The sequence below is a fragment of the Neophocaena asiaeorientalis genome, unplaced genomic scaffold (genome assembly GCF_003031525.2).
Source record: "Neophocaena asiaeorientalis asiaeorientalis breed wild unplaced genomic scaffold, Neophocaena_asiaeorientalis_V1.1 scaffold614, whole genome shotgun sequence".
Lineage (NCBI taxonomy): Eukaryota > Metazoa > Chordata > Mammalia > Artiodactyla > Phocoenidae > Neophocaena > Neophocaena asiaeorientalis.
In genome coordinates, this window is record NW_020172990.1 from 170,289 (window position 1) to 242,377 (window position 72,089).

At 44.5% G+C, this 72,089-nt stretch overlaps 2 protein-coding genes across 6 annotated transcripts in view; one reads left to right on the forward strand and one right to left on the reverse strand.

Moving 5' to 3' along the window:
• Positions 1-9,545: 9,545 nt before the first annotated feature.
• VSTM1 (V-set and transmembrane domain containing 1) lies at positions 9,546-26,286 on the forward strand. Of its 3 annotated transcripts, XM_024742214.1 has the most exons (9): positions 9,546-9,745; positions 14,552-14,587; positions 18,979-19,017; positions 23,291-23,351; positions 24,545-24,637; positions 24,736-24,763; positions 24,912-24,949; positions 25,055-25,086; positions 26,042-26,286. In XM_024742214.1, exons 2-9 carry the CDS (start codon positions 14,567-14,569, stop codon positions 26,159-26,161), a joined length of 432 nt encoding a protein of 143 aa, XP_024597982.1. In that variant the 5' UTR covers positions 9,546-9,745; positions 14,552-14,566; the 3' UTR covers positions 26,162-26,286. The 3 variants fall into 3 exon arrangements, with proteins under 3 accessions (XP_024597982.1, XP_024597983.1, XP_024597984.1); XM_024742215.1 differs by lacking the exon at positions 23,291-23,351; XM_024742216.1 differs by lacking the exons at positions 14,552-14,587; positions 18,979-19,017; positions 23,291-23,351.
• A 32,743-nt stretch (positions 26,287-59,029) lies between these two features.
• The window catches only part of CACNG6 (calcium voltage-gated channel auxiliary subunit gamma 6), a 14,843-nt gene continuing 1,783 nt past the window's right edge, over positions 59,030-72,089 (reverse strand). The window contains exons 2-4 of one of the 3 annotated variants that reach the window (XM_024742232.1): positions 68,444-68,518; positions 66,580-66,717; positions 59,030-59,277 (exon numbers count right to left, since the gene is read on the reverse strand). In XM_024742232.1, coding sequence (XP_024598000.1) covers positions 59,039-59,277; positions 66,580-66,717; positions 68,444-68,518 — 452 coding nt within the window. In that variant the 3' untranslated portion in view covers positions 59,030-59,038. The remainder of the gene's footprint in view (positions 59,278-66,579; positions 66,718-68,443; positions 68,519-72,089) is intronic. The other 2 variants (XM_024742233.1, XM_024742234.1) reach the window with 2 other exon arrangements.

Consider the following 72,089-nt stretch of genomic DNA (forward strand, 5'->3'; position numbering starts at 1 on the left):
ATCTCTTGTAAGAGAAGGGAGGGCCTTGAGGTCACAGGGAGAAGCCTTGGGTTCCCCACTCCCCCTGTTCTCCTGGCAGGGGGTTCTCATGGGGTGTGGGAATGACAGATACCTGATCTCACCCGCTTTCTTCTCTGATTCCAGGAAGGAGATTTTGCCTCCTACAGGCCCTGGATAAAACCAAGGTATCAATTCTGTCCCTGTCTTTCTCCATATCCCCCTCCCCAACCACTGGAGAGGAACTCCCCTCCCCTCCTTCCTCTGGTTCCTCCCTCATTCCCTGTCCCTAGGGAGACCGTTTGTCATTCTGAGGCACTCCCTCCTCACCTGTCACCAGTAGAAGCAGGACATCACTGAGCTATGAACCTATGTGGGGGGTGGCCTTTTCTGTAGCATTCACGCACGATGTACTCTCCAGCATGACTGGATTTTAGATGAGTCAGCTGAAGTTCAGCCAGGCCCTCTGTAGAGTCAGGTGATTGCAAGAACTACAAGATATCTCCTCCCTTTCTGAGAGCAAAGTTTATATCCTTGGTGGGAGTCCAGCATCGCAGGGTCACGTTCCTCTGGGCAGGTACCACCGAGCTGGGCCAGGCACTGAGGGAGGGCTTCAGAAGTGCCTGGAAGGAAGCAGATCTCAGGACTGGATGTGATCCACTCACCTGCTCTCAGGAAGCCCATTTAAAGAAGGGAGAGGGGAAAGTGGGACCTTTGGCGGGGTGAAGGGTCAAGGAGGGTTTATGAAGAAACACTCACCATCTCTTCTTATGTCTCCTTGGCCAACACACAGCCCTGCAAAGAATCGTCCCTGAGACACAGGCACCTGCGTCCTCACCTCCTGGTCCCTGAGGGGCCGTCTCAGGGCTCATACATGTGGGAGCTCTCACTTCCCCACACTGGACTCTGGATCCTGCTCTGCTCTCAGCTCCTCCACCATGTCCCATGAAGGTTCCCCTGTGCTGCGGTCACCTCCCAAGGCTCCGGGGCCTTTCTCGTTTCCACAAAAATTCCACCAATCCTCTTATTTTCTCTTTCTACCTAAACCACTCTTGGTGCAAAATCTATGTCTGAACACAGTCAAATTCAGACCTCAAATTCTAACGCACCTAGATAAGCCAGGAAGGCTGAAAGCCGGGATGCTGTTGGGGAGATGGAAAAAGTTGATACAGAGAAGTAGAGAATTTCCTGGCCAATAGGAAAGATGCTGGACCTTAGAACAGAGTGAAGGGGTCAATGTTAGTGAACATTGAATGACTGTGATTTGAGGTCCATGTGCAGAGAAGGAGCAAGACCATGGTTCATGCATTTAAAAACAAATCCAGGGCTTCCCTGGTGGCGCAGCGGTTAGGAATCCGCCTGCCAAGGCAGGGACACGTGTTTGAGCCCTGGTCTGGGAAGATCCCACATGCCGCGGAGCAACTGAGCCTGTGCGCCACAACGACTGAGCCTGTGCTCTAGAGCCCACGGGCCTCAACTACTGAGCCCCCTGCCACAACTACTGAAGCCCATGCGCCTAGAGCCCATGCCCCGCAACAAGAGAAGCCACTGCAATAAGAAGCCCGCTCACTGCAACGAAGAGTACCCCCTGCTTGCCACAACTAGAGAAAGCCTGCGCGCAGCAACGAAGACCCAATGCAGCCAATAATTAATTAATTAATTTTAAAAAGTTTAGTCTGAAGTTACACTCGTGTCAAGTTTTAAGTGGGAAAATGTGACAGCCATTAGTAAGTCAAGCGTATGTTGTTGTGATCAATAGGGTAATCTCGAAAAGAATTGCCCAAAAAGTAATGTAGATAGAAACGTTAAAAATAAAATAAAATAAAGAGACAGGGCTTCCCTGGTGGCGCAGTGGTTGAGAGTCCGCCTGCCGATGCAGGGGACACGGGTTCGTGCCCCGGTCCGGGAAGATCCCACATGCCGCGGAGCGACTGGGCCCGTGAGCCATGGCCGCTGAGCCTGCGCGTCCGTAGCCTGTGCTCCGCAATGGGAGAGGCCACAACAGTGAGAGGCCCGCGTACCGCAAAAAAAAAAAAAAAAAAAAGAGACATGCAACCCCCTGAAAAAAAAAAAAGTAATGTAGAGGTAAAGAAAGTTGAAGATTTAAAATGGCATATTATTGGTGAAGCTAAAAAAAATTAAAATAGCACAGTAAAAAATAATTTTTAAAACAAAGAAATTGGAAATGAGGAAACATAAAACAGATGGGCAAATAGAAAGATTAGAAGATTATAAACTTTCATCCTATAAATAAGTAATTACATAGAACATCAATTGGCCCTGAAATTCAATGAAAAGATCTAATGGATGTTTAAAAAAAGACCTAAATAAATGCCGGTTTTTTTTTTTTCTCAAGAGAAACACTTTAAGTATTGGTATATACAGAGGTGCCTTGAAAGCAAAAAGATACAAAAAGATATACTATGCAAACACCATCAAAACAAAGGTGGTATGGCTATATTAACATCACATAAAGTGGATTTTAAGGCAAGAAATAGTATTCAGATATGAAGGGGAACGTTTCCTAATGATAAAATAGGTCAAGAAAAATATGTAATAACCCCAACTCTGTAGGCACCTCATAGATACAAAATCCAATAATATAGATACAAAATCTATAAAAGAATTGTTGACGGTATTAAAGAAGCTAAGCCTATAATCATATTTTGTATTTTGACATGCCTCTCTCATTAACTGCACTGCACATGAAAAAGTCCAAAAAAAAAAAGAAAAAGAAAAGAAAGACATTTGCAGACATCTGCCATTCCAAGAAATCAAACCCGGAAAAGTAAATAAAATGTCATTTTGCATTATTAATTTAACAGTTTTTAATGCTAAAATCTAATGTTAAATAGAATTTGGAAAAATGCTACATCATCAGTTTTTAGAATGACAATACTAGTTACTAAGGGCAACTGGGTTATGAAGCTCATCCCTGCCCCCCAACATTTATAGCCTTCCACTTGAGAATTTAAATCCCAGTAGTTTACCCTAAGGAATAATTAAGGCTGTCCAAAAGAATTACAAGTTGTTAATTTTTATTATGATTATAGTAGCAAATGAGTTGGAAGTAATATAAATGTACAGGAGTAGGAGGTTGGTTAGTTACAAGTTTTTACTTTTATAGAGTGGAGAACGATTCGGCAATTTAAATCATGTTATGGAACATAAAAATAAAATTTCAATGTTCCAAGAAGATATGATAATGTATAAACTAATAAAAGAACCAAAATAAAAAATTAAATCATGTTGTAGCAGCAACTTATAACCGTGTGTGGAGAAGCATTCATTGGCGTGAAACACTTTAAGTTTTATAGGTTTATGACAAAATAAGATAACAGTTTAGGAGATATAGATATAGATATTTCTTGGGAATTTTTTCTTATCACTCTCAAGTATTTCTAAAACAGGTGAGCTTTTTTTTTTTTTTTTGGCTGTGTTGGGTCTTCGTTGCTGCGTGCGGGCTTTCTCTAGTTATGGCGAGCAGGGGCTACTCTTCACGGGCTTCTCACTGAGGTGGCTTCTCTTGTTGCAGGGCATGGGCTTTTAGGCATGTGGGCTTCAGTAATTGTGGCCCACGGGCTCAGTAGTTGTGGCCCGTGGGCTCTAGAGTGCAGGCTCAGTAGTTGTGGCGCACGGGCTTAGTTACTCCGCGGCATGTGGGATCTTCCCAGACCAGGTCTCAAACCCATGTCTCCTGCATTGGCAGGTGGATTCTTAACCACTGCGCCACCAGGGAAGCCCTGGCAGGCAGATTCTTAACCACTGAGCCACTAGGGAAGTCCAACGGTGAGTCTTTTAAAATGAAGACCCTTTGTTTTGCTGAGCACAGTGGTGGGCTTGGGTGTAAACGTTAAGGAGTCAATTGCTAGATAATCTGAATTGTTCTGCATAAAAATGAGTTAAGAAATTTAGGGTGGGGATTTAAAAAAAAGAATCTAGATGAATGACATCAAGGAAACCAGAAACATGTGCACTGCACTGGGAAAAAGAGAAGGGAAATCAGCAGTGGGTGTGTGATATGAAACTCCTCTATCTCCTCTGTCACATAGCGGTCAAAAATCTACATTGACCACTCATGACTTTTGTGGAAGCAGTGAATAGCTGGGAGGAAAGATAAATGGATATAGTTTTAGAGAGGAATCAACTCCTTTAATTCATTAATATTTCCTCCTTAGCTCCTAGGAAATGGGATTATGCTCTTCCCATTTGGGAAAATAATTGAATGGACACTTTCCAATTTCCCTTGATTACTTTCCCTTCTGTAAAAGAAAGCACATTAAAAACCTAACTGTTGGGCTTCCCTGGTGGTGCAGTGGTTGAGAGTCCACCTGCCGATGCAGGGGACACGGGTTCATGCCCCGGTCTGGGAAGATCCCACATGCCGCGGAGCAGCTGGGCCCGTGAGCCATGGCCGCTGAGCCTGTGCGTCCGGAGCCTGTGCTCTGCAACAGGAGAGGCCGCAACAGTGAGAGACCCACGTACCGCAAAAAAACAAAACAAACAAACAAAAAAACCTAACTGTTTCCAGCAATCCCACTCGTTGGCATATATCTAGAAAAAAACTCTAAGTCAAAAAGATACATGCACCCCAATGTTCATAGCAGCCCTATTTACAATAACCAAGACATGGAAGCAATCTAAATGTCCATCGACAGATGAATGGATAAAGAAGATGTGGTATACATATATGTGTGGTATGTACATACACAATGGAATACTACTCAGCCATAAAAAAGAAGGAAATAATGCCATTTGCAGCAACATGGATGGACCTAGACAAAGACAAATATTATGATATCACTTATATGTGGAATCTAAAAAAAAATACAAATCAACTTATTTACCAAACAGAACAGACTCACAGACATAGAAAACAAACTTATAGTTACCAAAGGGGGGAGGGGGGAGGGATAAATTAGTAGTTTGGGATTAGCAGACACAGACTATATAAAATAGATTAACAATAAGGTCCTACTGTACAGCACAGAGAACTGTATTCAGTATCTTGTAATAAAGCAACACGAAAAATTATATATATATAATATACATATATATCTGAATCATTTTGCTGTACACCTGAAACTAATACGACACTGAAAATCAACTATACTTCAATAAAAATAATAAACTAAAAACCTGACTGTTGCATGACCCAGTTGTCAAGGTTTACTAGGGAACAAGTTTACTCTGTCTCAAAGGCAGAAACATCCATTTCTGTTCTCTTGTTGACCTACCTGCTCTCAGGGCCAGTGAGTGTCCAGCTCTTATCAGAGATCACTACATTTTAGGTGTTAGTATGTGCTTGCCCAGCCAGTGTATTGTGTTAATGCCGATTTCCTGGTTTTGATAATGTACTGTAGTTATATCACCATCAGAGAAGCTGACTGATGCGGTACTGAGAACTCTGTACTAGTTTTTTGTGACTCTAAAGCTATCAATATTTAAGACAGAGAAAGACTAATACTGTATGATATCACTTATATGTGGAATCCGAAAAATAATACAAACGAATGTGTATAGCAAAACAGAAACAGACTCACCGATAGAGAAAACAAAGTAGTGGTTACCAGTGGGGAGAGGGAAGGTGGGAGGAGCAACATCGGGGTGGGGAATTAACAGATACAAACTACTGTGTATAAAATAGATAGGGCTTCCCTGGTGGTGCAGTGGTTAAGAATCCACCTGCCAATGCAGGGGACACAGATTCAAGCCCTGGTCCGGGAAGATCATACATGCTGCGGAGCAACTAAGCCCGTGCGCCACAACTACTGAGTCTGTGCTCTAGAGCCCGTAAGCCACAACTACTGAGCCCACGTGCCACAACTACTGAAGCCCGCATGCCTAGAGCCCGTGCTCTGCAACAAGAGAAGCCACTGCAGTGAGAAGCCCAGGCACCGCAACGAGTAGTAGCCCCTGCTCGCCACAACCAGAGAAAGCCTACGTGCAGCAACAAAGACCCAACTCAGCCAAAAATAAATAAATAAATACATTTATTATTTTTAAAAAGATAAGCAGGACTTCCCTGGTGGCCCAGTGGTTAAGAGTCCGCCTGCCGATGCAGGGGACACGGGTTTGTGCCCCAGTCCGGGAAGATCCCACATGCCACGGAGCGGCTAGGCCTGTGAGCCATGGCCGCTGAGCCTGCGCATCCGGAGCCTGTACTCGGCAACGGGAGAGGCCACAACAGTGAGAGGCCCGCGTACCACACACACACAAAAAACCTTCTAACGGAAGGGGGAAGGGTAAGCTGGGACAAAGTGAGAAACTGGCATGGACATATATACACTACCAACTGTAAAATCGATAGCTAGTAGGAAGCAGTTGCATAGCACAGGGAGATCAGCTCGGTGCTTTGTGACTACCTAGAGGGGTGGGATAGGGAGGGTGGGAGGGAGGGAGGTGCAAGAGGGAAGAGATATGGGGATATATATATATGTACAGCTGATTCACTTTGTTATAAAGCAGAAACTAACACACCATTGTAAAGCAATTATACTCCAATAAAGATGTTAAAAAAAATCTTCCAACAAACAGAAGTCCAGGACGAGATGGCTTCACAGGTGAATTCTATCAGATATTTAGAGAAGAGTTAACATCTATCCTTCTCAAACTCTTCCAAAACATTGCAGAGGGAGGAACACTCCCAAACCCGTTCTATGAAGCCACCATCATCCTGATACCAAAACCAGACAAAGATATCACACGAAAAGAAAATTACAGACCAATATCACTGATGAACATAGACATAAAAATCGTCAACAAAATACTAGCAAACACAATCCAACAACACATTAAAAAGATCATACACCATGATCAAGTGGGATTCATCCCAGGGATGCAAGGATTCTTCAATACACAAAAAACAATCAATGTGATAAACCATATTAACAAATTGAAGAATAAAAACCATATGATCATCTCAATAGATGCAGAAAAAGCTTTTGACAAAATTTAACACCCATTTATGATAAAAAAAACTCTACAGAAAGTGGGCATAGAGGGAACCTACCTCAACATAATAAAAGCCATATATGACAAACCCACAGAAAACATCATTCTCAATGGTGAAAAACTGAAAGCATTTCTTCTAAGATCAGGAACAAGACAAGGATGTCCACTCTCACCACTATTATTCAATGTAGTATTGGAAGTCCTAGCCACGGCAATCAGAGAAGAAAAAGAAATAAAAGGAATACAAATTGGAAAAGAAGAAGTAAAACTGTCACTGTTTGCTGATGACATGATACTATACATAGAAAATCCTAGAGATGCCACCAGAAAACTACTAGAACTAATTAATGAATTTTTTAAGTTAGCAGGATACAAAATTAATGCATAGAAATCTCTTGCATTCCTGTACACTAACAACAAAAGATCAGAAAGAGAAATTAAGGAAACAATCCGATTTACCATCGCAACAAAAAGAATAAAATACCTAGGAATAAACCTACCTAAGGAAGTAAAAGACCTGTACTCAGAAAACTATAAAACACCAGTGAAAGAAATCAAAGATGACATAAACAGATCAATAGATACACCATGCTCCTGGATTGGAAGAATCAATATTGTGAAAATGACTATTCTACCCAAAGCAATCTACAGGTTCAATGCAATCGCTATCAAATTACCAATGGCATTTTCCACAGAACTAGAACAAGAAATTTTGCAATCTGTAGGGAAACACAAAAGACCCCAAATAGCCAAAGCAATCTTGAGAAAGAAAAACGGAGCTGGAGGAATCAGGCTCCCTGGCTTCAGACTATATTACAAAGCTACAGTAATCAAGGCAGTATGGTATTGGCACAAAAACAGAAATATAGATCAATGAAACAGGATAGAAAGCCCAGAGATAAACCCACACACATATGGTCACCTTATCTTTGACAAACGAGGCAAGAATATACAATGGAGCAAAGACAACCTCTTCAATAAGTGGTGCTGGGAAAACTGGACAACTGCATGTAAAAGAATGAAATTAGAACACTCCCTAACACCACACACAAAAATAAACTCAAAATGGATTAAAGACCTAAATGTAAGGCCAGATACTATAAAACTCTTAGAGGAAAACATAGGCAGAACACTCTATGACATGAATCACAGCAAGATCCTTTTTGACCCACCTCCTAGAGAAACAGAAATTTAAAAAATAAACTAATGGGACCTAATGAAACTTAAAAGCTTTTGCACAGCAAAGGAAACCAAAATTGAGACAAAAAGACAACACTCAGAATGGGAGAAAATATTTGCAAACGAAGAAACTGACAAAGGATTAACCTCCAAAATGTACAAGCAGTTCATGCAGCTCAATATAAAAAAAACCCCAAACAACCCAATCCAAAAATGGGCAGAAGACCTAAATAGACATTTCTCCAAAGAAGACATTCAGATTGCCAACAAAAACATGAAGATGCTCACCATCACTAATTATCAGAGACATGCAAATCAAAACCACAATGAGGTATCACCTCACACTGGTCAGAATGGCCATCATCAAAAAATCTAGAAACAATAAATCCTGGAGAGGGTGTGGAGAAAAGGGAACCCTCCTGCACTGTTGGTGGGAATGTAAATTGATACAGCCACTATGGAGAACAGTATGGAGGTTCCTTAAAAAACTCTTTATAGAACTAGCATATGACCCAGCAATCCCACTACTGGGCACATACCCTGAGAAAACCATAATTCAAAAAGATACATGTACCATAATAGCCAGGACATGGAAGCAATCTAAATGTCCATCAACAGATGAATGGATAAAGAAGATGTGGCACATTTATACAATGGAATATTACTCAGCCATAAAGAGGAATGAAATTGAGTTATTTGTAGTGATGTGGATGGACTTAGAGTATGTCATACAGAGTGAGGTAAGTCAGAAAGAGAAAAGTAAATACCATATGCTAACGCATATATATGGAATCTTAAAAAGCGGTACTGATGAACCTAGTGGCAGGGCAGGAATAAAGATGCAGACATAGAGAACGGACTTGAGGACACAGGGGGGAAGGGGAAGCTGGGATGAAGTGAGAGAGTAGCACTGACATATATACACTACCAATGTAAAATGGATGGCTAGTGGGAAGCCACCACATAGCACAGGGAGATCAGCTCGGTGCGTTGTGACGACATAGAGGGATGGGATATGGAGGGTGGGAAGGAGGCGCAAGAGGGAGAGGATATGGGGATATATGTATACGTACAGCTGATTCTATTTGTTGTACAGCAGAAATTAACACATTTTAAACAACTACCGAGCCTGCTCTCTAGAGCCCTTGGGCCACAACTACTGAGCCAGCGTGCCACAACTCCTGAAGCCTGCATGCCTAGAGCCCATGCTCCGCAACAAGAGAAGCCACCACAATAAGAAGCCCACGCACCACAATGAAGAGTAGCCCCTGCTCATCGCAACTAGAGGAAACCCACATGCAGCAACGAAGACCGAACGCAGGGCAGGACTTCGGATGAGACAGGAGAGATCTCAGGGTGGGTGGAGGAAGATGTTGTCATCGGTGGCTTCTGGTTTCCTGAGTCAGTTGTGAGAAGGAAGCTGCACAGCAAGTAGTGGAGAAGCCAAGTGTCAGAGCAAAACCTCTCGCCCCACCTCCTCTGGACCGAGAGAGCAGGAGGGAGTTGCAATTGCCCGGTGCAGTTTCTTCCTTTGAACTGTAAGACTGAACACGGCATCTTGGTCCGGGCAGAAGGGACGCTATGATCACAGAATTCCTGTCCCTGCTTCACCTTGGTGAGTCTCCAGGACGGGGACAGATGGGTTTGGATGGGTGAGAACATTCACGGTGGGGTGGGGGTTAACACGGGGGATGTGACAAGTACAGAAATTATGGCTTCTGTGTGTTGGGTACAATGTACCGGCTGTGGTACCCACATGCTCTTGTTTTGGTGCTCACACAAAAGGGATGAGGGAGCAGAGGTGCCGAGACGTGTGGTAATACCCTTGGTTTAATTGGCTGAGATATGCACAGCTCCGATGCGACCTCCACGTGTGTATCATCTACATACCACCGTCTCGCCTTGAATGTTCCATTGGCATATAGGAGGGCAGGGTCTACAGGGTGTGAAAAGCTGTGAGTTTGGTTATGAACGAGGAATACAGAAAAGACCTACTGTTACCGAGATTGGCTGGCAACCCTTGGCATCCCTTGGTGTGTAGACGCATTACTGCAAAGCCTCACACGGTCACATGGCCATCTTCCCTCCCTGTGTTCTGTCTCCTGTTGGGTTAGGCTCCCCGCCTACTCCAGCATGACCTCATGCGAACTGGCGACTGAAAAATGAATGGCACAACTTAGAAGTTGAGAGCTATGTTTTATTCGGTGGATATTCTTAGGACTTCAAGCCCAGGAGGCAGCATCTCAAGTAACCCTGCGGGACATATAGGAGTTTTGCAACAAAGGGCAGGTACTTTGAATGTCAAAAGATTATTGTTAATGAAAGAAAACCAGATATCTCAGGTTAAGGCATTTAGCGCTTTTCTGTATATGGGAAGATGCAAGAGACTAGGCTTACTGAAACCATTCCTTTGACAGGCACCTCGGCTGAGGTCAGTATCCGGCGTTTTCTCATCCTGAGTTCCCTCAGGGCTCACCGTGGGGACTGGCTGCAGTCTGATGGCTGCTAGATGGCCGGTATCCTTTGTTTCCTTCCTGAGTTCCCTCAGGGCTCACCAGCTCACTGGTGGCTCTAATCGCTGATGACTGTGACATCCTTTGTTTACTGATATGGCAGGCAATATTTTATTTCTCAGACTTCAGTTAGGATTCTGCATCCAATTCCAGTGTGTGGGTGTTGTGGGCTTTGTCTCCCCCAGCACGGAGCAACTCTCTGACACCAGCTGGGTGTCCCACAATTCGACTCCATTGTGACACTATCTACCTGGAGATACTGTCCGATCCCACAGATTAAGGGCTCGTCCTAAAAGACGGCCTCCCTCCCACTTCAGATGCTAGTCAGAAGCCCTGGTGGCCACCTGTGTTTCTGTCCAACTGGCTATAGATTGAAGGTTCCAAAAACCCCCTCCTTGGGTTCCATTAATTTGCTAGAACTCAAATTTGCTAGAACACAGAACTCAGAGAAACACCTGACTCACTAGATTACTGATTTACTGTAGAAGAATTGAACTCAGGAATGGCCAGATGGAAGAGATGCACAGGGCAAGGTATGAGGAAAGACCTTCTGAGCGTGCCACACTCAAAAAATCTCCACATGTCCAACAAAGAAGCTCTCTGAACCCTATCCTTTTGGGGTTTTATGACGGCTTCACTACACAGGCATGATTGATTAAATCCTTGGCAATTGATGACCTCCCCAGAGGTCGGGGGTGGGGGAGGGTGAGACTGACAGTTCCAACCCTTCAATCACGTGGTTGTTTCTGTGGTAACCAGCGCCCCCATCCTTAGGTTACAGAGAGACTTTCCAAAAGTTACATTAACATAGGAAAAGACACCTTTACATCTCTCAACACTTAGGGAATTCCAAGGGTTTTAGGAGCTCTGTGCCAGGACCAGGGACAAAGACCCAATACATGTTTCTTTTTCTTCCATTTTTTTTTTGGTTTTGTTTCTGTTTTTGGCTGTGTCGGGTCTTAGTTGCGGCAGGCGGGATATTCGTTGAGGCACGTGGGATCATTCGTTGAGGCGCGCGGGCTTCTCTCTAGTTGTGGCATGCGGGTTTTCTCTCTCTCGTTGTGGCGCGCAGGCTCCAGGTTGCCGGAATGTTGCCCGCACCACGCGGGATCTTAGTTCCCCGACCAGGGATCGAACCCGCGTCCCCTGCATTGGAAGGCAGATTCTTTATCACTGGACCACCAGGGAAGTCCCTATGTTTCTTGTTATAAGTCACAACATCATAGTAATTCTCCCCTTCTCTAGAGAGCCATGGTTTCTAGTGTCACCCACTCCTCCCTTTCTAGCATGGAAATTGTACAGCTCTCCATGCGGTGTATGTAAAGACTAAATGTTAAATGTGTGATGCGTGGCTGAGTCAGGCAGAGAGGGTGGCTGTACGGTAGAAGACCTGCTAAATAATGTAAGTATGTAAATGGCTGATGTATGTAAAGAGTCTACCAAATGATAAATACTCGCCGATTGGTAGTTATTTATTGTAATTATTTCCAGTGAAATATGCTTACTTATGTTGCCCACTGCTCCTGACCTCAGAATTCTACTAAACTCCAAGGAGCTATCCCTTTATTCTTTGCTTTTTCAAGCTACCCTACATGCCAGTGGGTCTCTTCCCCTTAGTAACAAGTGTCTTCGCTGCAGCCAGTTCTCTGCCTAAGTCAACTGTGGTCCTTTATTAAGAAAGAAATAAGGACTTCCCTGGGGGCGCAGTGGTTAAGAATCCGCCTGCCAATGCAGGGGACACGGGTTTGCTCCCTGGTCCAGGAATATCCCACATGCCATGGAGCAACTAAGCCCACGCGCCACAACTACTGAAGCCCGCGCACTCTAGAGCCCACGGGCCACAACTACCGAGCCCATGCACCTAGAGCCTGTGCTCCACAGTAAGAGAAGCCACCGCAATGAGAAGCCCATGCACCACAACAGAGAGTAGCCCCCGCTTGCCGCAACTAGAGAAAGCCAGCCACAAAGACCCAACACAGACAAAAAATAAATTAAAGAAAAAAATAGGTTCTGAGGATCTAATGAACAGCAGAGTGACTGTAGTTAATAATATCGAAATTGGCTAAGAGAATGGATCATAAACATTCTCACACACACAGAAAAGGTAACTTTCTGAGGTGAGAGATATGTTAACTAGCTTGAATGTGGTGATCATTTTACAACATATACATACATCAAATCATCACGTTGTACACTTTGAATACATTACAGTTTTATTTGTCAAAAACAGAGAACCGCTCTCCCAAAGTTTACCTACTCCTTAGTAGGGTTTCTTGATGTAAAGTGAACCTAAGGCAATTGTGTGCTTATTAAAAAAAAAAAAAGGTAGAATGGGAATCACCATTTGAGCAGAAGACTGGCTGATAACACAGCTGAGGTGACGTGAGACTAAAAGCAGAATACGCGGAGAGCCTAAAAAGAGACCATGAGACCTGGGACCCCCTTGACCACCCAGAAGCTGATTTCCTACCTTTCAATGTAACCATTCTCACTGCTAATGCAGCCTCGGTCCACTGTCACTCCCCCGCCTCCCTGCTTCCTGGAAGCTTGGGGGCTTGTGTTTTGAGTCCATCCCTGAGTGGAAACAAGGGCCAGATGTCCTGAGTCACTCTCATGTCTACAGAAATTCTAGCTTCACCCATTAACAGAGGCCCAAGACTGGCATCCATTTCCCCCACAATATGGGACTGGGGTCCCTTAATTCCATCCGTGGGTTGACGTCCCCATCCCAGAATGAAATATAAAGAACAGAGCACAGAAGAGGTAGGGGCTAAAGGACGTAAAGATCAAAGCTGCAAGTGAGGGGAGCATTTGGGACCAGAAAACATCTTCAATTCTTGGTGAAAAGAATGACCCCGTCATGGAGAGCAAATCCTCCCCATTTGAATGTGGGTGGAAACCCACATGGACACTCCACAGTAAACAACTGTTGCATTCTTTAAATGGAAAGCATAAAAATTGCAGTCACAGAAAATGCAGGTAAATGTTCAGTGATTTCCGGATGGAAGAAGAAGGACTAATTACGAAAGGAATGCAATATATCAGAAAAAGTTCCTGGCATTTTGTACATAAACGTAACATTATTTTATTTTTTGAGATGGTGCCTGGGAGATAACTTTTATGTACTTATTTATTTTTAATTGAAGTATAATTGACTTAACAAATGTTGTATTAGTTTCAGGTGTACAACATAGTGACTCGGTATTTTTTTTTTTTTTTTTTTTTTTTTTTTTTTTTTTTTAAGGCGGACTCTCAACCACTGCGCCACCAGGGAAGCCCGTGACTCGGTATTTTTATACGTTGCACAATGATCACCGCTGTAAACATAACTTCCGAATGACAAACAACGGGACAAAAGTAAAAGGTGAAAAAATAAACCCAGGGAAGTACCTGCAAGGAATAAGGCAGATCTTTAACAGATGAGTCACACAGTCTCTGCCTGATTTTTACTCAAAGACAAGCATAGAGAGATTATCATACTCAGTGAAGTAAGTCAGAGAAAGACAAATATCATATGATATTACTTATATGTGGAATCTAAAAAAAGATATGGAAGAAATTACTTACAAAACATAAATAGAATCACAAACATAGAAAAAAAAAAAACTTATGGTTACCAAAGGGGAAAGGGCGGGGAGGGATAAATTAGGAGTTTGGGATTAACATATACACACTACTGCATATAAAATAGATAACCAACAAGGACCTACTACTGTACAGCAAAAAGAACTATACTCAATATTTTGTAATGACCTACAAGGGAAAAGGATCTGAAAAAGAATATTATATAAGTGAATCACTTTGCTGTACACCTGAAGCTAACACAACATTGTAGATCAAAACTCTACTTCAATTAAAAAAAAAAAGACAAACAAATAATTCATCTCTCATGAGAGTTTCTCTTCCAGGGCTTTGTCTGGGCAATGAAGATGAGAAAAATTATGGTAAGTTGTCTTCCACTTAGACTCTGTTCCTGTGCCCCAAGTTTCATGACCTTTTCCCTTTCATCCTCTGAATTCTAGGAGGGTTTTGGTGGTCACCAAGATGAAGAGTCAAACTGACTCCAAATCCTTTCCAGAGAAATTTTCCAAATCCCTCCTCCATGCCTTGCCCAGCTCAGAGGTTGAACACAGCAGCAATGTGACCCTCAAGTGCCAGTCTGACGTCCAGAATGTGACATTCGTGCTGGGGAAGTTGCAGGACTCTGGGTACAAGCAAGAATGCAACTCAACAGGACAGGATACTAAATTCCTCCTCACTGACCTGAAGCCTAAAGATGCTGGACAGTACTTTTGTACCTACAAGACAGTGGCTGTAGAGAAATGGGAACTCAGTGTGAGAATAAGGCTCTTATCAGGGATTCTGAGTGGGTCTCAAGGATGTGAACGTGGGCGAGTGTTTTAGAATAGAGTTTGTTAAAAAAACAAAATTCAACTGAGTACATTTTAAAGATCTAATTGGCTTTCTCAAATAATTCATGAAGGAGGAAGCATCCCTTCTAGCAAGTAGAGAGGAGTTCCACAGGGCTACAGAAAAGGAGAGGTTTTTTAAAACCAGACAAGTCATAAATAAAAAAGATCATTTCATTTTTAGGTTAACCTACCTATGGAGTACAGAAGGGATCAATGTGGCAGATTACCTCATGGTCCTCTGGGGGATGGAGGAGGCCTCTGTGATGACCTCATCGGTGTGACCAGAAAATTCCCGACTGACCACCTAAGACAACATTTTGGCGGGCGGGGTGGGGGGGATGCGTGTTTGAAGCTCAGTTAGGTTAGGTAGTAAGCCCCATCATGGTCTACATAAATGATTCCATTTTGGGCCTGTGGTTTGCTTTTTTTTTTTTTTTTTTTTTTTTTTTTCGGGACTGCGCCACCAGGGAAGCCCTGTGGTTTGCTTTTTAACAAGGTATTAATAGAAAATTTGAGGTACAGTAAGGCCAAAGATAAGGATACGATGGTCATTGAAAAGATAGTTTGTTAACAGTTCCTAAGAAAAGGGGACATGTCATGCCACGCCGTGCAGGACCACATGGGGAAGCACCCAGTCAGGACATAGAGACAAGGGGAGGAGTGCTGGCAAGAGCCTTTACTGTAGTTTCTGTGGGAAATAACAGTCTGAGGATTGGATCTGGGGTATAGAGGCTGTCCCTGGTTGTCTGGGACCTGGGCCTGGGGTGATTAGGGCAGAGAAAGTGTCCCTGAGTATAGGAGAACAATAAGGGAGGTGGCTGGAAGTGTGGGCTCTGGATAGATTGGTTTGCATTTGAGAGGTGTGCTTGAGGGCAAGTTTTTTCCTATCCCTAGAAATTGGATAACCATGGGAGGAGAATCCCTCTAGGGTCATCAAGGTCCCAAGATGTCAAAGCATCAAATGTAGAAAATAAAAGACATGGTTAATACAGAGAGATGGGTGAGAATGCCCCCAGGTGCAGTGGAAAATGGGAAACCCTGGTCCTTCCCTTCACCCCCATTGCCTTGTCTTCTTCAGGATTAGTCCTAAAACCTTCCCTCTCAGTCAACATAGGCCCTGAGATGACTCCAGGTCACAGTATGACACTCTTATGTCTGATTCCTCACAACAGAATGGAATGTAGTATTCTTTACTCTGCTGAAACTGGGGATCTCAGAATGATTACAAGTTGAGAAAGTAGGAAAAGACCAAACTGAGCATCATGGCAGCATAAGGCATCCCTTGTTTTTGTATCTCCACTTCAACAACTAAAATTTAGCATCCATCCATGAACAAAAGTGCCTCTTATGGGAGTTGTGGGATCCAGCACCATATACCAGGAGGAATCTCACCCACGTATGCATTGGGTAATAGGCAGACACACCTCAGTACCAGCTGCGGAACCTGCAGGAGAATGTGACCTGGTTCCAGCCCCTCTTGATCACGGTCTGGGAGAACATGGACATGGGTAGTTACCTATGGACGACAGAACCTTTGTGAAGTTTACAAACCAAGACTGAATAATGAAGAAATAGAAAACTGGAAGAGACCAATAATGGATAAACAGATTGAATCAGTAATCAAAAACCTCCCAATGAAGAAAAGCCCAGGACCAGATAGTTTCACTGGTGAATTCTACCAAACATTTAAAGAGGAAATAACACCAATCATTCCCAAACTCTTCCAAAGAATTGCAGAGGAAGGAACACTCCCAAGCTCATTTTACAAGGCCTGCATTACCTTGATATCGAAACCAGATAAGGACACTAAAAGAAGAGAAAACTACAGACCAATATCCCTGATGAATATAGATGCAAAAATGTTAGCAAACCAATTTTAAAAGTGCATTAAGGGCTTCCCTGGTGGCGCAGTGGTTGAGAATCTGCCTGCTAATGCAGGGGACTCGGGTTCGAGCCCTGGTCTGGGAGGATCCCACATGCCGCGGAGCAACTAGGCCCGTGAGCCACAAGTACTGAGCCTGCGCATCTGGAGCCTGTGCTCCGCAACAAGAGAGGCCGCGATAGTGAGAGGCCCGCGCACCGCGATGAAGAGTGGCCCCCGCTTGTCACAACTAGAGAAACGAAGACCCAACACAGCAAAAAATAAATAAATTTTTTAAAAAAGTGCATTAAAACCTCATACACCATGATTAAGCAAGATTTATCCCTTGAATGCAAGGATGGTTTAACATAGACAAATCAATAAATGTGATATATACATTAATAGAAAGAAGGAAAAAATCATACGATTATCTCAATAGATGCAGGAAAAACCTTTGACAAAGTACAACATCAAGATAAAAACTCTTAATAAACTGGGTGTAGAAGGAACAAACTTCAACACAATAAAGGCCAATACAACAGGCCCACAACCAAGGTCATACTCAATGATGAAAGGTTGAAAGCTTTTCCTCTAATATCAGGAACAAGGATACCCACTCTCACCACTTCAATTCAACATAATACTGGAAGTCCTAGCTAGAGCAATCAGACAAGACACACACACAAAAAAAAAAACAACACCCAAATTGGAACAGAAGAAGAAAAATTGTCTTCATCTGCAGACGATATGATCTTATATATAGAAAACCCTAAAGACTCAACCCCAAAACTATTAAACTAATCAACAAATTCAGTAAAGTTGCAGGATATAAAATCAACACACAAAAATAAATTCTGTTTCTATATACTAACAACACAATATCTTGAAAAGAATAAAGGAAAAATCTTATTCATGATAGCATCAAAACCAATAAAATATCAATACTTAGGAATAAATATAACCAAGAAGGTGAAAGATCTGTACACTGAAAACTACAGGACTCTGATGAAAGAAATTGAAGAAGACAATGGAAATGGAAAGCTGTCCCATGTTCACATATCAGAAGAATTAATATTGTTAAAATGTCCATATCACCCAAAACCTTACATAGATTTGATGCAAATCTCTATCAAAATTCCAATGGCATTTTTCACAGAAATAGAACAAACGATCCTAAAATTTGTAGGGAACCACAAAAGACTCCAAATAGCCAAAACAATCCCGAGAAAGAAGAACAAAGCCATAGGCATCACACTTCTTGATTTCAAACTATACTGCAAAGCTACAGTAATCAAAACAGTATGATACTGGAATAAAAATAGACGCACAGATCAACGGAACAGAACTGGGAACCCAGAAATAAACCCTTGTATATACAATCAACTAAATTTGACAGGGAAGCCAAGAATGCTCAATGGGGAAAAGATAGTCTCTTCAATAAATTGTGTTGGAAAAACTAGACAACCACTTGCACAAGAATGAAATGGGACCTCTACCTTCAACCACTTACAAAAATTTAACTTGAAATGGATAAAAGACTTAAACATAAGACCACAAACAATAAAACTCCTAGAAGAACACAAAGGGAAGAAGATCCTTGACACTGTTCTTGGCAACAATTTTTTTGGATATGACACCAAACGTACAAGAAACAAAAGCAAAAATAAATAAGTGGGACTACATCAAACTAAAAAAGCTTCTGCACAGCAAAAGAAACAGTCAATGAAATGAAAAGGCAACCTACCAAATGGGAGAAAATACTTGAAAACTGTTGGTGCTCTTTCCTGGGATAGGATTGGAAGGTGGGGGTAGGATTGGAAGTAGTGTCATTCATAAATATTTTTGTTCTTAAAGTAATAGCAAACTTCAGCAGTATGAAGAAGAGTAGTCTAGTACTCTGGCCCTGGTTTGGGAAGCTAGTGAGCACCTGGAGAATGGAAAAGACATTCTCTTCCCTGCTCCCCAAAGAGGGCATGGAGTCCATAGACAGAACTTGAGGATTTACGTCCCCAAGGTTCCCATATAAACATCGTGATTCCTTTTCTTGCATCCTGTTTTCTAGGTGAAGATGATGAAAGTGGACGTGACCCTGCAAAAACAGGTAATATAATTAGAGAGGACCTGTTTTTCCCAGTTGTGTCCACCTCATGAGGCAGGGGATCCCCTTCTGATTAAAAGGCACAAGGAGAATCTTAATGCCCCCTCTCTCCATGCTGGGAAGATGCTCTCTAAGGCACTCCCAGGTTCTGAAAACACTGGTGAAAAGGACAGCACAAGGTATATCATCTGCCATTTTACATAATGAAAAACTACAGTGGAGCTTCTTGAAGAATGAGGGTGACTTTGTGTGACTGGTTTGGGGAATGGGACTGGAACCTGTGGAGTCCAGGTACTTTGGGCATATGTATGATCAAAGACTTGTTAAAACTTTAAAGTTCTCCAAAAATGGTGAATATTAGATTCTTTTTCTGATATTGCTTTTCCGTGAAGAATTGACTAGGATTCTACCCTCAGAGATTCGTAAAAACTAGGGCTTTCTTCAGGCTTAGACTGAAATGGGCTTATCCATAAAAGGATTTCTTTTTGCCATGCCCTGCGGCTTGTGGGATCTTAGTTCCCTGACCAGGGATCAAACCTGGGCCCCTGGCAGTGGGAGCAAGGAGTCCTAACCATGGGGACCACAGGGGAATTTACATAGATGCTTAATGGTTTTTTCTTTCAGCAACTCATAACCTTCCTGTAATCTACTCCAATGAGCCAAAATTGTTCAAGGTTGTCATTAGTATAATAGAATTTTTTTTTTAAAGATATCCTCGGGACTTCCCTCGTGGTCCAGTGGTTAGGATTCTGTGCTTCTACTGCAGGGAGCATGGGTTGGATCCCTGGTAGGGGATGCCACCCCACCCCACACATCCCCGGCGTGGCCAAGAAAAAAGAAAAAAAAAAAAAAAGATATCCTCCACTGTATTTCCTCTTTGAAAATGTTTTTATTCAGTATCAGCAGGCTTGGGGAAATGACTGCTACACCATCCAAAATGACTGCTACTCTATCCGGTAGAGTCAAAGAACTTGGAAGTATCAGAAGTGAGAGGGAAAGTCAAAGCTTTCATATTTTTAGCTCTTCTATAATTTATTTTCATTGATATATCACTCCCATTCCATAAATTCACCCTTTTAAAGTGGACAAGGCAGTGGCATTTGGTATATTCACAAGGTTGTGTGGTCATCACCACTACAATTCCCCAAACGAAGTCCCATTAAGCAGTCACTCTTCATCCCCCCTCTCCTGACAGGCCCTGCCAACCATTAATCTGCTTTCTGACTCTATGGTTTTGCCTTTTCTGGACATTTCATGTAAATGCATTCACAAAATATGTGGTCTTTTGAGACTGGCTTCTTTCACTTAGCATAACGTCTTCAAGGTTCATCTATGTTGTAGCATGTATCAGTACTTCATTCCTTTTCATGGCTGAATAATATTCCATCATATGGATAGACCACATTTTGTTTATCCACTCATCAGTGGATGGACATTTGAGTCGTTTGTACCTTTTGGCTATTGCAAGTAATGCTGTTGTGAATTTAGGTGTACCTGAGTCCCTGCTTTCAATTATGTATCTACCTAGGAATAGAACTGCTGGGACACGTGGTAACACTATGTTTAACTTTTTTTTTTTTTTTTTTTTTATGAGCAACAGTCAAATTGTTTTCCAATGGACTGTACCATTTTACCTGCCCACTAGTAATTTATGTGGGTTTCAATATCTCCACATCCTTTCCAACACTTGTTTTTTTTTTTCTTTTAATTTTATTATAGCCAACTTAGTGGGTATGTATATCATTTCTTAAAATGTACTTTCAGGGCTTCCCTGGTGGCGCAGTGGTTGAGAGTCCCCCTGCCGATGCAGGGACACAGGCTCGTGTCCCCGGCCAGGAAGATCCCACATGCTGCGGAGCGGCTGGGCCCGTGAGCCATGGCCGCTGAGCCTGCGTGTCCGGAGCCTGTGCTCCGCAACGGGAGAGGCCGCAACAGTGAGAGGCCCGCGGACCGCAAAAAAAAAAAAAAGTACTTTCAGAGTTCACTTTTTTTTCTTTTTGGCTGCATTGGGTCTTTGCTGCTGCACGCAGGCTTTCTCTAGTTGAGGCAAGCAGGGGCTACTCTTCACTGTGGTGCGCGGGCTTCTCTTGTTGTGGAGCACAGGCTCTAGGCGTGGGGGCTCAGTAGTTGTGGCGCACGGGCTTAGTTGCTCCACGACATGGGGGATCTTCCCGGAGCAGGGCTCGAACCCATGTCCCCTGAATTAGCAGGTGGATTCTTAACCACTATGCCCCAAGGGAATTCCCAGAGTTCACATTTACACCACCACAATTCTAAACAGAGTAAAATATCTGTAAGCACAGATATGCTGTCCCCAGCCTGTATACACATGCCTCCAAAGGGACCCTCTACTCCAGTTCTGTGCAGAGACCAATGATCAATGTCATCACCTAACTTTGCCACAAATCCAGGCTTTCTTTCTGGTGCCTGTGACTTCATTTATGCCCTGTGTCAAGCTGTATCCCTTTGCTCTGTCAGATGCCTTAGATCAATAGCATAGACCTTCTGCAAATTTATTTTTGTAATTTGTAAATAGTGATGCAAAGTCTAACCAGGATATGTGGACATCTCAGGGTAAACCCAGTTTAGTGGGCGGTGGACAGTTTTGCAATAATTTACTTCTCATTTCTAGGGAACTGCTACGTGAGAGAAACTGTAGGGTAGTCAAGGGGAGGATTGAAAGCATAAGGCAAGGCAGATGTTTCTATGCCTCTATCCAGGAACAGCTGTTCCTGTCCCATTTTTACATGTCCATGGGGATGCACTGCTCCCACAAATGGCAGCCGTTGGTAAAGGGCTGCTCTGGGCCACATAAATCCCAAGGCATCCTTCCAGGCAACCCCCCAACGAAGACATCAAAGTGTTCACGCTGGAAAGGGGAAAGAGCCATGATCTAGCACGCATCAAAATGGCAAAGGAATCTGGGGGAACACGGGTGGAGGAACGTTGACAGCATCTGTTACAGACGGAGATGGGTGTGGGTAGAATATTGGGTGAGAAAATAATCATGATCACTGCAATCTCTTATCTTACACATTGAGTCAGATTCTAGACTGAGTGCTTTAGAGCCAGTATTTTTCATCATCACCTCTCTCTTCAAGTGAGGTATTCGTTTTTTTTTTGGAGGGTGGGGGCATGCCAGAAGGCATGTGGGATCTTCCCCAACCAGGGGTCAAACCCGAGCCCCCTGCAGTGGGAGCGCAGAGCCTTAACCACTGGACCTCCAGGGAAGTCCCAAGTGAGGTATTCTTACCTCCTTTTCCCCCACCTCCTTTCCCACCGTTTCCTGGAGGTATAATTGACCAATAAAGTGGTAAGATATTGAAAGTGTACAACACGCTGATGATTTGATACATGTGTACATTGTAGAAAGATTCTCCCCATAGAGTTAATTCACACGTCCCTCAACTCATCTCATAGATTTACTTTTTTTTTTTTTTTTTTTTTTGGTTGAGAATGCTTAAGATCTACTCTCTTAGTAAATTTCCATTATATGATACAGTGCCATCAACTAGGGTTCATGCGGTCCATTAGATCCTCAGACCTTATTCATCTGAAACTGACAGTTTGTACACTTTGACCAACCTCTCCCCATTCCCCCCGCCCCCAAGCCCCTAGCAACCACCATTCTACTCTCTGTTTCTATGAGCTTATTTTTGAGATGCCACATATAAGTGATACCATGCAGTATCTGTCTTTGGCTTATCTCACTTGCATAATACCCTCAAGGTTCATCCATATTATTGCACACGGCAGGATGTCCTTCTTTCTCGTGGCTGAATAACATTCCGTTGTATATATACACCACACGGAAAATTCTTCTTCTCTTTCTTTTTTGTTTAGAATGCCCTAAGATTTATTCGCCATCCTTTTTGGGGGGGGGGTATTTTTTAATTGAAATAGAGTTGACATACAATATGAATTTCAGGTGTACAACACAGTGACTCGATATTTTTTATACATTACAAAATGGTCACCACAATAAGTCTCGTAACCACCTGTCACCGTACAAAGTGTCTAGAATACTGTTGGTTATATTCCCTGTGTATATCACATTCCCCATGACGTATTTATTTTGCGACTGGGAGTCTGTACCTCTTAATCCCCTTCCCCTATTTCATCCTTCCCCCCAACCCCTCTCCTCTGGCAACCACCAGTTTGCTCTCTGTATCTATGAGTCTGTTTTCGGTTTGTTTGTTCATTTGTCTTGTTTTTCAGATTCCACATATAAGTAAAATCATATGGTATTTGTTTTTCTCTGACTTATCTCACTAAGCATAATGCCCTCGAGGTCCATCCACATTGTTGCAAATGGCAATTTTTCATCCTTTTCTACGGTGAGTAGTATTCCCTTCTTTATCTATTCATCTATCGATGGACACAGGTTGCTTCAATATCTTTAGAAAATGATTCTTGGACTTTGATTCGTCTGTTGTTAGACTTGTCATCACTTCTATAGCAACACAGTTAGTTTGGGAAGATGTGTTTCTCACCAGATTTTGAATTCTCTGGAACAGGTTCAGAATATCGCTTGTCTTGAATGTCCACACCCAGTGGTCAGCACAGAACAACCCTGACCTTGTGGCAGACTGGCCTAAAAGGGTTAGACGTACCAGAGTCCAAAGCCCATCCTGTCCGTGTGACTTTGGGGAACTCGATTTACTTTCTGGTACTTGATTTACGTATGAACGAAATGGGGACTGTAAACCTATCTTGCGTGCTTATTGTCGAGCTGATAAAAAACAGGGAATCCCCCGGCGGTCCAGTGGTTAGGACTCTGGGCCTTTCACTGCCGAGGGCCCGGGTTCAAACGCTGGTTGGGGAACCAAGATCCTGCAAGCCGAGTGGCAAAAAAAAAAAAAAAGCTGAGAAAGAATGCACGTGAATGCTAAGTGGCTCACAGTAAATAAATATTATTCCTGGGGATGAAACATTTACTGGGTATTTCCCATCTGCAAGGCACTGGGCTAGCCCTCTCTGTATGTACTGACCACTCAATCTCCCTACCACCCAGTAAAGTAGCTAAATTGCTATCCTCACTTTGTATAAATTTATTTATTTATTTATTTTTGGCTGCCCCCACAAGGGGCTACTCTTTGTTGCGGTGCGCGGGCTTCTCATTGCGGTGGCATCTCTGGTTGTGGAGCACCAGGTCTAGGCGTGCGGGCTCAGTAGTTGTGGCTCGCGGGCTCTAGAGCGCAGGCTCAGTAGTTGTGGCGCACAGGCTTAGTTGCTCCGCAGCATGTGGGATCTTCCCAGACCAGGGCTCGAACCTGTGTCCCCTGCATTGGCAGGCGGATTCCTAACCACTGCACCACCAGGGAAGTCCCGCTCTCCTCACTTTGAATGGGAAAACAAAAGCTCAGGGAGACGAAGAATTTCCCTAAAGCATAATTGGACATTCCAGCTCTGAAGTGGCCGCTCCAAGTTTTGAAGCCAGGCTGTCTGGCTCCTTGAAGCCGTTCAGCTAAAGCTGATCAGTGTGCTTCAGGAGCCAGTCTTACTCTCTAACCCACCTTTCTCCCACCAGACACCAAAGTCATCTTTGTCGTCACCTTCTGCTGCCTCTCTGTCTTTCTCCTCTTCATCATCGTCTTCCTCATCTACAGATGCACTCGGCACGGTAAGTGCAGAGAAGCACACGTTTAAAATGCTGAGGAAGGGAGTAAAGTGAAGGATTCTCTCAGGAGATAAATTCCTCCCTGTATTTTTTTTTAATAGATTCATCACATGAAGAATCCGCCAAGAGGTAGATATACTTGACAGATCTCATGCCCTAACTCCCACTCCATTCTTCAGAGACCCCACTGACTCGTATGCCCAGCCCCACTACTTGCAGCCCTATCTTCTCCCCCAAATCTTCAGATCCCATACTTTAATATGTTTCTGTCTCTCAGAACCAGCCATTCCAAATTTCCCAAGCAGGGAGCTGAAGGTAAGTGATCAGGGAAGAAACCATAAGGAATCTTGGGTTAGAAAGATGAAGATCTGACTCTTGCAATCTGAGAACTGATTTTTTTTTTCTTTTACTCACATGCAGGTGTATCCAAACTGGAAAGAATATCTGAATCGGTGAGTTCTCCCCTTTGGAATAACCCAAGAGCTCACTTCCACCACAGGGGGGGTCTGTCTAGCTCATACACTGGTTATATAGATAAGGCCAATTAATATTGAGTTTAAAAACATGTACTTTAATGGAACTCGTAAAAAGAGATTAGAACGGTGGTTATGAGGGACTGGGGGCGGGGGATATGACATTTAAGGGAACGAACTTGCAACTTGTTCAGGAATAAGTCGTGGGAATCTAACGCACAGCACGGGGATTATAGTCAACAACACTGTATCATACACTTCAGAGTTGCTAGGAGGCTAAATCATAATTGTTCTCACCACAGAAAGAAATGATAATTATGTGACAGGATGGAGGTGTTAGCAACGTGATAGCCATACTGCAATATATCAATGTATCACATCGACATGTGTACACCTTAGACTTGCACAATGTTATGTCAATTATATCTCAAACGAACAAAAGACCCCACATGCTTTGAATTCCAGAGTAGCTGGATTCCAGCTCCCAATGTCTACTATTTATCACCAGTGTGGTCTGAGACAAATCACAAAACCCCCATGATTTGGACCCTTCCTTTCCTTCCATATCTAAGGGGAATCAAAATCCCCATCTCAAAGGCTTGTGAGAGTCTAGTGATGCCATAACATAAAGGGTTTATTGGAGTTTCTGGCAAATTTTAAGGGTCAGATGGATGGCAGGAAAGCATCATTTAACAAATATTAACCAATTTACATCCATCCATTTTTTCTACTTAAAATACTGCTTATTTGTGATTTAACATTAATGAGCATTATAACACCTAAGAGCAGTTACACATCTGAAATGCATCTGGTGAGACCGAGGACCTCAATTTTTAATTTAATTTAAATTCGTTTGAATTTAAGTCACCGTGCGTGGCTCGTGGCTACTGTATTTGGCATCTCAGCTCTACATGCACGTCTCTTTTCCTCAAAGCCTGAAGAATCCCAGGGAGTGACCTATGTAAAGCTAAACACCAACGCACTGTCTGCAGCAGCTTCTGTCCCCACCAAGGAGCCCGCAGGGTCGTGTGACTACGCAACACTGAAGGTATAGAACTGAAGGAAGAGCTTCTTCCCTGGGAAGGAGAGTATGGATTAAGATGACGGAATTTATGAAAGCCCAGGTGGCTCTGTGTCTTTGGTTCATTATCCATAATAATAAAATATTTTCCCTTCTCACTTCCCCTCCTCTCAACAATTACTGGGTGGGTTTTCACGAAACTGGAGCGTAACCTTTGTATGGTTCGACTTAAAACATGGGCTAAGAATACGTATCGTATCTATGGACTGATGGTACTCATAATACTCAGTTAGGGAGTTCAGGGCGGTACCATGTAAAGAGAAAATCGTTCCTCGGAGAAGACTACGTGATTGCTCTCTGGTGAGTCATCCCACAGACACAGAGATTTCAAAAAGGAGCACAAAACTACAAGCCATGAAGGGAGACACTCAGTTGTGAATTAACAAATTCCTAAGTAGCACGCACCCAGGTAAGCAGCTAAAAGGCTAAAAGTATTTGGGACATGATTCTTTCAGGCCGTGCTGGGCAGCCCTCAAGTCAAGACCAGTTTCCTCTTTGACACGAATGAAAGGGTTTTCTTACTGCCATCGTATTCCTGTTTATATTCTTTCTTTCTTATTATTAAAATCAAAGGCTGCAATAAAGTTAGACTTACAGAATCCATGTGGATTTTGTCACTTGGTGCCCATAACTTAACTCACGTTAATACAGCATTGTAAGGATTTTTCTGAGTGTGGACTTTTTTGTGTATGTGACAGTGGTACTGACCACTTATATATGGATACAAGTACAAATATATGAGCTTTGCTTCCAAAGTTATGTCACTCAATCAGGTTTCAAAGCCATTTTAAAATATATGAATAAAGTGTAAATATTTGGAACGTACATATAAATATTCTTAACTCAGTAGCATATGCTGGATAACTTTTATTTATTTTTTGGCCGTGCCGTGCAGCTTGTAGGATCTCAGTTCCCCGACCTGGGATTGAACCCAGACCCTCGGCAGTGAGAGCAGGGAGTCCTAATCACTGGACCACCAGGGAATTCCCTGGATAACCTTATTGAAGTTTTTAATTATGAAGCAATTCTATCATAAAGAAAAACACCCAATAATATAAGTGGAAATATGCACACTGACCTTATTTTTAAAACATTAACACTTTGCTGTGTTTTCATTCTAGCACTCCCAATCCATTTTCCTTCCTCTCTTCCTAAGAGGTCGACATTACCCAAAGGGGTATATATTATACCGATGCATTTTTTTCATACTTTTACTCCTCAAGCATCTATCAATAGTCAATATATGGTAATATTTTGTGTGTTATTACAACATCGTACGTATATATGGAATCATTATTACAGTTTTGTCACCTTTTTTATTGCCTTCGACATTATGCTTTTGAAATTCATCTAGGTGACTTTTGTGTCTCTATCTTATTGCCTGCCGTACAGAATTCAGTTGTTAACCGTACCATGGAATATTATTCAGCCACAAAAAAGAATGAAGCACTTTTACATGCCACAACCTGGATGAACCCTGGGAACATTATGCTAGGTGAAAGGAGCCTGGCACAAAACACTTCAGATTGTAGGATTCCATGTATATGAAATATCCAGAGAGGACAAATCCTTAGAGATGGAAAGCAGATTACTGGTTGCCAGGGGCTAGGGGAGGGGAGGAATTTGGAGTGAGTGCAAACAGGCATGGGGTATCTTTTTGGGGTGATGACAATGATGTAGAATTAGACAGTGGTGATGGTCGCACAACCTCGTGAATAAACTAAAGACCATTGCATCGTACGCTTCAGAAGCATAGATTCTATGGTATGTGAATTATATCTCAATAAAAGAAAATTTTTAAAAGGACTTGGTTGTATGCACAAACCATGGTTTCTCTTTCTTTCCCGGACTGCTAGATGTTTGGGTTGTTTCCAATGCTATGCTGTCAGCAAAATGCTGCAATAAACATCCTTGGAGCTACCTTCTCGCTCACATGTGTGATCTCTTGAGGGTTTACATTTAGAAGTAAAATCTGTCTTCTATGATGTCCACACCTTTTAACCCACTAGAAGAGGCAAACTGATAACGAAGCTAGTTTCCCCTATTTATTCTTCCACCAAGGATGTATGTTTCCAATTCCCTGCATCCTTACCAATTCATAAGTGTATTAAACTTTGGAATTTTTGCTGACGAAATATGTGAACCCATAACCTGTTTTAAGCTGCTTATATAAAGATACCTCATTGCTGCTTTAATTTGCATTTTCCTGGTTATGAATGAGGAATATTGACCATTCGGGGTTTCTTTTCTGTTGAATTGTTGGTATTTTCTGTACTGATTTAAAGGGCATAGTTATATAGTAGGCACACCTTTCCTTTGTAAGCTATATGCTGCAAATACCTCCAGTAAATCTATGATTTGTATTTTCATTCTTCTTTGTATCTTTCAATATTGGCTACTCTAAGTAATTCATCTTTTTATTTCGATTTTGAGAGATTTCTTCGTGTCTGGAAACTTAACATGAGAAACAGACTCTCCTCTATGTTCTCTGAAACTTAAAATCTTAAAAATTTTGTTTTTTAAAAAAAAGTTTTAATTTGGTTTTCATATTTAATCCATCTGAAATTAATTTTTGTCAAGGAGTGAGGTAAAGATCTAATTTTTCCATTTGGATAATCAATTGTCCCAGTACCCCTTATTGAAAAGCTTGTTGTTTTTCATTTGATGAAATGCCTTCAATTTGATGAAATATGATCATTTCTATTTTCATCTGCACCACCTTCCATTGCCAGCATAGTTCAGACACTTGGATGGAAATGACAAAAGGAAAAACCTAACTTGAAAAGACTTTAAAAGAATAAAGAGGGACTTCCCTGGTGGCACAGTGGTTCAGAATCCGCCTGCCAACGCAGGGGTCACGGGTTCGATCCCTGGTCCGGGAAGATCCCACATGCCGCAGAACCACTTAGCCCGTGTACCACAACTACTAAGCCCGCGTGTCACGGCTACTGAAGCCCGCGCACCTAGAGCCCGTGCTCCACAGCAATGAGAAGCCCACGCACCGCAACAAAGAGTAGCCCCCCCACTTGCCGCAACTACAGAAAGCCCACGCACAGCAAGGAAGACCAACGCAGCCAGAGAAAACAAAACAAAAAAACAATAAGGAAGGAAGGAAGGAAGGAAGGGAGGGAGGGAGGGAGGAAGAAACTCAATCATGTAACCAGACAAAGGAAAAAGACAGCTAGAGATAGTCTCAGACAACAGTCAATACATCCACATACTCAAATGCCTTTTTTTCTTTATGTCTCTCGCCTATTTCTATTTCTGTGTCACCATTATTATTCAGACCAGCTGTCCCTATGAGTCTGGAACTGATAGTGAAGAGTCTAGGCTCACAGCCTCACAGACTTTCACCCAAAGAGGTAAGGGGTGGGGGGCCTCCTACTTACTGGATCAATTTAGAAAAAGATATTATTGGCTACCTTTGGAAGATGCTAGAAACACAACTCACAAAATTTTAAAACGCAGAGGAAAGAAATTAAGTGTTTCTCCTGCCTTTCATTTATAACCTGTACCTCAGGACAACCAAATAAATGAATAAGCCAAGTTTCTACTCATACAAGTGCTACAACGAATAGGCAAAGAAGAAAACCTCCAAGTCTTATCTTTGGTTAATGCATGCCCATGTTATCGGGAATAATAACAGAGGGTCTGGTTAGTGTCTTTTCCTCCAGAAACTGTATGTACATGATAGAACATCCAGAGACAAAGCAGAAGGGACCTCAGATGGTCAGAATCAAAGGGATTTATTTTTTTCAAAGAAGTACCGAAAGAAGTGGCAGATCTCATCTAAAATCCAGGCCAGAGGTCAGCAAACTTTCTGAAAAGGACCAGAGGGCAATATTTTCAGCATCTGTGGGCCACAGGACCTCTGTTGAGACTATGCTTCTCTGCTGTTGCAGCATGAAGGCAGCCATAGATGATACACAAACAGGGGCAGCTGTGTTCTAATAAACTTTTATTTATAAACACAAGTTGTGGGCCATAGTTTGCCAACCCCTGTCCTAGACCCATGCTTTCTGAAATCTGAATGAATCACCAGAAGAAGAACTGAATTAAGCCAGGAAAGGCATGTTCTAACGTGCAAGGAAAGACATTTTTTAAACCCCTTTCTCAGTTTTCAGATCTTTAAAAGTGAGAGACAAGCAGGATAGGATGGTTTCTGCACTCCTTTCCATCTTTGATGTGCTAAGTCTCTGGGGCCATATATCCTACAGTGGCCGTGGGTTTGTCCGAGGGAGGGGGTCCAGCCAGCATCTCTTTGGAAAAGAGTCCCAGCTGTTCTGCAACTTGGATGGGGCCGGTTCCCTAGGAAGCTTTGTTGTTTGTACCTTTGCCATTGCTGACTGTAAAATACAGTGAAGAAAAGTGGGTGTAGCATGGGGGAAAGGGGGCCAAGAGTAGAGAGGTCTCCTGACTCTCAGGTCCCTGATTCCCCCACCTCCTTTGTTTCTCCCTAGGGTGTGTCTGTCTCTTTGCTCTCATGCCGTGTGGGGGTTTATGTATCCATATATGTATGTATGTTTATGTGTGCATGCACACGTGTATGTGTGTATGTGTTGTGGGAGGCTCAAGGAGAAGACAGAAGGTGGAGGAGAGTGAGGGGTCAGGATGCTTGGAGGCAAGAAAAGAGAAGACACACTGGATTTACCTGGAAGGCAAACAATACATAGGGGTGGGGGGCTCTGCTATACAGACTCTCTCTCTCTGTCTCTGTCTCTCTCTCTCTCTCTCACACACACACACACACACACACACACACGCACACACAGACTATACTAGTCTCCTCCAGCTGCCACAATAAAATACCATAGATTGGATGATTTAAACAACAGACATTTGTTTTCTCAGTTCTGGAGGCTGGAAGACCAAGATCAACGTGTCGGTCAATTCAGTTTCTGTTAAGAGCCCTCTTCCTGGCTCGCAGATGGACACCTTCTCACTGTGTCCTCATGTGACCTTTCCTCCCCTTGATACTAATCCTATTGATGAAGGCCCCACCCTTATGACCTCATTCAACCTTTAATTACTTCCTTAGAGGCCCCATTTCCAAATACAACCAGACTGGAGTTTAGAGATTCAACACAATGAATTTCACGGGGGAGGCGGGGGGCACCAACATGTGGTCCATAAGACACACACACACACACACACACACACACAGTTCTATACAGACATCCACAGAGCGAGCTACACAGAGCCTCTACACATACACAGTCACACACCAGCACACACTCTTATGGGCTGAATTTTGTCTACCCCCGAAATCCACATCTTTAAGTCCTAAACCCCCAGTACCTCAGAATGTTGCCTTATTTGCAGAGGGGTCATTGCAGATTAATTAAAAGGATGAGGTCATACTGGAATAGGGTGAGCCCTCAACCAATATGATTGTATCCTTGTAAAAAGGGGAAATTTGGACCCAGGGAGAGCACCACGTGAAGATGAAAGCAGGGGTCGGGATGATATGTGTACAAGCCAAGAAACACCAAAGTTTCCCCAGAGACCCACCAGACACCAGGAGAGCGGTGTGGAACACAAGGAACCAACCCCGAGCACAGCTTGACTTTGGACTTCTGTCCTCCAGAGCTGTGAGAGAACAGATTTTGGTTGTTTCAGCCACCCAGTCTGTGGTAGTTTGTTAAAGCAGCCTGAACAGATTAATACAGGAAAGTAGGGAGGCAGCAGGAATGCCAGGAGAAGCAGGAACCTCGCCTCCAAGCTCTCAGCATATGCTCCATTGTCCCATCGGAATTCACCAGCAAAACACAAAGATGCACGATTAAGAACTTTACGATGGGGCTTCCCTGGTGGCGCAGTGGTTGAGAGTCCGCCTGCCGATGCAGGGGACACGGGTTCGTGCCCTGGTCCGGGAAGATCCCACATGCCGCGGAGCGGCTGGGCCTGTGAGCCGTGGCCGCTGGGCCTGCGCGTCCGGAGCCTGTGCTCCGCAACGGGAGAGGCCACAGCACTGAGAGGCCCGCGTACCACACACACACACAAAAAAAGAACTTCACAACGGTGACCGCAGACGGCAGAGCGTTAGAACCCAAGCGTGGGTCTCCTTCTGAGTGTGAGGTCCCCTTTGCCCTGGTTGCCTGCCCTTGAAGCTGGCCCTGTCTTCATCCCAGCTTCAACCAGAAGCTGAGGCAGGAGATAGATGGGCCCCAGGAGGAACAGCTGGAGTTTGTCCCCTGTGGACAGATACTCCAAGATAAAGACTGTAACAGGAGGGAGGAGAAGCTGAGCCCTGCCCAGGTAAGACAACACATATTTCTCATTCTCGAGGTTGAGGAGACCTTCCCGAATACACAGGCTCAGAAAGGCTCCTTCGAGGTCAAAAAGGGAGTGATGTCAGCCTACCCATAGGCCTCTTCGCAAGAATCCACCTTGGCTGAGAGATGCACGCGCATGCAGGGGAGGACCCTGAGATAAACCAAGTACTGGACTCAGAACCAGGCAAAGCAAGATGATTGGCCAGAGGAAACCCGGAAGAAATTCCCCATGTAAGTGATTCAAACTACCACAAGGGCGCGACTCTCTCTCTGAGCCCACCTGTGTGTGCCTATCCACACATACTCTTTTTCCTCCCAATAAACACTTTACTTGCTTCACTACTTTCCGTCTTTGTGGGAATTCATTTTTACAAAGCCAAAGGGCCAGGGGCCTTGTCACCGGCCGCTGGTCTAGTGACTAGGATTCAGCGCCCTCACGGCTGCGGTCTGACCTCAACCTCTGGCCGGGAACTGAAATCCTGCTTCAAGGCTCTGCAGGCCAAGGCCATCCGAGATCATATTCTCTAGGGATGGTGCATCTGAAGGAGAATTCACTTTGCTCCCCTCCCCACCGAGCCACCCAGCCTGGTTGACAAGGTGCTTAAGTCACAGCATCTTGTCAGGATGGGGAGGCGGGGGAGTGTCTCTGTGTTCCTCTTGCCCTAGAAGTCATTCTCTTTAAAACTTGGGAGCTCTCAGGGACCATCTGTCTCACCATGTGGAGGAAACTCGTCTTTACTGAGAAACACGAAGATGACTCAGAGCATCGGAAAAAGGAGACGGAGAGATCGTGTCTTCAGCTCTGATTTTTGGTTTCTGATTGCTTCCAAAACTCAGCATTTCTTCCCTTCTTACAGCTTTCTTGTTCAATCATTCTGGGAACCTTCTGAGCCAAAGCCAAAACAAAAAACCCCCAAACGACCCAGAAATTCCTTTGCGTCTAAGCTAGTCTGAGAAGGGATTTTGTTCTGATCAAAGCATCTTGACGAATATTATTAAAATCAATGACCCTAAGAGCTATCTTTTATGGACACCCGCTCTGGTATTTATCCTCCTTAAATTACTATAGTAAGTCTTTAATTTTAATGGAGTGATTCCTGACCTTTTATTTTCTAAAATCAAAAATGCGGTAGCAAGTGTAGTCTAGTTTTGTTTTCTTAACTTATGTCTTCCATGTGGGACATGCCGGAGAAGAAGCTAAGAACTGTGGAAACAGGACAGTCCTTCGTTTTCAGACAGGGCTGGATACAAGCTTGGAGTTATGTGAACTTGGGAAAATTTCTTTAAAATCTCCAGGGCTCGGGAGGTGGTTGAAGATGGCAGAGTAGGAGGACGTGAAGCTCACCTCCCTGCCACAAACACATCAAATATACATTTAAAGGGACTTTCCTGGCGGTCCAGTGGTTAGGACTCTGCGCTTCTACTGTAGGGGGCTCAGGTTCTGTCCCTGGTCAGGGAACTAAGATCCTGCAAGCCATGCGGGGTGCAGCCAAAAAAAAAAAAAATACATCTACATGTGGAACAATTCTCATGGAAAACTAACTGGAAACTGGCAGAAGATCTCCTATACAACCAAAGCTGCTAGAAAGATCTCCAGGTAACCAGGTAGGATGGAAAAAAAGGCCTTCGGTTAGTATCTGTGCCCCTGGGAGGGATCTATAAGGAGGAGAAGGTCCACTACAGGAGGACCCTCACCCTGGGAAGTGAGAGGTTGAGCCACAACCTGGGCATACCAGTCCTGGGGTCCTGCAGGGAGGAGACAAGCCCCCTGGCCTGCCAGGAAATCTACAGAAACAGATAGAAGGGCTGGAGAAGCCTGGCCTCTACTCGCGAGGAGTGCATGTGTGCTGGCTCGCTGACAGCCAGGGCAGAGAGAGCCCTGCTCTGGTAGCTGTTGCCTAGCTGCACTTCCCAATCCAAAGGGGCCAACACTCTGGCCCTGCTCACTCCACGCCACAGCCACGCATGAGATCTGGGCAGAGACTTGGTCTAACTCTGCAGAGACAGACAAGGGCACCTGGGATGTGAGCCAGACAGAGCTGCAAAGGCCACTGTCAGCGTGCACACAGGGTGGCAGGTGTAGCTGAGCAGACGTTCTCAGTGTGTGCATGTTATCGCCACAGGAGTACGCAGCAGCCAAGCACTGAATCTCAGGCACAAAGGCCCTGGGAGAGGATTCATATAGCTGCGCAGAGACAGCCCAGAGGCCCTGGGGTGTGAGCCAGGTGGGATAGCCATGGTCTGTCAGGTGTGGTCAGCGGTACACAGCCGTCTGTCTCCCAGGGGTGGGCAGGTCCTGGGAGAAGTCTGCCCCAGAGGCAGCCCAGATCCCAGGCAGCAGTGCAGCCACTTCCATTCCTGCAGCCACAGTGCCCTGACGAGCAGCCCCAGCCTACTCTACATCATAGCCTTATTTACGTATTCATTTATTTGACCTCACCATGTGGCATGCACGATCTTAGTTCCCCGACCAGGGATCAAACCCACAGCCCCTGCAGTGGAAGCGCAGAGTCTTAACCACTGGACCGTCAGGGAAGTCCCTACACCATAGCTTTGCACTAGATCTGGGATGAACACAAGAGAGAAAGGGGTGCAACCTTGGGCTGCCTCTGAGCAGAGACATGAACATCTACACAGGTGGTGCATAGGTCCTCTGTGACCACACATGACTCATTTGCTTCACCAATCACCTCCCCTGGTGCAGGGCACCCACTCAAGGGCAACAGAGCCAGATTGAAACCGACCCTCAGAGCTGCTACTCCAACAACTGGGGAGCAGACCCGCCCCCCGACAGGGCTGTGACAACCACAGAGCAAAGAGGAGGCCCCGCCTCACATCCAGCACAAACTCTAGATACTATAACGCCAACAACACCCCCTATCAAGGGGATAATGGCCAGCACATCCTGAGGAAAGGTGTGGCTGGTGCCTATACCAAAGCCAGCCCTCACAGCAAAATATTGGATGCACAGTCTACACAGGGACATTCCCAATAAAAACATCCCTTCAAAGCCACAGTAGATAACTGTTTCTCCTAAATTCATAGAGACAGAGAAAGTTAAGTAAAATGAAAAGGCACAGGAACTATTCCCAATTATAAGAACAAGAGAAATCTGAAAGAATAATGAAATACCAGTCTACTAGACCTTGAGTTCAAAAAAAGATAATAAAAATGCTAACTGAATTAAGAAAGATTATGGATAGAAATGTAGGTCATTGTAACAAGGAACTATTGCGTTGGCCAAAATGAATGAACTTTTTGGCCAACCCAATAGAAACTATAAAGATGAACCAATTAAAAATAGACAATTCAATTGCCCAGACGAAAACCAATCTAGAAGCAATGAATGGCAGACTAAATGACACAGAATGAATAAGTAATATGGAAGATAGAATAATGGAAGTCACCCAATCAGAAAAGCAGACAGAAAGACAAATGAAAAAAAAAAAAGAAAGCAACATATGAGGTCTATGGGATAATATAAAACGTGCCAAACTACACATAATAGGGGTTTCAGAAGGAGTAGTGAGAGAGAAAGGGATCGAAAATGTATTCGAAGAAATTATGGCTGAAAAGTTCCCAAACCTAAAGAAGGAAACAGATATTCAGGCTCAGGAAGCACAGAGGGTCCCAAAGAAGATGAACCCAAATGGACGCGTACCAAGACATATCATAGTTAAGATGCCAAAAGTTAGAGATAAAGAGAGGATTCTAAAGACAGCAAGAGAAAAACAAAGAGTCAGTTACAAGGGAACCCCCAGGAGGCTATCAGCTCAATTCTCTGCAGAAACTTAACAGGCCAGAAGGGAGTGGCATGAGATATTCAAAGTCCTGAAAGGGAAAAACCTGCAACCTAGAATACTCTACCCAGCAAGATTATCATTTAGAATAGATGGAGAGATAAAAAAAAAAAAAAAACTCAGACAAGAAAAACTAAAAGGATTCAGCAATACTAAACCTACCCTGAAAGAAATATTGGAGGATCTTCTCTAAATAGAAAAGGAGCAAGAATATACAGGAAAGGGAAAATCACAAAAAGAAAGGCAAATATATAAAAAGACTGAAGATCACTTAAATAAGCCAGTATATATATTTTTAAAAATCCAAAAATTCTGTGAAAGCGATTATAACTACAATGAACAGCAAAAGGATAAACATGAAGATGGAAAATAGGACATCAAAAATCACACAATGTCAGGGAGGGGAGTATAAAAATGTAGGTCTTTTAGAATGTGTTTGAACTTGAATGAATATCACTTTAAAACCAGTAGATATAGTTATGGGTCAGCATACTTGAACCCCATGGGGACCGCAAATCAGAAAAATACAGTTGGGAATTTCCTGGTGGCCCAGTGGTTAGGACTCGGGGCTTTTACTGATGAGGCCCGGGTTCAATCCCTGGTTGGGGAACTAAGATCCCACAAGCTTCATGGTACGGCCCCCCCAAACAAAAATATTAAAAGTATAGAATAGGTCTACAAAAATCAAAAAGAAAGAAACTCAAGCATACTACAAAAGAAAACCATCAAACCATGAAAGAAAAAACAAAAAGAAGAAAGGGGGGCTTCCCTGGTGGTGCAGTGGTTGAGAGTCTGCCTGCCAATGCAGGGGACACGGGTTCGAGCCCTGGTCTGGGAGGATCCCACAGGCTGCGGAGCAACTGGACCCATGAGCCACAACTACTGAGCCTGCGCGTCTGGAGCCTATGCTCCGCAACAAGAGAGGCTGCGACAGTGAGAGGCCCACGCACCGCGATGAAGAGTGGCCCCCGCTCGCCACAACTAGAGAAAGTCCTCGCACAGAAACGAAGACCCAACAGAGCCAAAAATAAATTAATTAATTAAAAAAAAAAAAAACTCACTCACTTTAAAAAAAGAAGCAAGAAGAAAGGATCAAAGAACTACAAGAACAACTAGAAAACAAGGATTACAATGGCAATAAGTAAATACCTGTATACCTATCAATTATTACTTTAAATGTCAATGGACTACATGCTCTGATCAAGAAACAAAAGGTATCCAAATTGGAAGGGAAGAGGTAAAATTGTCATTATATGCAGATGGTACTCTATATAGAACACCCTAAAGACTTCATACAAAAACTATTAGAACTGATAAATGAATTTAGCAAGGTAGCAAGATACAAAATTAACTTATAGAAATCTGTTGTATTTCTTTACACTAATAATGAGATACCAGAAAGAGAAAATAAAAAAACAATCCCATTTAAAATCATGTCAAAAAAGTTAAAATACCTAAAAATAAACTTAACCAAGGAGGTGGAAGACATATAATGCTGAAAACTATAAAATGTTGATAAAGGAAAATGAAGATGACTCAAAGCAATGAAAAGATAGTCCATGCTCTTGGATTGGAAGGATTAATATTGCTAAAATGGCCATACTCCCCAAAGCAATCTACAGATTTAATGTGATCCCTATCAAAATACTAATGGCATTTTTCACAGAACTAGAACAAATAATCCTAAAATTTATGTGGAACCACAAAATGTCCAGAATTGCCAAAGCAATCCTGAGGAAAAAGAACAGTGCTGGAGGCATAACCCTTCCAGACTTCAGACTATACTACAAAGCTACAGTAATCAAAATAGCATGGTATTGGCACAAAAACAAACACATAGATCAATGGAACAAAATAGAGAGCCCAGAAAGAAACCCACATACCTACAGTCAATTAATCTTTAACAAGGAGGCAAGAATATACAATGGAGAAAAGACAGTCTCTTCAACAAGTTGTGTTGGGAAACCTGGACAGCTGCATGGAAAAGCAATGAAGTTAGAACACTCCCTCATACCATACACAAAAATAAACTCAAAATGGCTTAAAGACGTAAATATAAGACAGGATACCATAAAACTCTTCGAAGAGAACATAGGCAAAACATTTTCTGACATAAATTACAGCAATATTTTCTTAGATCAGTCTCCCAAGGCAAAAGAAATAAAAGCAAAATTAAACAAATGGGACCTAATGAAACTTAAAAGCTTTTGCACATCAAAGGAAATCACCAACAAAACAAAAAGACAACCTGCAGATTGGGAGAAAACATTTGCAAACAATGAGACCAACAAGGGGTTAATATTCAAAATAAACAAATAGCTCATGTAACTCAATTAAAACAAAAAAACAAAAAACAAAAAAACAACCTGATCAAAAAATGGGCAGAAGACCTATACAGATATTTTTCCAAAGAAGATATACAGATGGCCAACAGGCATGTGGAAAGATGCTCAACGTGGCTAATTATTAGAGAAATACTAATATAAACCACAACAAGATATTACCTCACACCAGTCAGAATGGCTATCATCCAAAAGTCTACAAATAGGGGCTTCCCTGGTGGCGCAGTGGTTGAGAGTCCGCCTGCCAATGGAGGGGACAGGGGTTCGTGCCCTGGTCTGGGAAGATCCCATATGCCGCGGAGCGGCTAGGCCCGTGAACCATGGCCGCTGAGCCTGCATGTCTGGAGTCTGTGCTCCGCAACGGGAAAGGCCACAACAAATGGAGAGGGTGCGGAGAAAAGGGAACCCTAGTACACTCTTGGTGGAAATGCATAAATTGGTTCAGCCACTATGGAAAACAATATGGAGGTTCCTTAAGAAACTAAAAATAAAGGTACCATATGATCCAGCAATCCCAACCTGGGTAAATATCTGGAAAAAAGGAAAACTCTCATTCAAAAAGATACATGTACCCCAATGCTCATAGCAGCACTATTTATAATAGCCAAGATTTGGAAACAACCCAATTGCCCATCAACAGATGACTAGCAGAGAATATTATACTCAGTAAAGTAAATCAAACGGAGAAAGGCATATACTATATGATATCACTTATATGTAGAATCTTAAAAATAATACAAATGAATCTATATATAAAAACAGGAACAGAATCACAGACATAGAAAACAAACTTATGGTTACCAAAGTGGAGAGCAAGGGAGTGAGGGAATAATTAGGAATATGGGATTCATGGATAAAAACTACTATACATAAAATAGATTAGCAACAAGGATTACTGTTTAGCACAGGGAATTATACTCAATACTTGTAATAAACTATAATGGAATTTAATCTGAAAAAAATAACTGAATCACTTTGCTGTATACCTGAAACTAACACAGTATTGTAAACCAACTATACTTCAATTTTTTTAAAAAGCTGAGTCGGAATTTAAAATAAAGAAATCTCCTGGGCTCTGTGTCCTCATCATAAAGAGACATATCTAACAGGGGTGCAAGCAGCACGACCAACTATCCTAGTTTTCCTGGGACCGGGGTTGGGGGTGGGACGGTTCTCAGGATATGGGAATGAGGAGCTTCCCAGGACATGAAAATTTCAGGGCTAAAACTGAGAAAGTCCCAGGCAAATCAGAGCTGGTCACCCTAGTTGTAAGCATACGCATTGTAAAGATGTAGGTGTGATAATTACATTGATTCTATTTCTTTTTGGCTGCGTTGGGGGGGTCTTCGTTGCTGCGCATGCGCTTTCTCTAGTTGAGGCGAGAGGGGGCTACTCTTCGTTGCGGTGCGCGGGCTTCTCATTGCCCTGGCTTCCCTTGTTGCGGACCAGGGCTTAGAACCCGTGTCCCCTGTCTTGGCAGACGGATTCTTAACCACTGCGCCGCCAGGGACGCCCATAGTCCGTTTTTTATTTACGTTCCTACCTGGCGCTTCTGTTCCTCCTCCTCCCTCTCTCAAGGCTGCAGTTTTCTCACGTGTTGTCCGTAGATGCTTCCCCTCCAACAGGTCCTGTGAGGAAACCCTCAAGTCCACGGTTACATTTCCAGCTTCTCCCCGCAGGGTTCATCTCCCACCTCCAGGTGGCGCTCCTGGAAAGGATATAAGACTCCTGATTCGTATTCTGTCTCTCCCTCTCCCTCTCTTCCCCTCTCCCCCTCCCTCTTCTCCAGGCTGTCCCAGAACATCTTCAGAGCTGTCAGCACAGTCCTGAGCCCTTGAGATGTTCCAAACGTGAGCGAGAGCCCATTCTTCTCTGGGTCGTGCCCCTTCCCCCATACTAGTGCTCTGAGTGGCTCAGTTGAAGCTTTTCCCCCTTGAAGCTTGAAGTGCAAAAACATCCTCACCACATTCCTATGTTGAAGAGAGACTGGAACCCACAGCGCACCAAGTGCTCTTGTAAACAAACATATGAAGACAAAACAAAACAGCTCTTCAGCACCAGGTGTAAAACGGACCCGGGGTGGAGAAGTTGGGTTTCTGGCTTAAGTCACGCGTGGATGGTCCCACTTTCGAGTCTGGCCTCATTGGCACCTATAGTCTGTGGGTCTGGGCGGAAACTGAGTTTACAGTGATCCTCCTTTAATGTTCTGTTATATATGTGTGCAGACACCTTGCAAATGTCGCACAAGGACAACTTCTGAAGACAAATGGATGGTAGGAGTCCATTTTCACCAAAAAGCAAACACAAACAAGTAAGCAAACAAAAAAAAACCCACAAGAATTCATGAATAGATGCACACAAAAATGAAAGATGGGGCTTCCCTGGTGGCGCAGTGGTTGAGAGTCCGCCTGCCGATGCAGGGGACACGGGTTCGTGCCCGGTCCGGAAGGATCCCACATGCCGCGGAGCCGCTGAGCCTGAGCGTCCAGAGCCTGTGCTCCGCAACGGGAGAGGCCACAACAGTGAGAGGCCCACGTACCGCAAAAAGAAAAAGAAAAAGAAAAGAAAGGTGAGGGCTTCCCTGGTGTCGCAGTGGTTGGGAGTCCGCCTGCCGGTGCAGGGGACACGGGTTCGTGCCCCGGTCCGGGAAGATCCCACATGCCACGGAGCGGCTGGGCCCGTGAGCCATGGCCGCTGAGCCTGCGCGTCCGGAGCCTGTGCTCCGCAGCGGGAGAGGCTACAAGCAGCGAGAGGCCCGCGTACCGCAAAAAAGGAAAAAAAAAAAATGAAAGGTGACATTCACCAAAACGTTAACAAGGGATGGGAACTTGAGTAATTTCTTCTTTTAAGTACGTGGATGTGCAATTTCTTACATGAAAATAGTAACTGTATAATAAAACGTACTGCAGTAAGTGTTGACGGGTGATGTATGTAAATGATGCATACCATTCATTCCTCAGAAGGTCACTTTATTTTGGTTGTTTTGCAGCTGTCGGTTCATTGCCTCCGGGCACGGCACAGAAACAGCTGAGTCTTTTCTGTATCCATCGCTTGAACCACAGTTAAAGATTCCTTTTGGAAAGGGAACAGAAAGTTGGAGGCTAGAACTGTGGAATCTGGGAGAGAGCCGTGGGCGTCTGCAGAGCCATTTCCTCTGCACCACGAGTGTCATAAGGAAGAACAAATCTGACTCCATATTAAATCTGTTTCTTTGACTTTAACCTTTACTTTCTGTGGCTTTTGTTACAAGTTATTCACTAAGAGGATGTTGCCTATGCTAAAAGCATACATAATGGCCTGTTGCAGGGAACCCTGCCGCCTCTGCCTGAATGTTAAACTCAAATACCTTTGTTCGGCTCCCAGGGAAATATCCTGACCCAGCCCACCTGTGAATGGCTGCTGGAAAGAAGATATTAACGCATCCCCTCCCCAGTCTGGCCAAACCAGGAGATATCTGCGAAACCCTCCGGGCTTTTTACTTTATCTCCTCACCTGCCCCTCTCCGTTCTGTAAAAAGCTAGCAGCCGGGCTCCGGTAAGATAGTTCTCTGGGACTCTAGCCCACCATTTTCTTGAACTCCTGTCTTACCAAATAAAGTTGTTATTCCTTGTTCCAACACCTCCCGATTTATTGGCCTGTCGTGCGTGGAGCAGAACAAGCTTGGACGCGGTAACGCGAGGAAACGCCAGAGGGCTTGCCTCCAGTTGAATGAGATTGCCGACGGAGAACGATGATCAAAAAGCTTCAGCTGAACCCCCATGGCACCCATGCTCTGAAACAAGAGGGATGACTTTTTCTTAAAGGATGCATCTGCCAACTACAAGTTGGCACTTGCCACCTACCTCTACAAGGATTCGATCATGAGCTGCTGCCCCTGCTGACCTCCCACATGCCCTGAAAGGAGCTCAGCGTGGAGATCAGGAATGAGGCGCTCTGTGCTCTGGGGAAAACTGGCAGAACAGGTCTTCAGAGAGTTAGAGATTTTCAGGGGAAGATTTTAGGAGCCCAATTCTTGCATCTCCTCGTATCTAGAAAAGCACTAAAATCCTTCATGGTGACGTCTGCTCCCTGTGACTAGCAGAAACCTGCTGCAAAAATGTGTGCTGGATTGCATGTACCCACCCACCCTTCACCAAAATCCACATATACTGACCTTCCCCCTGCCTCTTCGGAGCAGTTTCTCAGAGCTCTCTGAAATGCTATCTCCAGGGCTACAGTCCTCATTTTGCCCCAAATAAAACTTGACTCACTGTTCCCACGTTGTGGTGCGTTGTTTTTTCAGCCCACACACTCTAAAGCGACTACTCGACCTGACCGGTAATCCTCAACATGGTCAAGGTTATTCAAAACAAGGAGGGTCTGAGAAATTGTTGCAGTCGAGAGGAGACACACTGTATAAATGTAATATATCCTGGAAAGGAACAAAGGACATTAAGTAAAAACTAAGGAAATCTGAATAAATTATGGGCATTACTTAACAATCATGTATCTATACTGGTTCATTATTTGTGACAAATGTATCATACTAAGAGTAAGATATGAATAGGGGAAACTGGTAATTGGTAATAAAGTAAATAGGAATCTCTGCAGTATCTTTGCAATTTTCTGTCAATCTAAAATTATTCTAAAATTTTCTTTTAATTTTAGGGAATTCCCTGGCAGTCCAGTGCTTAGGACTCAGCGCTTCCACTGCGGGGGGCCCGGGTTCCATATCTGGTCAGGGAACTAAGATCCCACAAGCTGCGTGGTGTGGCCATAAATAAGTAAATAAATAAAAGTTTTTTAAAAATTTAAAGGATGAGACAAAGAAGCATATGAGGGGTGCACTGCAAGCCTTTCTACCGTGATGACGTCTTCACGAGATCTCTGCTCGTATCTCATAAAGCACAATCACACCCTGTTCCTCAGTTAACCGTTAGCAGAGGGTATGGGTTTACCATGATGAGCTAAGAGCAGTGTATAGTTTCACATGCAACAGAATCACCTGGAGCAATTTTTATGTCATAGATTGTTGAAGCTCACGCTCGGAGTTTCTGATTCAGTAGGTCCGTTGGGGACCCAATTATTTGTATTTCTGACCAGTTCCCAGGCAATGCTGTTGTTGCTGCCCTGGAGACCACACTTTGAGAACCACTGGCTTGCTAAGCCTTAGACTAATCAAGATTCACATCTGGGACCAGAAAAGGCCAAATATCACCAAGACTTAAGGATGGTTACTCGATACCTGAACAAGATCAGAATTCTCTTAGCAAAGCAGCTTGTGAGAAGTGGCTGTCTCCTATATGTTACAATGGCTTTCATCATTTCCCCCCCCTTCTATTAGTATCATTACACGGGCTTTTTGGAAAAATTCTCAATCAGATCTTCTCAGTAATTTGTTCTTCAGCTGTATCCACTCTACTGTTTATCCTGTTATAGGCTAATATTAAATTCTTTATTTACCATCATATGTTTTCATACCTAGTATTTCCACAAAACCCTTGCTTTATGGATTATTGTTCTTTTTCTCACATTGCTAACGTTTCCTTATCTCTTTGCCGTATATTTCTTTTTCAAAAAACATTTTTTAAAACTATTTATTTATTTAGGCTGCGACTGCTCTTAGTTGCGGCCTGTGGGATCTTTTAGTTGCAGCATGCAAACTCTTAGTTGCGGCATCTAGTTCCCCGACCAGGGATCGAACCTGGGCCCCCTGCACTGGGAGTGGGGAGTCTTACCCACTGGACCACCAGGGAAGTCCCTGTTTGTAATATATTTCTTATACTTATTTAAATTCTTGGTCCACCTAACACCCCTCCCCCAATAATCACGGCTTCACCCCACCAATCAACTCTTTAGGGACAGAGCTTTATAGTCAAACCCGTGGGGAGAACGTAACAGTTTTATGACACAGCTGTACGTTATTTGACCCTCCTTCCTTCAAGAGATGGGGTCTATGACCCTGTCCCCTCAAATATTAGTGGGTCTGTGATTGCTCTGGTCAACAGTTTGGCAGATATGACCCCAGGCAACTTCCATATCTAGGTCATAAGACGTGATTCAACTTCTGCCTTGTTTACTGAGCCGCCATGCAAGGAGTCCAACTACCCTGATGTCACCATGCCATGAGGAAGCCTAAGACACACAGAGAGGCCATGTGTACACACTCCAGTCACCTGTCCCCTAGCCAAGCCCAACCTCAGAGTCACCCCAGCCTGGCACCAGATATGTAAGTAAAGAAGCTTCCAGGTGATTCTAGTTCATCCCAGTACCCCACCCCTCATGCCACCCTCAGCTGGTCAAGTCTTCCCAGCTGGAGCTGCAGATACGGTGCAGCCATCATCTCTACGCTCTGTCCAAACGCCTGACCCGTAGCATCTGTGAGCATGATACAGTGAAGGTTGTTTTATGTCACTAAGTTTCGGATGGTTTGGTATAAATCAATAGATACCCAGAGCAGAGAAGCAACATTGGGAAGAGTCAAGGATCCCAATTTGAAGGGATGAAGTGGTGAAAGCCTTTTGTCCTGTGGCCCCTGCTGTAGGTCATTGCTGCCTTTTTTTTTTTTTTTTTTTTTTTTCGGTACGTGGGCCTCTCACTGCTGTAGCCTCTCCCGCTGCGGAGCACAGGCTCCGGACGCGCAGGCTCAGTGGCCATGGCTCACAGGCCCAGTCGCTCCGCGGCATGTGGGATCTTCCCGGACCGGGGCACGAACCCGTGTCCCCTGCGTCGGCAGGCGGACGTTCAACCACTGCGCCACCAGGGAAGCCCTGCTGCCATTTTTTGTCACTAGGAGGAAGCCAGTGATTGTCTTCAGCCCAAGGGGGATGCAGACGGGGCAGCAAGACTCACCAGCTGCTCTTGCCCTAAGCCTAGCGTCTAATACAATAACACTTAGAACTGTAATTAGTATCTCCTTACAGAAACTCAACCTCATCCTACATAAAATACACTCGGACCTCCGTATCCATGGGTTCTGCGTCTGCGGATTCAGCCAACCGCGAATGCAGAATGCGCCAGTGGGAAGGGCCGGCTGTACTACACCATTTTATATAGACGACTTGAGCATCCGTGGGATTTTGGTATCTGTGGGAATCCTGGAACCAATCCCCCACAGATACCAAGGGGTGATGTACTCTCATTTCCAGCCTCAAGCCCCTTGCCCCAAAGCAGAGAAGGGTTTGGACACATGGGGTCCCTTTGTCCTGTTCCAAAGACCCTTGTTCAGTTCGGGGGTTTGAGAAAGGGAGCAAAGCTGGGGAGGTCACTCCCTCTCCCCAGCTTCCGTCTTCTGCCCCACGGTTTGGTTTGTCTTTTGCTGACCCTACAGGAAATGAGACGTGGTTTATTTCTACATCGTACTCTTAAAAGCCATCCCCTGCTGAGCCTCTCTTGGCATGAGTCCTCCACTGACACAATAAAAATTCACTATCAGATTCTAAGTCATAAAATAGAATTACCGTACGATTCAGCAATTCCACTTTTGGGTATATACCCAGAAGAATTGGAAGCAGGGACTCGGATATGTATATTTGCATCAGATATCTGTATACCTGTGTTCATAGCAGCGTTATTCACGATAACCAGAAGGTAGCTTAAACAACAGAAATGTATTCCCCATAATTCTGGAAGCTAGAAATCCAAGATCAAGGTGCTGGTAGGTTGGTTTCTCGTGAGAGCTCGCTTTCTGGCTTGCAGATGAGTGCTTTCTCACTGTGTCCTCACGTGGCCTTTTCTCTGTCGGGGGGTGGTGGAGGGAGAAAGAGAGAGAGACAAAGAGAGAGAGAGGGAAAGAGATCAGTCTCTGGTTTCTCTTCTTATAAGGACACCAGTCCTATGGGATTAGGGTCCATCCTTAGGACCTCATTAAATCTTATTTACCTCCTTAAAGGCCCTATCTCCAAATATAGTCACATTGGAGGTTAGGGCTTCAACATATGAATTTTGGGGAGATTCCATTCAGTCCATAACACCATACAATGAACTATTATTCAGTCTTAAAGAGGAAAGAAATTCTGATGCATGCTACAACATGGATGAAACTTGAAGGCATTATGCTAAGTGAAAGAGGCCAGTCACAGAGAGACAAGTTCTGTATAATGATTCCACTTATGCGAAGTACCCAGAGTAGTCAAATTTATACAGAAAATAGTTGCCAGGGGCTTGAGGCAGAGGGGAATGGAAGTTATTGTTTAGTAGATACAGAATTTCAGTTTGGGAAGATGAGAAAAGTTCTGGACACTGATGACAACGAGAATGGATTTAAAGCCACTGAAATGTACCCTTAAAATGATTATCGTGGTAAAAAAAATTCTAACGCATATGGATTAACCAGAAAATTCCTAGGCACTGCAGCAGACAGAATAAGATGGAGAAGTTATGGGCACCCTGGTGACATGAATATTGAAAACTGCAAAGCAGGGACTCTGCAGGGGACTCAGGTTCAATCTCTGGTCAGGGAACTAAGATCCCACAAGTCACGTGGTGTGGCCAAAACCAAACCAACACAAAACAAAAAAACTGCAAAGCAAATCTGCAGGAGAGCAAAACTTCTAACCAAGTGATGTGGTCGGTCAAAGCACCTTGAGTGATTACCCTGGGATGAACCCCAGCTTTGGGGCTTTCATTGCACTTTATGAGAATTGAATCTGTAGGGATTAGACCCTGGTTGGGGAAACAGGAGACTGAATACTGTTGCACCAGAATCCTGTTAAGCAAGTCCTGCTCATTTCTGGAACTCTTTCATTTATCCAGTTATTTAAGAAATATTTATTGAGCATGTATGCTGTGCCGAGCATTTGTGGGGAAGTAATCAGAATCCCCACCTTCGTGGAACTTATACTCTACTTGGAAAGATGGGCACAAACAAGCAAATAATATTTAGAGATTGTGATGAGCGTATGCTACATAGAAACAGGGTGGTGCTATATAACATAATTCTGTGGACGGCAGGTCTTACCTTTAGGAAACAGTCAAGGAGCGCTTTGAAGGAAATGTGTTTCAGCTGAGAATTAAAGGCTGTGAATTATCCAGCCGTGAGAAATGTAAAGGGGATGACATTTCAGGCAGAAGATACAGGCAGTGAAAAGGCCCTGAGGCAGGAGTGAGCTTGGCATGTTCTAGTTCTAAAAAGGGACACTCAGTCAGTGTGGCTGGAGCAGAGAAGGCTGGTCAGAACTTAGCACGAGGGCTTCCCTGGTGGCGCAGTGGTTAAGAATCTGCCTGCCAATGCAGGGGACACGGGTTCCAGCCCTGGTCTGGGAAGATCCCACATGCCGCGGAGCAACTAAGTCCGTGCGCCACAACTACTGAGCCCACGTGCCACAACTACCGAAGCCTGTGTGCCTAGAGCCCGTGCTCCACGACAAGAGAAGCCACCGCAATGAGAAGCCCGCGCACCGCAACGAAGAGTAGCCCCCGCTCGCCACAACTAGAGAAAAGCCCGCGCGCAGCAATGAAGACCCAACGCAGCCAAAAATAAAATAAATTAAAAAAAAATAATGATAATAACTTAGCATGAAAAGAGAGGCCAGGCCTCACAGAACTTTGCAAGCCACAATAAGAAATCTGAAGTTTTGTCTGAGCGGAAAAAAGAAGTGCAGTGTGGAAAACGCAGTCATTAACACTGATGAGGGAGCCACGCAAATTCCTAAGCCCGTCTTATCTTGTGGCTTTTCACATCTCGCATTTCAGTGTTTTTCCTTGCATGTGAAAAACGAGTAGGCAAGGAATATTTTTTACAGCTGCTGTTGTCAGATTCTGCAGCGTTTCCCCTCCTCTTCACAAAGATTGTACAACATCTGTTAAAGCAAGGAAGAGGGGCAGGGCTGAGGAGGGGGCGGCCCTCGGCCTCCACAGGTATCCCCCAGCCTGAGCCACCAAAATTCCTCACCCAGCTTATCACAATCACCCCCTAAATGATGACCCTGCTTCTGGCTCATGCACCACGTCAACCATGTGGTCTCAACACGGCAGACAGAGGGATCCTTTAAAAATAGAATTGCCCGATTTAGCACATTCAAATCCAGAATGCCCAGTTAAACTTACATTTCAGATCAACAACAACAAAATTTTGGTATGAGTACGTGCCTTGCAGTTTTAGGGAGATATTCATACTAAAAAAATATTCACTGTTTACCTGAAATTCAAAATTAACCAGGAGGGTCTTCCCTGGTGGCGCAGTGGTTAAGAATCCACCTGCCAATGCAGTGGACACGGGTTGAAGCCCTGGTCCGGGGAGATCCCACATGTCGCAGAGCAACTAAGCCCGTGCGCCACAACTACTGAGCCTGCGCTCTAGAGCCCGTGCTCCTCAACAAGAGAAGCCACCGCAATGAGGAGCCCGCGCACCACAACGAAGAGTAGCCCCCTCTCGCCACAACTAAAAAAGAAAGCCCGCGCATAGCAACAAAGACCCAACGCAGCCAAAAATAATTAATTAATTAATTAAAAATTAACTGGGAAGCCTATATTTAATCAGGCAACCCTATTTTTTTAAAGTTATTTATTTATTTTGGCCAGGCCGAGTGGCGTGCAGGGTCTTAGTTCCCCTACCAGGGATTGAACCTGGGCCCTCGGCAGTGAAAGCATGGAGTCCTAACCACTGGACCGCCAGGGACTTCCTGGGGCAACCCTATTTTAAAACCTAAGTCAGATCATGCCCTAAACTCTGAAACAGCTCCCTATTTTACTCAGAGAAAAAGAACAACCCGAAGTCCTTAGAATGAATAAAAGTATCTTTAAAAGCCTCATTCCCCACTTTTGTTTTTCTTTCCTTACAGCCTCATCTCCTACTTCTCCAACCACAGTGACTTCCTAGGTCACTCCTCAAACACACAAGATGTATCTCTGCCTTTGGTCTTTGAGCTGGCTGTTTCTCTTTCTAAAATGTTCTGCCTCCAGATAAAGGTATAACTAACTTTCTCACTTCCTTCAAGTCTTTGCTCAGCTATTGTAACCTAGCAGGATGCTATGGGGCCTTCCCGGGAAAGGGCTTCCCCCATATCCTCTGCTTTAGCTCCTCCCTGAAGTACCGAGATAACAGTATCTGATGTACATTGCCTGAGATGTTGTTTGTTGTTTGTTTTTTTAAATTTATTTTATTTATTTATTATTTTTGGCTGCATTGGGTCTTTGATGCTGTGTGCGGGCTTTCTCTAGTTGCAGAGAGCCGGGGCTACTCTTCGTTGCAGTGAGCGGGCTTCTCATTGCGGTGGCTTCTCTTGTTGCGGAGCACGGGCTCTAGGTGCGTGGGCTTCGGTAGTTGTGGCACGTGGGCTCAGCAGTTGTGGCTCGCGGGCTCTAGAGCGCAGGCTCAGTAGTTGTGGCGCAGGGGATTAGTTGCTCCGCGGCATGTGGGATCTTCCCGGACCGGGGCTCGAACCCATGTGCCCTGCACTGGCAGGCAGATTCTTAACCACTGCGCCACCAGGGAAGTCCTGGGGGAAGAATCCTGTGATGAGACTGTTATTCTGGATAATCCAGAAGGGCCCAAAGCAATCACAGGAGTCCTTATAGGAGAGAAGCAGGACTGTCAGAGTCAGAGAAGGAGATGTGAGAACAAAAGAAGATTTTAGATTTCCACGAGCCAAGGAATGGCAGCAGCCTCTAGACAGAGTGAAAAAGGCAAGGAATGAATTCTCCCCTCGAGCCTCCAGCAAGGAACACAGCCCTGCCACACTGTGCGTTTAGCCCAGTGAGACCCACTTGGGACTTGTGCCCTCCAGAAGGCAGAACGACTTAAAGAATGCTCTAAGTCACTCAGTTTGTGTCTCTTTGTTACAGCAGCAGTCGGAAGCTTATACACTATCCTACTGAAATTCGCAACACCCTCCAGCCATTCTGATCCTCCCTTCCTTGCATCTTTTCTGATCGTTTCTTACCTTGCATTTCTAATCTTTCAAGTCTTCCACTTTCCAGCTTCTACAATAGAGAAATACAAAGGAGGTAAGAGTTATGGCTGGGGTCGACTGAACCAACCTACAGGCTCTGCTAAAGATGATGGTGTGGATCCTTGGTACCACTATCCTTCCTCTAGGTGCTGAGAAAGGGAGTATGTTCCCCGAGGAACTACAGTCAATCAGGCAATAAAGAGGAAGGATATTCACTTGCTCTTATGGCACCATCTTGGGGCTCCTCCAGGGAGACAAAGAGAGTCTGGTGAGGAATGCTGGAATGCTGGAAGGAAATTGGCACCTGGGAGGATAAAGTGGATATCAAAGCGTCTACCTTCTTCCAAGGTAATTGATGAGATATATGGTCTCTCCAGCTACAGAGCCCTAGAGAAGACCACAGTCCCCCAGTCAACTTCGGCCCCTTCACGTGCCCTGTACTGAAATGAGACATCTCGTGCTTTTTTCTTTCCCCTGATTCTCTCTTCTCCTCTAATAAGACTCTAAGCTATCAAAAGGTAAGTGTGGCAAATGAAAGAGTATTCTCAGAGGCATCCTCTTTACCTGTACCCATGGGCTTTGGTGCCTTACCACATTCTGTCCCTTGGCAGGGTAATTCTATCAGCTAGGCTGAGCTCAGTTGCAAGGAACCAATTACCTAACTCTGGCTTACGCAATAAAGATAATCAATCATCTTGCCCAACAGGACGGTTTTATACAAACACTCGAGGCATGCCAATAAGGACCAAGCCCTTTCTATTTTACCACTCTGACATCTTTAATGTTTGGCTTGTCGCCTCCAGACCTTATTATAGCTGGGGCAGCTCCAAGCATCTTGTCCTGGCACAAGCACGTTCGAGCATAAAAGAGCATCCCTCCTTGCCTTCTGTGTTCTTCTCAGGGAGAAATATCCACCCCAGAATCCCAGCTGGCTTCTTGTTATTTCCTCATCTGTTAGGTGGAATAGTAGCAGGAACAACTCCGAGGGTTGTGAGGCTTACGTGCGTTCACGCAGAACACTTAGAACAGTGCCTGGCACCGATGAGGCACTTAAGAAGGTTAGCTGTTATTATTATCAGTAATAATAGTAATAGTAAAAGAAGAGGAAGAAGGAGGAGGAAGAGGGAAGGAGGAAAAGGAGAAGAAGGAAGAGAAGGTGAGAAGCAGAAGAGAAAAGAAAGACATGGAATATGTCCAGAAGCTCTGGGAGCAGGACTGAGAAATTCCTCAGTCTGACTCTCAGGGTGGCCCGTGTCAGTCTCCTCCTATTTTGCCTCAAATAGGTCTAATCCTGCCTACATTCCTCCTCTCAGGAACCACTGGGGGATTTGCTCCTATCTACCCTAACACCTCTGTTGCTAGGCAACCTTCTACTACATCTCCAGCACTCAACTTCCATGGAGCATCGGGCCTCTGTCAATCGTGGCTAAAGTCAGAGTCTGGTGCCCGTCGGAGGACAAGGTGAGGAAAGAGAGATTATATGAGAGATCGTAACATTAAAATAGCTACTGCTTGAGCACTTATTATATAACATTAACATAGCTACTGCTTAAACACTTATTATATACTTATTATATAAACACATCAGCACTATGGATTATTATCAACAACAGTTAACATTTACAGAACACATACTATTAGAGGTCTTCTACCGAAAACGTTACACGGATTAACTCATGAATCCTCGCAACAACCCTATAAAGTAGGTAACGTTATTATCCCTGCTTAAGAGATGAGAAAACTGAGGCACCGTGAGGTGAAGCAACTTGCCCAAGAACATACAGCCAGGAAGCGTGACTCCTTCACGAGGCTGGGACCAGTTCCTCTTGTTTCCTCACCACAAGGCTGACCAAGTCTCTCTGCAAGAGAGAGGGTAACTCCTCTCTCCCAATCCCTCTCTGTGAAGAAACACAAAGCCATGCATAAATTGACATGCAAAAAAGAAGCAGAAAGACATCACACAAATCATTTAGATGCAAACCCGTAGACAGGCACCAATACAGAGATACACCAAAGCACAGATGGACACAATTGCATAGACACAAATAGAAACCCATAGAGAAACAGCTACACAAAAACATAATGAGAGTCTTCAACACGACAGTACACCACAAACACACACAGACACACACACAGAAAAATACAGAAACAGAGATGTGCGTGCACAGAGAAATTTACACACACAACACCTCGCACATGTGCACACACAAACAGCATGTACACACAACAGAAACAAAAGCACAACCCCAAGACAACTGCAGAGGTGACAGAGCCAGAGCCAGGCATGACCCAAGAAAGGCTGGGACTAGAATGTGCCCCTCAGAGCCATTGTCCCCGGAGCCAATCTCCCTAAACAAGACCAGAGAGGTCAAAACCTCAGCCAGGGGCTTCCCTGGTGGTGCAGTGGTTGAGAGTCCGCCTGCCGATGCAGGGGACACGGGTTCGTGCCCCGGTCCGGGAAGACCCCACATGCCACGGAGCGGCTGGGCCCGTGAGCCATGGCTGCTGAGCCTGCGCGTCCGGAGCCTGTGCTCCGCGACGGGAGAGGCCACAGCAGTGAGAGGCCCGGGTACGGCAAAAAAAAAAAAAAAAAAAAAAAAAAACCTCACCCAGATGCAGCCTGCAGGTTGTTTTCATACAGCCACAAGCTAAGACTGGTTTGTATAAGCTTACATGGGGTTTCGCTGGGTGGTACTGGTGCAGGGACACCCGTGAGTTTTCATACAGGCTGTTTCTTGGTCAGGGATGCGGGGTCCAAAGGTCTGATGCGAGCCAGAGGAGCTACTCCCACAGCTGCTAGCAGGAGGCCTTGGTCCCCAGCCCCGTGGGCTCGCCATGGGGCTGCTCATGACATGTTTTCCCCCAGAGTCCGAGAGAGAGAGAGAGAGAGAGAGAGAGAGAGAGAAAATAAAACAACTAAGATGAGACCCACAGTGTCTTGTATAACCAAATCTTGCAAGTGACATACCATCACTTCTGCCATATGCTATGGGTCCCACAGATCAATCCTAGTGCAGTGTAGGAGGGCACTACACAGGGTGTTCTGTTAGTCAGGGTTCTTCAGGGAAATAGAAACAATAAGATGTGTAACATACACAGAAAAAGATTTATTATAAGGAATCGGCTCACGTGATTATGGAGGCTGACAGGTCCAAGATCTCTAGAGGCTGTGCCAGCTGCCTAGGGACCCGGGAGAGTTGATGTTGCAGTTCCAGGGTGAAGGCAGTCTGCTGGGGAATTATCTCTTGCCCAGGGGAGGCTGGGCTTTTTCTTCTATTTTTTATCCTTCAACTGATTAGATGAGGCCCATCCATCATATAGAAAGCAATCTGCGGGCTTCCCTGGTGGCGCAGTTGTTGAGAGTCCGCCTGCCGATGCAGAGGAGGCGGGTATGCATCCTTTTTTTTTTTTTTCTGCCACACCGCTCGGCATGCAGAATCTTAGTCTCCCAAATAGGGATCAAACCCGCACCCCCTGCAGTGGAAGCACAGAGTCTTAACCAATGGACCACCAGGGAAGTCCCCAAAGTGCATCCATTTAAACATTAATTTTTTTTAGAAACACCCTCACAGAAACACCCAGAATAACGTTTGACCAAATATCTGGGCACAGGGACTTAGAACTAGGTAGAGGCGATGGTTGCACAACTTTGGGAATGTAATGAATGCCACTGAATTGTTCACTTAAAAATGGTTGATGGTTGGGACTTCCCTGGTGGTCCAGTGGTAAAGAATCCACCTTCCAGTGCAGGGGATGTTGGTTTGATCCCTGGGCGGGGAACTAAGATCCCACATGCCACGGGGCAACTAAGCCTGCATACCACAACTACCGAGCCCACATGCCTCAACTAGAGTGCCCGCCTGTCACAAACTACAGAGCCCACGCTCTCTGGAGCCTGCCGGCCACAACTAGAGAGAGAAAACCTGCATGCCACAACTAGAGAGAAGCCCACGTGCCACAAGGAAAGATCCCACGTGCCACAACTAAGACCCGACACAGCCAAAAATAAAAATAAAGTAAAAAAAAAAATTTTTTTAATGTATGACTTAAAAAAAAATGGTTGATAGTTAATTGTATGTTATGTGAATTTTACCTCAGTTAAATACAGTTGTCCCTCAGTATCTGAGAGAAATTCGTTCCAGGACCTGCTGCCGGTACCAAAATTCAAGGATGCTCAAGTTCCTTATTTAAATGGCATAGTATTTGCACATAACCTACACGTATCCTCTCCTATACTTTAAATAATCCCTAGATTACTTATATTACCCTAATAGTCGCCTGCCTTGGCAAATTCAAGTTTTGCTTTTTGGAACTCTGGAATTTTTTCCCCAAGCATTTTAGATCCCCACTTGGTTGTAAATAAATACCTTAGTAAACATTCTGAAGGCTAAAGAAAATGTGCCTGTAGGTCTTATCCAGCCTTCTGGCCATGAGTTTGAATCCTTTTCTTTGGGCTTTAGAAAAAAACAAAAAAAGACAATTACACAGAAAAGTACATACAATAGGATTCCATTTACATGAAGTTCAAACCTAAGCAAAATGAAACAAGCTTTTTTTAAAAAGGACAGAATTTTAGTTTGTAAAACTATGAAGAAGAGATAAGGAATGATTTAGTCAAAATTCAGGGTGTGGCTGTTTTATCTGTGAGAGCTGTGCCTTAAGGTGGGGATACTAGTAAGGAAATACCAGCAGTTTCCAAGATACTAGTTCTTTTCCTTAGCCTGGGTTCTGAGATTAGTGGGTGTTTTTAATTTTAATTCTTTCAATGGGATGTTGAGTCTGCATTTAAGAGAATCAAACTCGGACTATTCATACAGTTGTATCCATAAGTCAGCACATACATGGTGCACTTCACACTTAAAAATAAATGTTTGCGGGATAAAAGACCCTACACATTTGGGTGTCGGGTGAAATGTTAGCAATAGGTGAATCTGAATAGAGTATGTGGGTCTTCTATACGCTATTCTGGTTCTTGCAACTTCTCTGTAAGTCTGAGATTATGTTCAAAAAAGTAAATGTAAACAACAAGGACAGAAAAGGTGGTAGATTTCAAGAAGCTTCTATTTCCCGTCACTTCAAAAAATATGAGGTGGGGGCTTCCCTGGTGGCGCAGTGGTTGGGAGTCCGTCTGCGGTCCGGGACGATCCCACATGCCGCGGAGCGTCTGGGCCCGTGAGCCATGGCCGCTGAGCCTGCGCGTCCGGAGCCTGTGCTCCACAGCGGGAGAGGCCACAACAGTGAGAAGCCCGCGTACTGCAAAAAAAAAAAAAAATGAGGTGACCAGATGCAAATTGATAAATTATCCCATAGTATAATGTGATTCCAGTTATTTGTCTCAGAGGGGTCTCTATTTCCTTCTCCCACTTTTGGAAAATCCACAAATATCCCAAGTGGGAAAGAGGGTGCAGAGTGAAGACCCCACTGGACCAAGAGTCATTCCCCCAAGACCAGAGGATCCCATCCCCAAGGCAGACAACTCGGGGCTTCCCTGAGTCCACTGGGCACAAAGTCGAGTAGAAAAGAAAAATTGTTTGTGATCCCTTTTCCTAGCACTTATCTCACTTTATAACTACACATTCATTAGTGTGATTATGTGATTAATATCTGTTTCCATCACCAGACTTTCAGCCCAGCAGGGGTCCCTATACACTCTACTGTATGCCCAGCCCAAAGTGCCACTCAATAAATAATAGTGACAGCAAGACTGGTGGAGTTATGACCTGTGCCAGACAGTCTTCCAGGGGCTTTGCAGAGATTATTGCAGTGTTCACTCCTCACAGGGACTCTAGGAGGTAAGCGCTGCAATGAGCATGAGGAAACAGAGAGGGTAAGCAAGTTGTTCAAGCTATGAAAGGGGGGGCCACGGTTTCATACCAGACGGTCCGGGTCCAGAGCCCACATTCTCAACCACAGCCGGACACTTCTTCTGCCCCTTGAATCAGAAGCGAATGCACATCCCCGGCTCTCCGCTCAGTATCCTTAGCACGATGCTGAGCTCCGTGCAGAAAGAAATAAAGAGGGGCCTCCCTGGTGGCGCAGTGGTTGAGAGTCCGCCTGCCGATGCAGGGGACGCGGGTTCGTGCCCCGGTCTGGGAGGATCCCACATGCCGCGGAGCGGCTGGGCCCATGAGCCATGGCCGCCGAGTCTGCGCGTCTGGAACCTGTGCTCCGCAACGGAAGAGGTCACAGCAGTGAGAGGCCCGAGTACAAGAAAAAAAAAAGAAAGAAAGAGAAAGAAAGAGAATGTCCTGCCAGAGTGCCCCACTGAATCTGAGATGGGGTGCAGCCTCAGCTAATCAAGAAAGGGTTACCCCACACCTCTTGGATGACAAATGATCTCCTCGTGGAGGAAGGTGCTTCCAACCCTGGGACAAGTCATAATTACATTATAAATGTTACAAGACTTATGTAGTATAATATGTTGTATAAATATCACGTTATATATATGTAAGTATTATATTTACATAACAGGTTATATTGTATAAATATCATGTTACATATATACGTATTATATTATTTATATAATATGTCATATTGTATAAATATTATATTACATCAGTGTAATCCTATGAATGCTCTGTTTATACAATATGACAGAATATTAATATGTTTTATATAAAGATTATAATATATGTTATCATTATACATGATTATATAACATATAGTTGTATTTATAATTAAATAGAGAAACACTTATGTGAATATATTAATATATTACAATATCCATAATATCAATATAATGATCTGTTTATTATGATGTAATCATGTATTATATATAATATTGGTATAATATTATATAGAATTTTATATTAAAATATAGTATATTCTGTTAGAATTTTATATTATAATATAGATCTTCTACTTTATTAAATATATTAATTTTACAATATTACATTTATTGATTGAATTTATAGTAAATATTTAAAATTATATATATTATGTAATATATAATATATATAATTACACATATAATGTATAATTAAATATAGAAGCATTTAAGAGAGTCACACTCACAATATCTGCATTCATAAAATGGCACATATTCCATATTTTAAATATTTTTAAATGTTTAAGAGACTTTGGCCTTTGAGATCAGCTTCAGCAATTCCTATCTAATTGAAGAATTCATTCGAGTTGTGATTTTTGAGGTGAAATACATACACTGGTCTTCATGAGAGGAGGCTGGGCCCTTGGGCTGAAGGATTTCAACCCTTGACACCAGGTCTGCATGGCCTGGTCACTGTTAGTTGTGGTTGAACAGCTTCTACCAATACTCTGTTCATAATGATACGTATATTCTCTAAGATGATGTACACTTCCTCTACAGCAAGTCCTGAGCCCTCCTAGGAATTTCCTTTCACTTCCATATTCCTACCAACAGTCTTGTCAAGGCGATCATGGCTGTTTCTAGCATGCACCTCAAAACACCTCCAGCTTCTACCCATTCCCTAATTCCAAAGCCACTTCTACATTTTTAGGTACTTATTGCAGCAGAACCCCACTTCCAGGGACTAACAGGTGTATCAGCTTGCTAGGGCTGCCCTAACAGAGTACCACAGACTGGGGGACTTAAACAACAGAAATGCACAGTCTCACGGTTCTGGAGGCTGGAAGTCCAAGATCACAGTGTCTGCAGGGCTGGTTCCTTCTGGGGGCTGCAAGGGAGAATCTGTTCTAGGCACCTCTCCTTGGCTTGTAGACGGTCATCTTCTCCCTGTGTCTCTTCACCTCATCTTCCCTCTGCACGTATCAGTGTCCTAATCTCTCCATGTAAGGACACAAGTCCTATTGGATTAGGGCCCACCCTAATGACCTCATTTTCACTTGGTCACATCTGCAAAGACCCTATCTGCAAATGAAGTCAATTATGAGGTCCTGGTGGTTAGGACCCCAACAAATACTTTCAGGAGGGACCCCTTCAATCCATAACAGTGTTTGTGTTCCAAACTGTTGAGTTTTCTGTCACTCTCTATGGGTTCATTGACATGTGACTTTGGGGCTGACAAGTAGCATGTAGTGGGTTTCTGGAGAGCACAAGTGACCCCTTTTCTCTACCCTGGAGTACACAAATCACATCACAACGGACTCCAAATCAAAGTTGTTAAATTTCCAAACCTTTAATCCCAAATCAGGCCACAGTGAGGTCAGACCCAGAGATTCTCTCCTCCCCCATTCCCGTTTCCCTGGAGGAAGTCTCTCCCACAAGCAAATACATCCAAATCTGTGGAACAAATAGATCCAACTCCCTCCCAAGACCCCCTGACCTCACCCCCCCACACTCCCTAGTTACCCCATCAGGTCCCCACCAGCCTTCCCTGGGGATCCTCATTTGCAAAAATCCTCTCCCCATCCCACTCCTAAGCAACCCAAATTCAGCCCCCGAGAAAAACATATTTACAGAGAAAAAAGATGAGGGCGTGAGGGGCAGTTCTGTGCAAACAGCATGGGCCCCCAGAGCAGGGAGAACACAGTTTCTCTAGGACATGGGGCAAAAGATTCTGAGGGGCACAATGGAGAAAGGCGAAGGGTTTGGGAGTTGCTTAGAGAAAGCACAACGGTGACCCTAGGTGGCCCTGTGCCCCCACTTGGGACAGAGGGAGCCCCAGGGCCAGGGAGGCAGGGTGAGCAGGAAAAAGGAGCCACTCCCCAGGATCAGGACCAAGCCGGCCCCCACGCCACAGCCCAGAGACCAGGAGTATTCATAGGTCAGGGCCGGGGACGGGGGAGGCTCAGGGCTAACTCCCTGCAGCAAGGCTTGCACGGAATGGCGGAACACCTCCAGGCTGACCAGAAGCAGCAGGCCTGTGGGGAGAGGAGAACAGATGTGGCCCTCAGGCCCCTGGGGCCCCCAACGGGGGTCTGAGCCTCTCCCCCAATATACCCCATCACATGCTTACTCAGACAAGAAACCTGGGGGACCCCCTAGTGATAGGAACAGAGTAAAGGGACAAAGTAGGTGATTACATAGTTAATCCCACTAGGGGACTGTAAGTAAAGGAAAAAAAGCATGGGAGACCCCTGTAAGTTAATGATCTCTCAAGAAAGCAGGTTCGCTTAACCACAAAACCAAGCAGGCTCGCTTAGCAACACAACCATGCAACAGAAGCCTGAGACATGCCCCCAGACAATGAAACAACGGCGAAATAAGACCCACATCCTGCCCAGAGAGGCTTGATTCCTAAGGTAACACTCCTCTGCGCACATTAAAAACAAAAATATAAGGAAAAGTTGACATTATGCTGAAAGCTGAGATGATCCATCATATTCTAGTATATGTTACCGCCTTTTTGCTCATTTCCATTGGGCCATGACAGTCCCAGCTTGACCACGTAGGGACAAGAAAACCCTCCCGCCTGACTTGGAGGCGGAGCTGAGGATGGAAGCTTGACGTCTACTCAAGAATGAGGAAGAAAAAAAAAAAAAAGAATGAGGAAGGAGGTGGTCTTCTCCCCCTCCCCACCCTCCTTTGATTATAAAACTGTAGCCCACTAAGTTCTTGGCGTGGCACCCTCTAGCTCACCCGCTTGTAAGGCACACAAGTATCTTATTCTAATAAATCACTTCTTATCTATCACTTGGCCTCTCGCTGAATTCTTTCTGTGCCGAGACATAAAGAACCGGAGCTCCTCGGAGACCCCCGAGATGCATTTCTGCAGTTTCACTAGCACCTCCTCAACAACTGCTTATTAAGCACCTACTCTATAGCAGGCGCAATTTTAGACGCTGGAGAGAAAGGAAGAACGAGACACAAATTCAGAGAGACAGAAAGTAGAAGGTGGGTGCGGGGGTGGGGAAGAGGAATGGGGAGTTGGTGTTTCATGGGGGCGGAGTTTTACTTGGTGAAGATGCAAAAGCTCTGGCGATGGATGGTGGTGATGGCTGCACACCTGCGTGAATGGACTTGACGCCACAGAAGTGGACACTTAAAAATGGTTCAAATGGTAAGTTTTATGTTAATGTGTCTTTCACCACTTAAGAAAAGAACAAAGCAAACCAAGGAATCAAGAATCACAAAAGTCAAATTAAGACCCCATTCAGACTTGAGTAAAGAGTGATGATGGAATCTAAGTTGAAACCGTAGAAGCAGAGAGCAGAATGGTGGCTGCCGGGGACTGAGCGGAGGGGGAAGATGGGGAGATGCTGGTCAAAGGGCACAAACTTCCAGTCTGAAGAGGAATAAATTCTGGAGATCTAAGGTACAGCATGGTGACTATAGTTAATAATACTGTGTCCATAAAAGTTGCTAAGAGAGTAGATCTTAAATGTTCTCACTGCAAAAAACAAGTTACTATGTGAGGTGATGAATGTGTTAACTTGTTTGATTGTGTTGATCACCTCACGATGTATATCAAAATATATGAAAACATCAAGCTGTAGGGGACTTCCCTCGCGGTCTAGTGATTCGGGCTCAGCACTTTCACTGCCATGGCCCAGGTTCAATCCCTGGTCAGGGAACTGAGATCCTGCAAGTTGTATACCTTACATACAATTGTGTATACATATATATATACATATATGTGTGTGCATATATATATATACACACACACAATTTATACTTGTCAATCATATCCCAATAAAGTTGAAAAGAAAAGAGAGTGATGGTGGATTACAAAACGAAAAGAAAATCAGTCATGTAATGCAATTTGATTAAAGAAAAAGAAAGGAACAAGACAGACCAAAGAACCCTAACCTGACAGAACCTATGTTCTACTTGGAGGAGACAAATGGTACACAAATAAACCAAGGCTTGCAAAACTCAAATGTCTCCAGTAGACAATGAGAAAGTCCAAACAAGTGAGCAGGCAGGCACGGTGGGGACCGTGACAAAGCATAGCCCAAACCCGGCTCCAGCCAACTGCAGCCCGTCAGAAACGGCGGCTTAGTAGACCAGGTCTTCTGAGTTTTCAAGAACAGCTAGCATTTTTTTAAACGATTATGAGTTTTACGGGAATTCACCCAATCTTTAAATATTGGCTCAGAGAAATCTGTAGACGCTGCCCGCCAAACAAAGGACATTTATGGGCTGTCGCTGGCCTGCGGGCGACCAGGTTGTAACTGCCAAAGTAAACATGTGAGAAGACGGGATAATTTCAGACAGCGATGCACGCTAGGAAGGAGATAAAAAACAGAGTGGTGGGAAGGGCCGTGACATCCAGGGGGTGGGGCTGGGGCTTTACATGGCGTCATCAGAAAAGCCATTGGAGCTGAGACCCAAATGGACGAAAAGAAGCCAGCCATGCACAAAACAGCAATGGCTATTCTGGGCAGAAGGAATGGCTGGTGCAAAGGCTTTGCGGTAGGGTGGAGTAGAGTGTGTTAGAGGGAAAAAAGAAAAGTCAGTGCAGCGGAGCAAAGACGATGGGGGAGGGGAGGGGGGTGGTGGGCAGCGGAAGTACAGAGGTGGGCGGAGTAAGATCACGTAGGACCGTCCAATGGTCATGCATGGCTCATGCATCCTGGCTGCCTCCCCTCTCAGACCCCAGAGTCTGACTTCAACCTTGATCTCTGAACTTCCTTCCTCCCTACACTCCCAGTTTCCCCATGGTTTTGTTTTTTAACTTTTTTAAAAATTTTAATTTATTTCATTTTATTTATTTTTTATTTTTGGCTGTGTTGGGTCTTCGTTGTTGCGTGCGGGCTTTCTCTAGTTGCAGTGAGCGGGGGCTATCTTCGTTGCAGTGCGCGGGCTTCTCATTGTGGTGGCTTCTCTTGTTGCGGAGCACGGGCTCTAGGCGTGCAGGCTTCAGTAGTTGTGGCACCCGGGCTTCAGTAGTTGTGGCTTGCAGGCTCAGTAGTTGTGGCTTGCAGGCTTAGTTGCTCTGAGGCATGTAGGATCTTCCCGGACCAGGGATTGAACCTGTGTCCCCTGCATTGGCAGGCGGATTCTTAACCACTGTGCCACCGGGGAAGCCCTCCCCCATGGTTTTAAGTCAGGGGCCTGGAGAATACAGCCTGGAGTCTGCATAACATGGCTCAGTGGTCCCTTTGTGATCCTTTCTTGACCTCATGCAGGTCAGCATCAGAGCACTGGAGGTGGAAAAGCATCTGTACGAGGGAGCGACACCATCCAGTCCCCTTCATTCCACTGCTAATTCATGCATTCTCTCATTCAGTCAATAGATCTTAATTGAACTCTCATTATAAAATATATATAAAATACAAGAACAAAACTAGGGACTTCCCTGGCGGTCCAGTGGTTAAGACTCCGTGCTCCCAATGCAGGGGGCACGGGTTCGATCCCTGATCGGGGAACTAAGATCCTGCATGCCACACAGCACGGCCCAGAAAAAAAAAAAAAACATAATGAAGGGGCTGTCCTCCTGGAAATTCACCCCAAAAGGGGAGATGGACAAAAATCAGGTAAATGTATTGATGTGGGTTGAACTGCATCCCCCCAAAAGTTCACACATTGGGGTTCTGATCCCCAGGGCCTTGGAATATGACTATATTTGGAGTTGTGGTCTTTAAAGAGGTAATTCACTTAAAATGAGGTCACTAGGGTGGGCCTTGATCCAGTATGTCTGGTGCCCTTATAAGAAGAGGAGATTAGGACACAGACAAGCATGGGGAAGGACCATGTGAGGACACTGGGAGAAGACAGCCAGCTACATGCCAAGGAGATTGGCCTCAGAAGGAGCCGAACCTGCTGACATGTTGATCTCGGACTTCCAGCCTCCAGAACTGTGAGAAAATACATTTCTGGTGTGTAAGGCACCCAGTCTGTGGTACTTTGTTATGGCAGCCCTAGCAAACAAAGGCATACATAAATGCATAATTTCAGGTAGTGATCAATTCTACGAAGAAAAATAAGGCAAGGTAGGGACACAGCAGGGAAGGGGTCTACTTTAGACAAGGTGGCCAACAGTGGTCTTTCTGAGGAGGTGACATATGATCAGCGGCTAACATGATCTGCAGAAATGAGACATGGGAAGAGCTGGCGGAAGAGCACTCCAGGCTGAGGGGACAGCACTGCAGAATGCTCTGAGGAGGGAATGAACTTGGAGGGTCTGAGAACAGCAAAGAGGTTAATATGGACAGAACAGAGAGAACAAATGGTAAGAGGCGAAGTCTCACGTAGGAGCCAGACCACATAAGACCTCAGAGCCACGTTATTCTAGTGGTGGAAATTCATCCGTGGCTTTCGATCTAGGTAGGAACCACAATATGATTTATGGTTTTAAAATGTCACTAACTCCAGGGCTTCCCTGGTGGCGCAGCGGATGAGAGTCTGCCTGCCGGTGCAGGGGACACGGGTTCGTGCCCCGGTCCGGGAAGATCCCATATGCCGCCGAGCGGCTGGGCCCGTGAGCCATGGCCGCTGAGCCTGCGCGTCCGGAGTCTGTGCTCCGCAACGGGAGAGGCCACAACAGTGAGAGGCCCGTGTACTGCAAAAAAAAAAAAAAAAAAAAAATGTCACTAACTCCAAAACAAGAGGCAGGTAGGATTTGACCATGGGCTGTAGTTTGTGGAGCTCTGGCTTTGACACACTAGCTTTGCAACAAGAATCTAACCAAATGCTCCCACATCTCACCTCTTCCACTAGACCTTATGAATGGGTATTATTATTATTATCCCTGCTTTACAGATGGGGAAATTGAAGCCTAGAAAAGAGCCATGTGGGTTTGAGCCCAGACAGGTCTACTCCAAGACTCTTCTCTTAGGCGCATTACTTTACCTTCTCCCTGATCGAACCTGACTTCCCTCGAATGACCTAGAAGGGCCCACGTGACCTGGTCCCCTGCCTGTTTCTTCAGCCTCCTCTCAAGCTGCCCTTCCCATCCTACAGCAGTATGGAGTAGGACTTCTTTCAGGACTTTATTTTTGTTTTATTTTTTGGCTGTACCGCGTGGCATGCGAGATCTTAGTCACCCGGACCAGGGATTGAACCCGAGCCTCCTGCAGTGGAAGCGTGGCGGCCTAACCACTGGAGGGCCAGGGAAGTCCCATTCGGGACTTCAAATGCACCAGATTTCTTCAAGCCTGGAGACCTTTGTGCTGCTTGGAATAACTGTCTGCTTACCCCTCCCTGAGCCCACCTTACACATCCTCATTCTCTACAGAATTCCTTACTTGAATTACACTTCTTCTGAGAAGGCTTCCCTGACCACCACCAGTCAAGTCTCTGCTGGGTCTCCCTGTTATACATTTTCATTAGACTCTTTACTTTTCATTTATAGCATTTACCACAATTGGTAATTGTTAACATATATTGTTAACATATATTAATTTATATGAGCATTATTTATCTGCCTAATTTCTATCTCCTCCCTGGGCTGGAATTTGGGACTCCAACCCAGATCTTTTGATTCCCTGTTGATTTCTTGGTTTGTCTTTTAAACCAGTATCCTCCTTACTCTCCATGCTCCAGCCTCACTGGCGTTCTTTCAGGACTCGAAATCCACCGAACTCTTTCTAGCTTGGTTACCCATACTTTGATGTTTTAAGTGTCATCTCCTCAGAGAGCCTTTCTCTAATTCTGCTTTAAATGAAGTGCCCTCGTTATGCATCCTCACAGAACTCTGCTTTTCCTTCACAGCACTTCCCGCAGTTTGTCATTGTGGGATGATTTGTATCACTTCTCTGTCCTTAACCAGACGATAATCTCCTTAAGGGCAGACACCTTTCTAATGAATAAATGAAAGACAGGGAATGACTGAATTTCCCCCTTTGTTTAGGAAGCTCTCTAAGGCACAAAACAATAATAAGAACGTGATTCCTAATAATTTCTATTCGAGTGTGCTCTTGAACATTCATATCTCCCTGTCTCCTTTATTTTTGTTTTCGTTTCGTCCGCGCGGAGCTTGTAGGATCTTAGTTCCCCAGCCAGGGACTGAACCCATAGCCCTCTGCAGTGAGAACGCAGAGTCCTAACCACTGGACCACCAGGGACCTCCATTGACTCATCTTGCACCAAGCCTCTACTTCATTTGTTAACTAAGGTTACCATGTACATTTGCGCAAACTTTGCCCCGCCCTATGCTCTGATCTTCATTCTGTTCATTCATCTTCTTTTAAACTTGCCAAGTCTTTTACAGACTACATATATGCTATTCCGTCACCACTATTACCATATCAAGGGCATCGCCAACATTACCACCGCAACAACAAACATCACCAACATGGCCACCACTACTGTCAACTCCATATTCTGACCGGATAATTTCTGTTCCTCCTTCGATTGTCAGCCTAAATATCACTTTCTCAGGAAGTTTCTCTGACAAGCCCCCCAACCCCAGTGTGTACCCCTTATATGCTTTATTGTAACTCTCATCACAATTATAGTTGGATTATTATATGGGTAATTGTTGGTTACTGTCTATCTCTGTCAGAATCTAGGCTCTATGAGGGCAGACACAGTGTCTGTCTTATTAATCTTATATCTCCAGCCCTTAGCTCAGTGCCTGGAACATAGTAGGTGCTCAGTAGATACACGAAAGATAAACAAATGAAGCTTATATAGTTTATGGCTTATCTATCCACCTTAGAAAACATTTGATCCAATGAGGGCTACATTTCACAAGATGCAGAATTTTTTTGGACCCCCAACTCCAAAAATGCAACAGTTCTTGCAGACTCCAGGTCCAAATTTAAAAGAGTGTTTGGAGAACCTTCAGTTCCCAGCCAACAACAGTGCTTGGACCATCCTCATATTTGAGCCTACTATAGGCCTTGTGCTTCCCAGCATGCAATGGTACTTAGAGACCTTCCTCAACCTGACAGCATACAACAGTGCATGGGGACCTCCCTCAACGTCCCAGCTTGCAACAGTGCTTGGGGACCCTAGATTCCAATCTAAAGAAGTCTTTGGAGACTCCCCAATTCCCAGTCAACAACAGAACTTAGAACTCTCCCATCCTTGAGACTTCTATAGCCTTTGAGCTTCCACCAATTCCCAGCACACAACAGTGTTTGGAGACCCAACCTCCCAGCCTACAACAGGGCTTGGAGACCTCCCTCGACCTCCCAGCATGCAACAGTGCTTGGAAACCCGACTTCCCAGCATGCAACAGTGCTTGGAGACCTGACCTCCCAACATGCAATGGCGTTTGGAGACCCGACCTCCCAGCATGCAATGTCCTCAGTCTGCAGGCTCTCAACCCTCACCTGAGAGGCCGAAGCAGATGGCTCCAACCCGGAGCAGGAACTCTGCACCTTTGCTGAGCACCATGATGATACAGAGGCACCCCAGGGCCATGACTGCCAGGCCTAGCACTGCTATCACCGCAGCCGCCATATTTACCTCTGTGAGGAGGGGAAGGGGAAGTAGAGAATACAGGATGTAGGGAGTAGAGAGAACTCCCAGAAGATCCAGGACTAGAGAAGAATTTTCAAGTAGAAGATCATCCAGTTCAATGTTTTACTCATACTGTTGAAGGAAGAACTAAGACTCAGAAAGGGTCGGTTAATTGCTTAAGGTCACAGAGCAAAGAAAGGACAGAGCCAGAATTAGAAGGAGATGGGAACTACCAAGTATTACTTATGATCTGGTCACCATTTGTTTACCGGTGAGGAAACTGTGGCAGTGGGGTGTGTGGGAGACAACAGAGAAGGTGGTACATTACAGCGGAATGATCCAAGTCAGAACTCTCCCCAGCTACTTCCTGGCTGGAAGATTCTGGTAGAGTCACTGAACCTCTCTGAACCTCAGTTTCCTCCTCTGGAAAATCAAGATCAAAATCTCTACTTGACTGCTGTGAGGATTAGAAATCACATATGTAATGTACCCAGTGCATCACCTGGCACACAGCACTTGTTCCATATGTGTGCCCTGTGATTATTTGGCTATCCTAGGGGAGCACAGCGACTTGCCCAAGCTCGCTTAGCACCAAGATAAGACAGAAAGGAGTGGAGAGGGTAAGTAGGTCCTCCATAAAGAGTCCTCCACTGTTTATGGAGGACCTACCATGTGGAGGCACCATACTGCATATTTTAGCTGCATCATTTCATTAAATCCTTCCAAAGACCAGATAAGGTTCATGACATACCACAGTTCTTTTACTAGTGGGGATATTGACATACTGACCGCAATTCCTTTACTGGTGGGGATACTGACATACTGGGGTGATGGAGAGACTGTGGTTAGAGTAGAAAGGGTAAAGCCTTAGAAGTTTTATTGTCCAGAATGGTAGACACTAGCCACGGAGGGTCTTTTAATTTTAAATGGATTTAAATTGAACAAAATTTAAAACTCAGTGTCTTAGTTGCACCGGCCACATGTGGCCAGTGGCTACCATATCGGTCAGTGCAGATACAGAACATTCCCAATCTCATGGAATATTTTATTGGAGAGCACTACTTTACATTTGGAATTATTTGGGTTCGAATCCTGCCTCTGCCTCTGCCACTTCCTGGGGAAATAAATTAAACCATGTATGGATTTGTGTTTTCTCATCTGGAAGATTAAGATAAAGCCCCTGCCCTGCAGGGTCATGGCAAGGACTGGAACTCTTATAAATGAAACACCCAGCGCTGTGTTTAGCATGTGGGAGATGCACACTTGTGAGATGTTAACGTACTATCCACAGAGAGGGGCTGGGACTTGCCCAAAGTAACACGGCATGTGGCAAAAGCAGAGCTGAGGCGGGAATGTTGGACACAGGGCTCTGGAGAACCACCTCTCTCCGAAGATGAGACCTCGCCAGGATTTAGGAGCTTGTGCCCATCCCGCGGCAAAGCAGAGAAGAGTACAATGCTATCAAGAACCCCCCTGGGATTAACGGATACAAACTACTATACATGAAATAGATAAGCAACAAGGACTTACTGTATAGCGCAGGGAATTATAATACCTTTTAATAAACTATAAGGGAATATAATCTGAAAAAAATAACTGAATCACTTTGCTGTACACCTGAAATTAACACAATATTGGAAATAACTATACTTCAATTTACAAAAAAGAGAAAGAAAGAAAAGGAATCCTTTAGCGTGGTCAGCATATCCCCTCCACCGGGCAAAAAGTTCTTACCTTTCTTTGTGGTTCTCTGGAAGATGTGAGCATCCTCTCCCGTGGTGAAGAATTTAAAATAAGTGCAGTTTGCTTCTGTGGCAGCAGAAGAGAGAAAAAGAGAGATAATGACATGGAGGTCCCTAGTGTAAGCTCAGGGCTGGACATTTAACATAGCTCACAATAACCTAGAAATGTGAAATTAACATCCCTGATAGAGAGAACTCATGCTCAGAGAAGTGAAACCACCCGCTATCACAGGAGCTGCGATTCCAATCCAGAGCTTTGAGGTCCAGATCTGCGGCCTTGAGTGGGCTATTGACCTCTCTGAGCTTCCAATTATTCCTGTATAAAGTGAGTTAATAGTCTGTTTCCTGGCTCTGTCACATGAGTTTGTGTAGGGTCCAGTGAGAATAGAAATGAATGGGCTTCCCTGGTGGCGCAGTGGTTGAGAGTCTGTCTGCCGAAGCAGGGGACATGGGTTCGTGCCCTGGTCCGGGAGGATCCCACATGCTGCAGAGCAGCTGGCTCCATGAGCCATGGCCGCTGAGCCTGCGCGTCCGGAGCCTGTGCTCCGCAACGGGAGAGGCCACAACAGTGAGAGGCCCGTGTACCGCAAAATAAAAAAAAGAGAAAGAAATGGATAATCACTTTATTTAACAAAGCACCCCAAGATCCAGGCAGAAGACTCAGAAGAGATTTTTTTTTGGTTCGCGGGCCTCCCACTGCTGTGGCCTCTCCCATCGCGGAGCACGGGCTCCGGACGCGGAGGCTCAGCGGCCATGGCTCACGGGCCCAGCCGCTCCGCGGCATGTGGGATCTTCCCAGAACGGGGCACGAACCCGCATCCCCTGCCTCGCCAGGCAGACTCTCAACCACTGCGCCACCAGGGAAGCCCTCAAAAGAGATTCTTATCTCAGAAAGGATTTATGTCTAGACTACACAAAGAACTCTTCCAGATCAGCAAGAAAAGAGAGATAACCCAACTGAAAACTGGGCAAAGGATATGAATAGTCAATTCATAGAAGAGGAAGCGTGGATTACTCACAAGTACATGAAGAGATGCTCCACCTCAGCAGGGATCACAGAAATGCAACTTAAATCAGCAGGACATGGCACTTTAGATCAGTTAGATGGGCAAATATTCAAAGGATAATATCAAGCATTGGAAGGATAAGAGGAAACAGCTGGGGGTGTAAATGGGTACTAGCCTTTTTGGAAAGCACTCTGACATACTTTATGAAGTGAAGTATGTTTATCCCTATAACCCAACAGTTTCACTTCTGGGTATACATTCAGAAAAAAACCACGTGCAGGAACATATATGGGTTGCATCATGTTCGTTGCTACACTGTTTATAATAATAGGGAGGTGGGGGGACGTCCCTGGGGGTCCAGTGGTCAGGACTCTGCGCTTCCACTGCAGTGGGCTTGGGCTCGATCCCTGGTCCGGGAACTAAGATCCCGAACGCCACACGGCACAGCCAAAAAAGAAATAAATAAATAAACAGGGAGTTGGAATCAACCTAGGTGCCCATCTCTACTGGAATAGACAAGTGAATGTGATGGGCAAGTCTCTGCAGCACCTAGTAGCCACAAACTAGACTAACAGAGAGCAGCACGGAAAGATTTGAGAAACAGTGTTGAGGAAAAAAATCAAAAATAGGAAAAAATCTATAGCATGATATCATTTATGGAAATTCAAATACATACATATATTAAAAACACGATTTTTCTAAGTTAAAATACATATCCATGGATGCATATCAAATGCATTAAAGAGATGAGTTAGGAAAGAATGGAAAAAAAGAATAAGAATGTAAAATAAAGCACATGAAGGATCTTGTACAGGCTGGTAATGATTCTGTGGCAGAAAATGAAAAGTATGATTCATCCAAATTTGTGTACTTGAAGTTCAAGAAAGCCCACACTAAAAAAAAAAAAAAAAAAAAAAGGTGCTTTCTAAATTGCATTTTAAGACCAGAACTTCCACAGAATTCACCTACTCCAACTTTCTCATTCCACAGATGGGGAAACTGAGGAGAGAACAGAGGGAAAGGGAGGGGAGAGGTCGAGAATAAGACGGGTATTAAGAAATAGGAGACAGGTCAGGTGGTCTGGGGAAGTGGAAAGGAACTTTCCGAATTGAAGGGGGATGCTGAGGGACAAGAGATAAATTCCAGAGACAGGTGAGGTGGTGTGGGACACTCCACCTGGTACTGTCAAGGAAAGGAAAGGGCATGAGATGTCCTGGCAGGAGCAGTGGGAAATGTGAGTCCTGACCCCGCAGCAGCAAAACGTAAAGGATGCTCTGTGCTGCAGAACAAACGGCGAGGATGCTATCTGCCACAAGTCGGTGGGGGGAAAGCGGTCTTCCTCTACAAGGGAAATGGGAAGTCTCAACTAGAGAATAAGAAGGTGTGATACATCTTTCTGAGAGAGAATGGGGTGTCTGGCATCCCATTTTGGCTACTAATGATTTAGGGCATCTTGTCTCTGACCCCAGAGGATATGGCATATCCCATTTGGAAAAGAGTAGGATATGGGTCACCCCCCTTTGGGATGTCCTTTGATGGGCCATGGGATGTGTGGGATATTTCTGAAATCTTGCAATTTGGGAGATGTCCTCTGAAGGGTCAGGATTGTGGGATGATGGTGATGGTCCTTTAAGGAGACTGAAGCTCTTTCTGACCATTAGGGAGACATCAAGGGATGTGAGGGACCCCATATTATGCAGTCAGGTGGGGCGGGACAGCCCCCCCAGTGCAGTGAGGACCTTTGGGACATATTTATGGACTAGTGAGATGCAATACAGTGTTGCTGTTAAGAACAGAGATGACCAGGAACCCTCCTACACTGTTGGTGGGAATGTAAATTGGTGCAGCCACTAGGAAGAACAGTATGGAGCTTCCTTAAAAAACTAAAAATAGAACTACCATATGACCCAGTAATCCCACTCCTGGGCATATATCCAGAGAAAACCATAATTCAAAAAGATACATGCACCCCAATGTTCGTTGCAGCGCTGTTTACAATCGTCAGGACATGGAAGCAACCTAAATGTCTGTCAACAGAGGAATGGATAAAGAAGATGTGGTACATATATACAGTGGAATATTACTCAGCCATAAAAGAGAACAAAATAATGCCATCTGCAGCAACATGGATGGACCTAGAGACTGCCATACTGAGTGAAATAAGTCAAACACAGAAAGACAAATATCATACGATATAGCTTATATGTGGAATCTAAAAAAAGGGTACAAATGAACTTATTTACAAAACAGAAGCAGAGTCACAGATGTCGGAAAAAAACTTATGGTAACCAGGAGATAAGGCGGGTAGGGATAAACTGGGATATACACACTACTATATATAAGATAAATAAATAATAAGAACCTACCGTACAGCACAGGGAACTCTACTCCATACTCTGTAATGGCCTATATGGGAAAAGAATCTACAAAAAGAGTGGATATATGTATATGTATAACTGATTCACTTTGCTGTACACCTGAAACTAACACAACATTGTAAATCAGCTATACTCCAATACATTTTTTTAACATTTTTTAAAAGAAAAAGAAAGAACAGAGATGACCAGGGTTCAAACCCCACATGACTAGCCTGGGTGCATAGACTGTGACATTTGTATTTCTTGCTCCTCG

Excerpts from the sequence above, each read along its gene's own strand:
- VSTM1 (XM_024742214.1), top strand. The coding sequence starts at position 14,567 with ATGAAGATGAGAAAAATTATG. Across the intron at positions 19,018-23,290 it reads ACGTGACCCTGCAAAAACAG|CATAATGCCCTCGAGGTCCA; the intron begins GTAATATAATTA and ends TATCTCACTAAG. Across the intron at positions 24,950-25,054 it reads TCCCAAGCAGGGAGCTGAAG|GTGTATCCAAACTGGAAAGA; the intron begins GTAAGTGATCAG and ends ACTCACATGCAG.